Here is a 72,089-nt window from a genome sequence, read left to right as displayed (position 1 = left end):
ATTTAGCTTCACTTGCATCTGCGTACAGGATTTTCTTCACTTATCCATCATATTCCTTGCGAGTTCGGAGTAATCATGGGTAGTGTGCTCACCAAGTTTATGATTCAGGAATGCACTCTGTATATTTTTGAAGAGTAATGTCCCTCTTGACCTTGGCTTACACAATGACTTGACATTGTCCAAGAGTGAGTGTGGATTTGAACTTTGTTCCTTGATGACTTTTGTCTAGCATCAGTGCTGTTATTTTTATTATTGTTGTTATTGCAAGAATCGCTAAACCGTGGTATCATTCAGTGCTTAAAGAAAGGGAAGTGATTAGAATTGATTTCAGTCCTTAGAATCAGCATCATGGCACAGTGTGAAGGGTCTGTCGCCAGTAACAAAGTAACAATACTGTGGGAAGTACGACAATAGTGTTAGACGACAGTCTGAAAGGGATGCGGCAAATATGATATTGATGCAACCTCTCCTCTCTCCTACACGCTGGTACAGGAGACCGGAGAGAGCTACATCCCTCTCCTCCTTCCTGCTTGCTTGTACAGGAAGCAAGAAAAAGAAAGATGCAGCCTCTTCCGCCTCCATGCTGATATAGAAGACGGGAGAGACATGCATTCCTCTCCTCCCTCCTGCTACCTTGAACAGGAAGCGAGAAAGAGAGAGAGATGCAACCTCCGGTGCCTCCTTCACGCTGGTACAGGAGGCAGGACAGAGATGCATCCCCTCCTACCTAGTTGTTGCTTCTACAGAAAGCAGGAGAGGGATGCAGCCTTTTCTGCCTCCTGCACGCTTCTACAGGAAGCAAGAAAGGCTGGCAGGTTCTCGTATCTCCTGTACGCTAGTACAGGATGTGGGAGAGGGTTGCAGCCTCTCCTACCTCCTGCAAGCTAATACAGGAGGAAGAAGTGGGAGGTAGCCTTTTTTTTTTTACCTCCTGCAAACTAGTACAGCTCCACTCCTTAACAAAATATGAAGAGGTCTGCAGTGTGCTTTCCCTCGTACACCAGAGAACAGTGCCTCTCTATGCATAATTACTACATTCCTCGTATCTCTCCCCTTGACATAGCAACTCTGATTAAATAAACCACCCATATGTTACGTGCTTTAGCTTAGTTATAGTGAAGACACCCTGCCACCTCTTTCCTTTAGATCATGTATTTTTTATTGCAGCTATATTCATACCATTATTCACGTTATACCCAATATATGTTACCTGCTATACGAATTGCATTTCCCAGTGTATATCTAATAAATGTTACGATCAATTTTCATTTCAAGATATATAAATCACAATATTCAATATGTTTCGCACTATATTTTTAATATTATATCCGGTATATTCAGTATATCTAAGATGCTATATGCCTTACTGTCTGACTGATGGTCGTTGTTAAGTGTTATCTTTCTTTTACAGTATTAACTGTCATTTAACACTGTACAAAGCAACCGAGTTATGTCTTTGCAGTATTGTCTGTATTACCAGCATTATCTGTCTGTTAATTTTATGTCTATTAACAGTGTTTTCTGTCTGTTAAGTTTTATCTACCTACTAACAGAATTATTAGTCAGTTAAGTGATAACTATCTTTTAATAATGTTATCTCTCCGTTAAGTATTTTCTGTCTATTGAAATTGTTTGGTCAGTTTAGAGTGTTATTTGTCTGTTAAGTGTTATATATCTGTTAACAGTGTAATCTGTTAGTTAAATATTTTGTATTAACAGAGTTATTTAGAATCATTGTTATCTTGTAACAGTTTTTCTGTCTGTAAAGTGTTCTCTGTTAACAGTGACATTTGTTTACGTTATCAATGTTACCTGTCTGCTAACAGAGTTATATCTGTTAAGTTTTATCCGGCTGTTAACAGTATTATCTTCTAAAAGTGTTATACACACACACACACACACACACACACACACGTACTCATATACAACAGGCCTAGTGTCTAATCGACAAAATGGTAACTAACATATATATATATATATATATATATATATATATATATATATATATATATATATATATATATATATATATATATGCACCAAGATCACAGTAAACAGGTGATTTCAGAATATGCAAAACAACCACTCTGAAACAACAGAGAAATTCCAAGCGCTTTCGTGACTACTCACATTATCATAGTTCCTTGATAATGTGAGTAGTCACGAAAGCGCTTGGAATTGCTCTATTCTTTCAGAGTGGTTGTTTTGCATATATATATATATATATATATATATATATATATATATATATATATATATATATATATATATATATATATATATATATATATATATATATTGCTCAAGTTAATTGTGTATGAAAGCAACTGGAGCGCAACATACTAAGGACTGTCATGGGTCAACTTGCCTTGCGTCGACATTTGACATCAAAGTTTGCTTTAAAAAAAATGTAGGATCAGTAGAGTTATGGCTGTTAAATTCTTGTTGCAAAGAATGCATGTTTCATAAAATCAATATTCTGTTTCTACTAACAAAACTGCTTAGATTATTGACACCTAAACCTAGTTGTCAAATATTTTGTTGTTCATAATTAATTACATAACAGGACAGAATTACAAATAATACTGTGGAATAATTCTAGTTTATACAGTGGCTTGTATCACTAAAATACAAAAGCTTGGCGTTACACACATTTCTCTTTCGCTTAGCGGACGAAGGATTGACACTCGTCCACTTCACGTGAATACAGTAATAGCTGAAGTAAATGTAAAGTACTGAACTCATGTCCTAAAATTATAGCACATGGCTTTTTAGTATTTTCCCAAGTGGAATTCTGGTTTGTTTTGTATAAAAACTCTCACATCTTGTAAGCACTAAATAATCACATACCAGTAATATTTTGGAAGACGTGTATATGAAGTTGTTTTAATTTAATTTTTTTTGTAAGCAAATTTTACAGTAAAATACTTAAGAATTTGAGAGAGGTAAGACTGGTTTATGTCCGTCCTCGTACTTCTTTGTTAGATAAATAAAAACCTGCTGCCCAGGCGAAACGTCTCTCAATAAAGTCTATAACTTCCAAATCTAATGTGTTGCATTATTTATCTACAAGATCTTGTTTTACATCTACAGACAGGAACGCATCTGACTCACTCAGATCTGGTATATCAGTCACATAAACCAGAAATATAACCCCACTTAATAGAACATAAGAAAGAAGGAGCATTGAAGTCTCTTTTAGGGTATTGTATCTAATTTGAAGTCTAAGAAAAGGCAATCCACCAGTCACTCTCCGATCTCACTGTTAGGTTTTCATAGAATTCCAGCAAGTTGGTCAGACAAAATTTGTCATCTCTGAATCCTTGTTGGTTACTGTTGATGAAACTTTTTTCTGTTACTCTGCTACTTTCCTCAGATAATTTTCTTCTCTACCTTGCATGGTGTGCTTGTCAGTGATGCTGGTCTGTAGTTCCACATGTCCTGTCTGATTTCTCAAATTTAAGGACTACATTCGCTGTCTTCCTGATTTCTGGAAATTATCCTTTATATACTGTCTTTTTGTCGATCTTAATTAGTGGCTCGGACAGTGCTTCTGCTGCCTCTCGCAGAAACCATGGTGACACCTTGTCAGCATCCACGACCTTTGACGTATCCAGCTCTCTCATTTTTTACATTTTTTCCTTGATATGTGTGTGTGTGTGTGTGTGTGTGTGTGTGTGTGTGTGTGTGTGTGTGTGTAGTCACCTAGTTGTACTTACCTAGTTGTGATTGCAGGGGTTGAGTCACAGCTCCTGTCCCCGCCTCTTCACTGGCTACTACTCGGTCACTCTTCTTGCTCCATGAGCTTTATCATACCTCTTCTTAAAGCTATGTATGGATCCTGCCTCCACTACATCACTTCCTAGACTATTCCACTCCCTGACAACTCTGTGACTGAAGAAATGCTTCCTGACATCCCTGTGATTCATCTGAGTCTTCAACTTCTAACTGTGACTCCTTGCTGCTGTGTCCCATCTCTGGAACATCCTGTCTCTGTCCACCTTGTCGATTCCTCTCAGTATTTTATATGTCGTTTTCATATTCCCCCTATCTCTCCTGTCTTCCAGTGTCGTCAGGTCGATTTCCCTTAACCTCTCCTTGTAGGACATATCCCTTAGCTCCAGGACTAGTCTTGCTGCAAACCTTTGCACTTTCTCTAGTTTCCTTACATGCTTGGCTAGGTGTGGGGTCTAAACTGGCGCTGCATAATCCAATATGGGCCTAATGTAGACAGTGTACAAGGTCCTGAATGATTCCTTATTAAGATGTCGGAATGCTCTTCTTAGGTTTGCCAGGCGTGCATATGCTGCAGCAGTTATTTGGTTGATATGCGTCTCAAGAGATGTGCCCGGTGTTATACTCACCCCAAGATCATTTTCCTTGAGTGAGATTTGTAGTCTCTGGCTCCCCTAGACTGTACTCCGTCTGTGGTCTTCTTTGCCCTTCCCCAATCTTCATGACTTTGCACTTGGTGGGGTTGAACTCCAGGACCCAGTTACTGGACCAGGCCTGCAGCCTGTCCAGATCCCTTTGTAGTTCTGCCTGGTCCTCGTTCGATTGAATTCTTCTCATGAACTTCATCTGCAAACAAGGACACTTCAGGGTCTATTCCTTCCGACATGTTCACAAATACCAGAAACAGCACCGGTCCTAGGACTGATCCCTGTGGCACCCCGCTCGTTACAGGCGCCCGTTCTGACATCTCGCCACGTACCATGACTCACTGTTGTCTTTCTGACAGGTATTCCCTGATCCATTGTCATGCCTTCCCTGTTATACCTGCCTGGTCCTCTAGCTTTTGCACTAATCTCTTGTGTGGAACTGTGTCAAACACCTTCTTACACTCCAAGAAAATGCAATCTACCCATCCCTCTCTCTCTTGTCTTACTGCCATCACCCTGTCATAGAACCCCAGTAGGTTTGTGATGCAGGATTTCCAGTCCCTGAAACCGTACTGGCTGTCGTTGATAAGATCATTCCTTTCTAGGTGCTCCACCACTTCTCCTGATAATCTTCTCCATGACCTTGCATACTATACATGTTAGTGACACTGGTCTCTAGGTTAATGCTTCATGTTTGTCTCCTTTTTTAAAAATTGGGACTACATTGGCTGTCTTCCTTACTTCAGGTAGTCGCCCTGTTTTGATAGATGTGTTGAAAAGTGTTGCTAATGGTGCACATAGTGCCTCTGCTCCCTCTCTCAGAACCCATGGAGAGATGTTATCCAGGCCCATTGACTTTGAGGTATCTAGCTCACTTAGCAGCGTCTTCACTTCTCCCTTGGTTGTACGTATTGTGTCCAACACTTGATGGTGTACCGCACCTCTCCATCTTTCTATAGGCCCTTTTTGTCTCCTTTGTGAACACTTCTTTGAATCTCCCGTTGAGCTCCTCACATACTTTGCTGTCATTTCTTGTGACCTCCCCTCCTTCCTTCCTCAGCCTGATTACCTGGTCCTTGACTGTTGTTTTCCTCTTGATGTGGCTGTACAACAGCTTTGGGTCAGATTTGGTTTTCACTGCTATGTCATTCTCATATTGTCTTTGGGCCTCTATTCTTACCTATGCATATTCATTTCTGGCTCTATACTTCTATACTTCTTCCATTCTCTAGCACACTTTCTTTTGGCGTCCCTACACCTTTGGGTGAACAAAGGGCTCATCCTGGCTTTGTTGTTATTCCTGTTACCCTTGGGTACAAACCCCTCCTCAGCTTCCTTGCATATTGTTGTCACATATTCCATCATCTCGTTTACTGACTTCCCTGCCAGTTCTTTGTCCCACTGAACCCCGTGCAGAAAATTCTTCATGCTTGAGTAGTCCCCTTCCTTGTAGTTTGGCTTCATCCATCCTGCCCTTCCTGCTTCCCTCTCCACATGTAACTCTACTAAGTATTTGAAGCTCAGAACCACATGATCACTGGCCCCGAGGGGTCTGTCATATGTGATATCCTCAGTATCTGCACTACTCAAGGTGAATACAAGGTCCAGTCTCTCTGGTTCATCCTCTCCTCTCTCTCTGGTAGTGTCCCTTACATGTTGGTACATGAGGTTTTCCAGTACTTCCTCCATCATCTTAGCCCTCCATGTTTCTTGGCCCCCATGTGGCTCCATGTTCTCCCAGTTGATTTCCTTGTGGTTGAAGTCACCCATGTTCAGCAGCTTTGCCCTGCTCGCATGAACCCCTCTAGCCACTTCAGCCAGCGTGTCAACCATAGCTCTATTACTCTCGTCATACTCTTGCCCTGGCTTTCTGCTGTTCTGTGGTGGGTTATACATCACTGCAATTACCACCTTCTGACCTCCAGACTGAAACGTTCCTATAATGTAATCTCTTGCTTCTTCTCTGTCTCCTCTCTCCAGCTCATCGAAATCTACCCCCTCTTTTCCCTCTATTATTCCTCAGGAAAGATGGCATTTGTTATCATTCCTATGAGCTTGGTTTCTGTGGGAGCTATGATGTCTGGTGATGCCTCTTTCACTCGTTCTTGCCACTCCTCCCACTTATTCATTATTCCATCAGCGTTGGTGTACCATACCTTCAGTTTCCTCTCCAACATTGTGTTTTGGGGGTCTGTGAAGGTGGGGGACCTGGCAGTGTGCTGTGGGATTCTACAGTGTAGTGTGGGGTGGGGGCTGTGTGGATTGTGGTTTGTGTTGGGATAGCATGTTTGGTTGTGGGGTCCTGGGGGTGGTTCTGTGTGTGCTTGTTCTTGTTACTCTGCCCTGCTCTGGTTGTCCTCTGCTGATTCTGTCCTTGTCTCTCTTCCTAGCCCCTTTTGCTTTTGTGTCCTCTCCCTCAGCTGATGTCATTCTGTTTTTGTACTGTCTCTGTCTAGGAACACCCTCTTGTATGCTGATGATTCCTTCAGCCATTGTTTCTCTTACAGGATTCTGTTTTGCACTGTTTCTACCTTTAAAATCAGCCTGACTGGCCATTTTCTTCCCTTCAAGTACCCCCTATTCTCTGAAAATTTACTATCTCAGACATGTCCTCTTCTCATATTTCTTTGATGATGTTTTCAATCTCCTGTCTTTCTTCCTGCCGACATTGTGTGTCTTTCCCTTGCTCTTCTGAAGCCCATGAATAAACACTGACTTCTCCCTCTCTTCCTCCCATTGCCTTTCCTTCTGTGTCTCTGGTTCCCATTTGAACATGGCTATTTTCTCCCTTATTTTTTCCTGTAGCTCTTGGTGGCATGGTTGCACCTCTGCATGTGACCTGTCCCCCTCTCCACCTTAACCCTCCTCTCCCACTGCCATCTCTGCTCCCACCTGCTCTCCCCCTTCATTCCTCGTCCCTGATTGATGGACTGACAGGGCCTTAGCATAAGTCATGTTTCCTTCCTTTCCTTTGGGATCCTCATTCAGTAGGGGTGTACCAGCTTCAGGTGCTAAGTCTCCTTTTGTCAATAAACCTGTAACTCGCTTCAACATATTTACCTCATATTCTAGGACCCTTATCCTGGCTTCTGCAGCTTTGACTTGTGTAACACATTTCCTCTTGACCTCTTCCATCCTCTCTTCCAATTTCACAGAATGCTTTGCCTCCATCCTTTTCTCCATTCTCGTAGAAAGTTCACCAAGTTTGCTCTCCCATTCTTGTTCCATCCTTTTGCATTGTTCTTCCATCCATTCCCCCCTACCAGAACTATTCTCCTTTGATCCCTTGAACCTTCTTCCCTTCTGAACCATGTTCTTTTTTTTAATGGGTAAGGTATTGTAGTTGAGTGTGTGTGTGGGAGAAGAGGAAGATTTGTAAGGGGGAGAGAGATGGGGAGAGGGAGAGTGATGGGGGGTGGAGAAAGAGTGGGAAGGGGGCCAGAGGGAAAAGTTGAGGAAGGGAGGAAAGAAATGAGAGGGGAATGGGGGGGAGGTAGGGAGAGGAAGAGGAAAGAGAGAGGGGAAAGAGCTAGAAAGAAAGAAGGGAGAGGGGAAAGAGAGAGATGGAGAGAGAGAGATGGAGAGAGAGAGAGAGATGGAGATAGTGTGTGTAGGGAGGGTGTGCATGTGTGTGTGGCTGAGGGGAGTTGTAAATGGGAGAGGGACGGGAAGAAGGAGGGAGCCAGGGAGAGTGATAGAGGGGGAAAGAGAGAGGGAGAGAAAAGATGGAGAGAGAGTGGAAAGGGAAAAAGAAAGGCCAGGGGGGGAGAGAGAAGGAGGAGGAGTAGAAGGAAGAGGAAGTGGAGAAAGAGAGGGAGAAGGGGATGGAGGAAGAGGAGAAGAGAAAGTGGGAGAGGAGGAAGTGTAAGAGGAGGAGGGAGGGGTGGGCGAGGAGGAAGAGGTGGAAGGAGGAGGTGGAGGAGAAGGGAGGCCCAATCATTTTGTTCACACAATGCACTATGTACACATTCTTTTTGTGCTTAAAATTACTGTCAGTTCTATAGCCCTGCTTGGCCTGCCCTACTCTTGCACTCTCACGCACTAGTGTGTGTGACCCAGAACTGTCCTACCAAGGTTATCTTCCTTGCTCCTACCAAGTTTATCTTCCTTCTAAAAGCTAAATGTATGATAATCACTCGGGAGCAGGGTTTGTGACCCCCAGCTACCAGTGATGCAGGGCCAAACCTAACCACTCAACATGCCACATACCACAACATAGGTGATTTGTACATTGCACCTTGCGGAGGTGTCGTCTGGATCCCGGCTGTTGTGGCTATACGATGACTCCCGCTGCACCTACCCTGGTTCCACTTCTGTTCTTCTCTTCAATTGTTTTATTCTCATTACCCGTTATTTCCACACTTGTTTCAAAAACAGGAAAACCCCAGGTTTCGAGAAAACTGGATATATTCCTTTCGATTTTTTCTTTTCTTTCCCCTCACTTTCTTTATTCACTTACTATCATTATTCCCTCACTTTATGATTCTGTATTATTCACTACCGCTGGCTTGGATCACACTCGTTCTGTTGGAATTTGAGTTACTGGCTTGTAGCAACACCACCTACACCAGACACTAGGGCCACCTCACTCTCCTGGCACTCATTTCACTTTCAGAATGTTTTATACAAATTGTAGTCCTCACCTCTCTTTTCTGATTTAGGGCAGCTTGTTATTCACTACTTAGGTTGTTCACTGACACTGACAGCTGTCGTGATCCTTGTAATGACCTTGCTGGGCAAAAAAAAAAAAAACATTAAATTCACGAGCAGCGTACGATGCTGTTACTCCCTGCCATGTGTGTGTGTGTGTGTGTGTGTGTGTGTGTGTGTGTGTGTGTGTGTGTGTGTGTGTGTGTGTGTGTCTGTCTGTCTGTCTGTCTGTCTGTGTAATGTCCAGTACCAGTCAGTGTACCCTTTTCTCTAAGCTTTATAGTATTGCCCTTATTTCCAATTAGATCTTTTCAAATTATTTGTTTAACACTTAACGTTTTTCATGAGCTCTCTCTCCTGCTTCACTCGAATTACCTGATGTTTTAATGGCATCTTTTTCTGATGAAGCTGTGAAACATTTATGGTTTTGCCTTCTTTATTGCTGTCACATTCACATAGTCGCTCAGCCTCTCTCTTTTCACCCTTGCATATTCGTTTCTGGTTTATTTATTCGCTTCTCTATTCTCTCTTGTCCTTCGATGACTATAGTTTTCAACGTTGTAATGCTATTTTTTGTCTCTCTGTATCTCTGACTCAAGAGTTCTCTATAACTCTGCTACTTTCCCTTCTGGGTACGAAGTTCTTTTCTGCCTCCAGGCACTTTCCAGCTAAGCACTTTATCATCTTATCCGCTGACTTCCTCTCCAGTTCTTTTTCACACTGCACTGCATTTAGTGCAGCGTACTCGCCTATTTAAGGTTGCAGGGGTCGAGTCTTAGCTCCTGGCCCCGCCTCTTCACTGGTTGCTACTGCGTCCTCTCTCTCCCTATGTGTGTGTGTGTGTGTGTGTGTGTGTATGTGTGTGTGTGTGTGTGTACTCACCTAATTGTGGTTGCAGGGGTCGAGACTCAGCTCCTGGCCCCGCCTCTTCACTGATCGCTACTAGGTCCTCTCTCTGCTTCCTGAGCTTTGTCACACCTCGTCTTAAAGCTGTGTATGGTTCCTGCCTCCACTACATCACTTGCTAGGCTATTCCACTTCATGATTACTCTATTGCTGAAGAAATACTTCCTAACGTCCCTGTGACTCGTCTGAATCTTCAGCTTCCAATTGTGACCTCTTGTTTCTGTGTCTCCTCTCTGGAACATTCTGTCTTTGTCCACTTCATCTATTCCACGCAGTATTTTGTATGTCGTTCTCATGTACCCCTTGACCCTCCTGTCTTCCAGTGTCGTCAGTCCGATTTCTCTTAACCTTTCTTTGTAGAACATTACCCTGAGCTCCGGAACTAGCCTTGTTGCAAACCTTTGTACTTTCTCTAATTTCTTGACGTGTTTGACCAGGTGTGGGTTCCAAACTAATGCTGCATACTCCAGTATGGGCCTGACGTACACAGTGTACAGTGCCTTGAACGATTCCTTACTAAGGTATCAGAATGCTATTCTCAGGTTTGCCAGGCGGCCATATGCTGCAGCAGTTATCTGGTTGATGTGTGCCTCCGGAGACATGCTCGGTGTTATGGTCACCCCAAGATCTTTCTCCTTGAGCGAGGTTTGCAGTCTTTGACCACCTAGCCTATACTCTGTCTGCAGTCTCCTTTGCCCTTCTCCGATCTTCATGACTTTGCACTTGGCAGGGTTGAATTCAAGAAGCCAGTCGCTGGACCATGTGTCCAGCCTGTCCAGGTCTCTTTGAAGTCCTGCCTGATCCTCATCTGATGTAATTCTCCTCATTAACTTCACATCATCTGCAAACAGGGACACCTGTGAGTCTATCCCTCCATCATGTCATTCACATATACCAAAAATAGCACTGGTCCTAGGACCGACCCCTGTGGGACCCAGCTCTTCACAGGCGCCCAATGTGATACCTCATCATGTACCATTACTCGTTGTTGCCTCCCTGTAAGGTATTCTCTGACCCACTGCAGTGCCCTTCCTGTTATAGGAGCCTGATCCTCTAGTTTCTGTACTAACCTCTTGTGAGGAACTGTGTCGAAGGCCTTCTTGCAGTCCAAGAAAATGCAATCAACCCACCCCTCTCTCTCCTGTCTTACTTCTGTAACTTTGTCATAAAACTCCAGAAGGTTTGTGACAGGATTTGCCTTCCATGAATCAGTGTTGGTTGTCTTTTATAATCTTGTTCCGTTCCAGGTGCTCCACCACTCTCCTCCTGATAATCTTCTCCATGACTTTGCATACTATACACGTCAGTGACACTGGTCTGTAATTTAATGCCTCTTTTCTGTCTCCTTTTTTAAATATGGGGACTACATTTGCTGTCTTCCATACCTTGGGTAGTTGCCCTGTTTCAAGGGATGTGTTGAAGATTGTGGTTAATGGCACACACAGTATTTCTGCTCCCTCTCTGAGGACCCACCTGGAGATGTTGTGCGGTCCCATTGCCTTTGAGGTATCAAGGTCACTTAGCAGCCTCTTCACCTCCTCCTGAGTTGTGTGTATGTCATCCTGCACTTGATGGTGTATTCCCTGTTGGTGTCCCCTCTGTCCTGTCTTCCCAGAGTCCTTCCTGTCTCCACTGTGAATACTTAAATCTTGTGTTGAGCACCTCACATACCTCTTGTGAGTTCCCCACCTACTTTCCTCAGCCTTATCACCTGATCTTTGACTGTTGTCTTTCTCTTTATGTGGCTAAGCAGCAGTTTTGGGTCAGACTTGACTTTCGATGCTATGTCATTTTCGTACTGTCGCTGGGCCTCCCTCCTTATCTGTGCATATTCGTTTCTGGCTCTTCGACTGATCTCCTTGTTTTCCTTCTGTACCTCTTCCATTCTCTAACGCACCTTAGTTTTTACCTCCCAGCACCTTTGGGTAAACCAAGGACTCGCTTTCGTCTTTCCATTGTTTCTGTTGCCCTTGGGAACAAACCTTTCCTCTGCCTCCTTGCATTTTGTTGTTACATATTCCATCATTTCGTTTACTAACTTTCCTACCACTGAATCTCCCACACCAAGTTCCTCATACTTGTGTAGTCCCCCCTTTTATAGTTTGGCTTTTCCCATTCGACTCCTGTTACCCTCTCCACTTGTAACTCTACTATGTAATCAAAACTCAGGACTACATGATCACTGGGTCCAAGGCACCTCTCGTATGTGATGTCCTCATTGTCTGAACTACTCAAGGTGAACACAAGGTCCAGTCTTGCTGGTTCATCCTCCCCTCTCTCTCTGGTAGCGTCCCTGACGTGTTGATGCATGAGGTTTTCCAGAACCTCATCCATCATCTTGGCTCTCCATGTTTTGGGACCCCCATGAGGCTCCAGGTTTTCCCAATCGATCTCCCTGTGGTTGAAATCACCCATAACCAGTAACTTTGCTCTGCACGATTGAGCTCTTCGTGCCACCTCAGCCAGTGTGTCCACCATCGCTCTGTTGTTTTCTTCATGTTCCTCTCTGCAGTTCTGTGGTGGGTTATACATCACTGCAATGACTATCTTATGTTCCCCAGATTGAATTATACCTACTGTGTAGTCCCTTTCTCCAGTCCCATCCATGCCTTCCATTCCCTCGAAACCCCATCGTTTTTTTATGAGCAGTTCAACCCTTCCTCCCCTTCTGCTCCTTCTGTCTTTCCTCAGGATCTAATATCCTGGTGGCAAGACTGCATCTGTTATTGTCTCAGTGAGTTTCGTTTCTGTGACTGCTATGATGTCTGGTGGCTGCTCGTTGATTCTTTCATGCCACTCCTTGTATTTGTTTGCTATTCCATCTGCATTCGTGTACCACACCTTCAGCTTCTTATCTATCATGGTGGACCTGGGAGAATATTGAAGTTGGGGGAGCAGGAGCCCTGGAGGGGGCCTGGGGCCTATGGGGGTTTGTGGTGTGGTGGGGTTTGTGATGGGGGGAGTGTAGCTGACTGCTAGAATGTCTGCATATGTCATGTCTCCTTCATTGTCTTCAGGCTTCTCATTTGATCTTCCTGTGCTCTTCTTTTCCTGGATCCATACAGCCCCCTCGTCTGTGACTGGTATGAAAGTTCCTGATGTCATGTCTGTACTGTCATTCGTCTCTCTAGCCTGTTTCAGGTTTTTAAGCTCCTCTTCTCAGCACTTTATCTTATCCTCTGCTGCTAAGACTTGTAGTCCCCACTTCCTGCTCTCTTCATCTATCTTGTCCTCCATTTTCCTGCCGAACTCTGCTAGCTTCCTTCCCCACTCTTCCTCCCTTTTTTTGAGCTCTAACTCCCAATCTTCCCTCCCAGGTTCCTCCCTCCTGGGTTCGACATCCGGACCCCTGGGTCTCTGCCCTCTTGGGTTACCCATATTTTTTTTTTTACCACAGAAGGGAGCTTGTGTGTGTGAGAGATAGAGAGGGAGAGAGAATGATAGAGAGAAGGCTAGGGATGATGAGAGGGAAGAGAGGGGAAGCCAGGGGAAAGGGGGTAGGAGGAAAAGGAAGATGAATGGAAGGTGTATGTGAGGGAGAGAGAGCTAGAGAGAACGAGAGGGGGAGAAAGATAGAGAGAGAGAGAGTTAGAGGAGAGGGAGGGAGAGCGATGGATAGAGGGAGAGAGAAAGGTAGACAGGGAGAGAGAGAGAGAGAGAGAGAGAGAGAGAGAGAGAGAGAGAGAGAGAAGGGCAGAGAATGAACTGGGGGGTGGGGAGAGAGGGACCGAGTGGGTTAGGAGGGTGTGCGCGGTCAGTTTTCGCAGTGTGTGTGTGTGTACTCACCTATTTGTGGTTGCAGGGGTCGAGTCCTAGCTCCTGGCCCCGCCTCTTCACCGGTTGCTACTGGGCCCTCTCTCTCCCCGCTCCATGAGCTTTATCAAACCTCGTCTTAAAACTGTGTATGGTTCCTGCCTCCACTACGTCATTTTCTAGGCTATTCCACTGCCTTACAACTCTATGACTGAAGAAATACTTCCTACTATCTCTCTGACTCATTTGTGTCTTCAACTTCCAATTGTGGCCTCTTGTTTCTGTGTCCCCTCCCTGGAACATCCTGTCTTTGTCCACCTTGTCTATTCCACGCAGTATTTTATATGTCGTTATCATGTCTCCCCTGACCCTCCTGTCCTCCAGTGTCGTCAGGCCGATTTCCCTTAATCTTTCTTCATAGGACATTCCCCTTAGCTCTGGAACTAACCTTGTGTGTGTATCCGTGTGTGTGTATCCGTGTGTGTGTGTATCCGTGTGTGTGTATCCGTGTGTGTGTGTATCCGTGTGTGTGTATCCGTGTGTGTGTGTGTATCCGTGTGTGTGTGTATCCGTGTGTGTGTATCCGTGTGTGTGTGTATCCGTGTGTGTGTGTATCCGTGTGTGTATCCGTGTGTGTATGTTCGTGTTGGGGGAGGTGTGAGGGGATATAGATGGTTAGGGGGAGGGACAAAATGATGGAGAGTGGGACAGGATGTCTAGTGGGTGGGTAGGTTGGGGTGTGTGGTTGTAAAATGACCGTTCACACGCCTGTGTATGTGTGTGCCGTCAGTCGTAAGTGCTCGCGAGCCCTGGTGTGTGTGCTGTTGTCTATCGGAGTATGTGTGTGTGTTTTGTGTGTGTGTGTGTGTGTGTGTGTGTGTGTGTGTGTGTGTGTGTGTGTGTACTCACCTAGTTGAGGTGGCAGGGGTTGAGTCCAAGCTCCTGGCCCCGCCTCTTCACTGGTCGCTACTAGGTCACTCTCCCTGAACCGTGAGCTTTATCATACCTCTTCTTAAAGCTATGTATGTATCCTGCCTCCACTATATCGCTTCCCAAACTATTCCACTTCCTGACTACTCTGTGGCTGAAGAAATACTTCCCAACATCCCTGTGTGTGTGTGTGTGTGTGTGTGTGTGTGTGTGTGTGTGTGTGTGTGTGTGTGTGTGTGTGTGTGTGTGTGTGTGTGTGTGTGTGTGTGTGTGTGTGTGTATGCGTGCTTGTGTTAGCATTATTGGACTTTCCTGAGTGCAAGTTTTAATACTGGAGACTAAGTTGTAATATATGATCACTTACATGATTATATAAATACTTCCAAAATTGTAACAAAGGTTCACATGAGCATTTTGTTCATTTTCTTACCATTAATGTCCATATATTATGCTAATGTTTTTTGCGCAGCTTAGTGGTATAGAGTTTAGCCCATAACCGATAATAGTACAGTTCAGTTTCCAGCCAGGCAAAGGTACTTGAACCTGCTGCCTATGTTTACCTAGGAGTAAGCAGGTGTTAGGAGGGTGTTGTGGGTCGTCTCCTCATCCTAAATGTTAAGAGTAACATCAGGAATAACACTGAAGTGTCACAGGCAGGACAGACTATTTCATGGGTAATACTGAATATAATTGAAAACTAAGATTACAGTAGTAGTTGTTGTTCAAATTTGAGATAATTACCTTGGTTGACGGCTAATGGAACATTGCGGCGACAGGCTGCAAGGACTCCTGGCCTACTTCAGCAACTTGGAAAGACCAAGTTGCTCCAAACTGCTGTTGTTCCAATTATCGAACTCTGTCAGTTAAGCGAGCTCGCAACAAGGCATCAGAGCAACCTCGATTAAATACGCTTTATTGTTCTAGTACTGGTAGTTACCTGTAGCTCAGCTGCGATGTCACCTCTCACTACAGGAGAGAGCTTTATCAAAAAAATTCCCTTTCTTGCTGTGCTGAGATGTTACTTTTCAAAATCGGAGAGAATTTCTTCAAGCAACGCTTGGAAATCCCCTCCCTGGCCACTTGAAAATCCAATATAAATATATGCAATTTATATGCTGTTTTGTTTAGCTTGTACGACACTTCCATATTTACATTATAGAATAGGATCAAGGGTGCATCACTGTATAACTAAAGCTGGTTAATAATACTGAGGAATGGATCATGAAGGACAAATGTTCTACAAAGAATTGGTTGAAAAGGCAGCTTATACGATCAGCTTAAACTCACGGCTTACTGGCGACATGCAAGTGTTGGCTGAGTAAGACAGTCTGAGAGATCAAATTAATTTCACAGTTTACTGATGGACAAACAAGTGTTAGCTGAGCAAGCCATCCTAAAAAATCAGCCAGAAGACACAACTTTCTGACAGCAGCTAAATGTTGACTGAAGGATTGTAGTTTCAAGGAGAGTGAGAGATGCACAGGATCAAAACACATTGGAAGGCGGGGTCAGGTTATGAAGAATTTGGAAATAATTGGTAGATAAACCGAAATATACGAAGGATGATATAAGAGAACTGATTGGAGGGAGCTGCGTTTAGACACAAAGCTACGTTTTTATTTTTATGTTAAGTGCTGAACCCGTGTGGGTTATTTAGAACAAATAGTACTGAAGATTCGAGCCGCCGTCTGCTAATTGGGAATCGATTTCGGACCAGTGAGGCTAATGATTGCCTCTTACACAAATCGGTGTGACAGAGAGAGCAATGGAATACTGAAGTCTCAGGTACATACTCGGAGGACTGATTGTGTTTTCTAGCTGTGGTCACTACAGCTCTACTGTAAGCAAGTGTTCTTTGTGGATTTCCACAGAAACAGTAGTTGTAAATTGTGAACAACCAAGGGCCCATCGCTGACCCCTGTGAACAACCAAGATCCCATCACTGAGCCCTGTGAACAACCAAGGACCCATCACTGACCCTTGTGAACAACCAAGGGCCCATCACTGACTCCTGTGAGCAACCAAGGGCCCATCACTGACCCCTGTGAACAACCAAGGGCCCATCACTGACTCCTGTGAACAACCAAGGGCCCATCACTGACCCCTGTGAACAACCAAGGGCCCATCACTGACCCCTGTGAACAACCAAGATCTCATCACTGATCCCTGTGAACCAAGGACCCATCACTGACCCTTGTGAACAGCCAAGGGCCCATCACTGACTCCTGTGAACAACCAAGGGCCCATCACTGACCCCTGTGAACAACCAAGATCTCATCACTGATCCCTGTGAACAACCAAGGGCCCATCACTGACCCCTGTGAACAACCAAGATCTCATCACTGATCCCTGTGAACAACCAAGGACCCATCACTGACCCTTGTGAACAACTAAGGGCCCATCACTGACTCCTGTGAACAACCAAGGGCCCATCACTGACCCCTGTGAACAACCAAGATCTCATCACTGATCCCTGTGAACAACCAAGGACCCATCACTGACCCTTGTGAACAAACAAGGGCCCATCACTGACTCCTGTGAACAACCAAGGGCCCATCACTGACCCCTGTGAACAACCAAGATCTCATCACTGATCCCTGTGAACAACCAAGGGCCCATCACTGACCCCTGTGAACAACCAAGATCTCATCACTGATCCCTGTGAACAACCAAGGACCCATCACTGACCCTTGTGAACAACTAAGGGCCCATCACTGACTCCTGTGAACAACCAAGGGCCCATCACTGACCCCTGTGAACAACCAAGATCTCATCACTGATCCCTGTGAACAACCAAGGACCCATCACTGACCCTTGTGAACAAACAAGGGCCCATCACTGACTCCTGTGAACAACCAAGGGCCCATCACTGACCCCTGTGAACAACCAAGATCCCATCACTGATCCCTGTGAACAACCAAGGACCCATCACTGACCCCTGTGAACAACCAAGGGCCCATCACTGACCCCTGTGAACAACCAAGATCCCATCACTGATCCCTGTGAACAACCAAGGACCCATCACTGACCCCTGTGAACAACCAAGGACCCATCACTGACCCTTGTGAACAAACAAGGGCCCATCACTGACTCCTGTGAACAACCAAGGGCCCATCACTGACCCCTGTGAACAACCAAGATCCCATCACTGACCCCTGTGAACAACCAAGGACCCATCACTGACCCCTGTGAACAACCAAGGGCCCTTCACTGACCCCACTTCGATTTTATCCCATTTATGCAAACACTCTCTGGCCTATCTGCCAACCACACCTCTATCCAGGAAAAAATTTCTCATATTCCGTGAGCCTCTATCAAATAGAAGCAATATTTATTTGCAGTCGTGTAATTCCTGCATTTTCATAGCTCTAACATTATTTAGACAATCCGCTTCTACAAACTCTCATTTTCATGAACTCTCTTTTTTTCCGTCCCTTACCCCTTTCTCTTCCCTCTATCCCCCAAAAATTCTGTTTCAAAATAATAATTAGATTTCTAGATTTGTTGCCGTAAACTTGTTGCAACAATGTATTGGATTTCACAGTGTTTGTGGACACATGACTTGAAACATTATTATATTTTAAATTTTCGCCTCCCTCTGTAATATTAATTTATTAAGTGAACAACTTTATTCTTGCTGGTGTCTATCGAGTGAGCAATTTCATTTTTTCTGAGGTCAGTAAAGTGAGTGAACGACTTTATCTTCGACATTGGCTATGGACCGAGTAACTTGACATGTTGAGCATTGAACGAGCAACATTACTTTTGCTGGTCCACTAAGTGAGCATCTTTATCTGTGGTGTTGATTATCCAGTGAACATTACCTTCCTTTTGTCTCTGTGGTAAACAACCAGCTCTATTCTGTGGTCTACTGAGCTTATCTTTATTATTGTTACTGATTTAGCAGCTGTACCATTGCTGTTTGCTTTTTTTGTAGAATATTGAGCTGCTTGACTTTGCAAAAGCATTTGACAAATGCGATCATGGCGTAATAGCCCATAAAATACGTGCTAGAGGAATAACTGGGAAAGTGAGGAGATGGATCTTCAACTTCCTAACAAATCGAATACAAAGAGTAGTGGTCAACAGAGTTAAATCGGAGGCTGCCACAGTGAAGAGCTCTGTTCCACAAGGCACAGTACTCGCCCCCATCTTATTCCTTATCCTCATATCAGACATAGACAGAGATATACACCATAGCACCGTATCATCCTTTGCGGATGATACTAGGATCTGCATGAGGCTGTCATCTGCTGAGGACGCGGTTAACCTCCAAGAAGATATAAACAAAGTTTTCCAGTGGGCAACGGTAAACAATATGATGTTCAGTGAGGACAAATTCCAACTACTCCGTTATGGAAAACTGGAGGAGATAATAACTAGAACAGAGTATACTACTGACTCCGGCCATACAATAGAGCCGAAAAATAATGTAAGGGACCTGGGAGTAGTAATGTCTGAGGATCTCACTTTCAAGGATCACAACAGTGCCACGATCGCACGTGCAAAGAAAATGATAGGATGGATAATGAGAACGTTCAAAACGAGAGATGCCAGGCCGATGATGATCCTTTTCAAATCACTTGTTCTCTCTAGGCTGGAATACTGCTGTACATTAACATCTCCATTCAAAGCAGGTGAAATCGCAGATCTAGAGAAAGTACAGAGATCCTTTACTACACGTATAAGTTCTGTCAAGCACCTTAACTACTGGGAACGCTTGGAAGCACTTGACTTGTACTCGTTGGAACGCAGGAGGGAGAGATATATCATAATCTACACTTAGAAAGTCTTGGAAGGAATGGTCCCAAATCTGCACACAGAAATCACTCCCTACGAAAGTAAAAGACTGGGCAGGCGATGCAAACTGCCCCCAATAAAAAGTAGGGGCGCCATTGGTACACTAAGGGAAAACAACATAAGTGTCTGGGGCCCAAAACTGTTCAACAGCCTCCCATCAAGCATTAGGGGAATTACCAATAAACCCCTGGCTGCCTTCAAGAGAGAGCTGGACAGATACCTAAAGTCAATGCCGGATCAGCCGGGCTGTGGCTCGTACGTTGGACTGCGTGCGGCCAGCAGTAACAGCCTAGTTGATCAGGCCCTGATCCATCGGGAGGCCTGGTCATGGACCGGGCCGCGGGGGCGTTGATCCCCGGAATAACCTCCAGGTAAGCTGCAGGTAACCAGGTTGCCCGTTATGAAGGTAGGTCAGCTCTGTTAACAGACCATAACGTTGAAGATCACGCAACAAAACGCTCTAAAGTTTATATTTTTAAAAAATTTCGTTTTAAGTTGAGCTTAATCAAGTCATGATAAAACTCTTCACAGTGCTAAACTTTCTAACGTTAAAAACTTGTTCTGCAAAGTTTGTTTTTTCTTTAAACACAACTGTTGGCTGTACACTGTTTGGATTCAGAATTATGTATGTCTGCATTTAAGTATCCCTCAAGTATCCCTAAGTATTCGTATACAACTTGAAAACGCAATTAGTTGAGTACAAGCATGCATATATGTACATACCAATACATTATGTGTGCGCGCAAGCCCGCGTGCACACACACACATACGGGGCCAGGAGCTGAGTCTCGACCCCTGCAACCACAATTAGGTGAGTACACACATACACACACAAGCGCGCGCGCGCGCTTGTGTGCGACATATGAAATACTGAAAGGAAGCGACAAGGTGGACAGAGACAAAATGTTCCAGAGATGGGACACAGCAACAAGGGGTCACAGTTGGAAGTTGAAGACTCAGATGAATCATAGAGATATTAGGAAGTATTTCTTCAGTCACAGAGTTGTTAGGAAGTGGAATAGTCTGGGCAGTGATGTAGTGGAGGCAGGATCCATACATAGCTTTAAGAAGAGGTATGATAAAGCTCATGGAACAGGAAGAGTGACCCAGTAGCGGCCAGTGACGAGGCTTGGCGAGGAGCTGTGACTCGATCCCTGCAACCAAAACTAGGTGAGTACACACATACATACATACATACATCCACATACATATGCATTGCCATACTTATTTTTTATAAATAACTCGAGGAATCATAATGAATCAGTTGTAAAAATCCCCAAGTGAAGTGGGATTAGAATCATGTCAGTCTAGTCCTCTAAAAGTAGGCTTCTTCACTGTACATTGTACCATGCCGGCCCAATAACATTAGCCCAACTTTCTAAACACTATAGAAAGATTTGTACGAACCCCTCTGTGACACAATATAGCTGTGGTGTGCTTTAGCTCTAGGTCCATCAGAGCCTGCTGGTTTTAGGATTGGCCTGTCATGGGTTCAAACCTTCGTGCATTAAGATATATTTGTATTTTTGTGCCTTAAGATTTTCTGACCACCTTGCGTGCACTGAGACAGAACCCCACGCTTACCACATACTAGCATGCATTTCTTCCATCACTGATGTTGATGGGCTGGGAATATGAAATACATGGAAATCATTCCTGAATAATCTAAATAAATGATGCTGGATTTATGAGATATGGGGATACCATTTGTGATAAATTAAGTAGAGGGGGCTGACATTTTGTGATGTTGGGATGCCTTTTTTGGATAAATCATGTAAAAGGTGCTGAAATTTTGTGACATTGGGATACCTTTCTTGGACAAGTCAAGTAGAGGGGGCTGAGATTTTGTGATATTGGGATACCTTTTCTGGAATCGCAAAGTGACCGAAATACATATAGTTTAAGACGTGTTAAGAGTTCTAGTATACCAGGACACAATGCCCTGATGATCAACACTAACACAACAGCTTGACTGGTCAGAGACCCGGCCGCGATTAGCGAACGAGCGAGTGATCGCCGAGCATTCCTCGCGGTGGGTTACCCACACGGGTTTGGCGCTTCATGAAATATAAGACCGACAACGACCAAACCTCAGAATTCCAAGGCGACTGTATAGTGAATAAGATGACTTGGAGGTTTCTGATATTGATTTGTTTGGTAAGTGAATAGGGGGTGGAGGATGGGACGGATGGAGACATGAGAGTGAGAGGAAACAGAAGGTGGGATGACTGAATGAAGGAGAAGAGGAAGGAGATAAGGGGGAATGGAAGGTAGGATGAAAGAATGAACGAACGGAGAGAGAGAGAGGGATGAAGGAGAGGCTGTCTGTTGTGACACTATTTCTCTCTGAGAAAGGACTTCTGTGTCTTATCTAGAAGTTTGAGGAAATCATAGTAAAGTAGAAGGCTCTTTTCCCACCCTTCATTTCCACCGCTCACTGCCGCTTAAAATTAGTGCAGAAAATATTATATATCATATTGGAAAAATGCATGGAATTTACAAGAGATGAAAGTAGACTGAAGAGGTTGGAAGCTGCCACTACTTAATTAGCATTGTTTCTACCGTAACTTCTTGTGTTTGTAGCCACTTACAGAGCTATGTACCAGTGGTTCTTCTAGCCACTCACAGAGCTATGTACCAGTGGTTCTTCTAGCCACCACTAGTTCTACTTGCAGATACTGTGGTGCAGGTGAATGCACCACTACTACGGTTGTCAACTGATCATCTTGATGCCGATGCCAAAGAAACATCAGGAATCCGTTGATTTAATTAAGTTTGTCCCAGCTTAGCATTTAGCTGACTCCTATACTAGCAGTATTTTTGCAGCTACAGTACTTTTTAAATGACTGTATTGTCCTCGAGCTTGCAGCTTCTGTGGGCAGTTTGTTTCATTGTGCTGTAAATTTGAGAAAACACTTCTACATATATTTGTGCCGCATCTTCTGCCTCGAAGAACAAAAATGCACAATAACGTGACTTGAACAATACACAAATAACCCGCACACAGGAGAGAGGAGCTTACGACGACGTTTCGATCCGACTTGGACCATTTACATTTAACCTGATTTTTTTTTCTCCACCTCTTTCTGCCTCTTCTTTCCTATTTTTCCTTTTTCTTGTTTTGGGTTTCGTTTCTTCTGCCTTGGGTGTTTTGTCCTTTATTTTATCCCCCCTCCCCTGTGTTTTTGGTCTTACCTCTTGTGGGCACTTAGCTCTCCTGCAGTGCTCCTCTTTCTTGGTCTTTGACTCCACTACTACTACTTCCTTTCCTACTACCATTGACTCCTTCTTTCACTTTTGCCTTCTTTTTCTCTCCCCCTTTCTATTCTTGTCTCACCTACCGCTCTCCCTACTTTACACTACCACTACTACTACTTCCACTACCAGCCTTACTTATACCACTACTACTTCTACTATTACGTCCACTACATCCCTTACCTCTACTGCTACTCCTCCCACCTCTCTTGTCCCGTCCCTGCCAGCTGGTATACATGTATATATATACTGGCTTCTTCTATCCTTTCTGGTAGTGTGACTTTGTGAAAGGTTCAAGTCGGACCGACGCATCGTCGTAACTTCCTCTCTCCTATGTACGGGTTATTTGTATATTCTGCCTCCAAGTTTCATTTCATTGTTTTGAGCTAGTTTTTCTCTTCAAATAGTTCATCAAGTTTAAATGTATCAAACTCATTTAATATTTTAATGTTTTTAATGTTATCTAGTAGTCTTATTTCCCATGAGAAAGTTAAATGCTTTGCGTCATTCTTCATAAGATTTGTTTCTTAATGATGGTAAGAGGTTGGTTGCTCTTGACTTAAGAAATCGTAATGAGACTCTATGACCGCGGGTTCAATCCCGGCCGGGGGTATGGTTTTTTTGGTTGCTCTTCTCTGTACCTTTGTATCATAGCTTCGTTTATTGTGTAATTTGAAGACCGAAACTGAATGACTTTAGAGTCAATGTTTTATTCCTTACTCGAAGTTTCTACCCATGAAACCTGGCAATCTGTTAGCTTTGTTTCTTATAGATAGGCATTGTTAGCCAATCTTGGACTTTTTCTTCTCTTATTTATTGCCAATCATTTTGTATTCACATCTGAGAATGTTATATTCAAAATGCACTAATTTCCACATGTCAGTGTTGAAATTTTGCTGTTTTAGATGCTAGTCCTGTCTCGAGATCATTTATGTATCTTAGGAAGAGAATTGAACATATATCCCCGAGGAATTCTACTTCAGTTAAGCTTCAATAACTCTCTTCCAATCATCGACAGCTCTATAGCCAAACTTGTAGGTTTCCTATATAATTTCTAAATATAAATTTGCCCATCTTGAATGAAATGTCTCAATTTTTTAGGGGGGGAGGGGAATATCCTTAGTACCTTATTTATATCTTCCTTGACTCATGAAATAGTAATGATACGATTGCAAACAAACCATACCACGGGCGGGGTTAGAACCCGCGATCAGAGAGTCGCAAAACTCCAGACCGTTGCGATAGCCACTGGACCAGCTAGTGGCGGGTTCTAACCCCGCCCGTGGTATGGTTTATAACTTTCTTATTTGTGTCTGTCTTCTACTTGTGTACATCAGTCATATCTCCCATCATTCTATATCTTTCATGAATGAAGGTTGAAGGTTCTCATTCTGCCTTCGCATGAAGGATTCCATATACAGTGTATTAATTGCATCAACCTCCTCTGTATTTATATCCATTCTGTCGTAGATCAATATATTAGCTGCTTTATCTAAGAAACTGAAGAATGATCTTGGACTATTACTTATGCGTCCTTATATTAATCCAAATTCTCTGTTAGCGTTGCTACACTCACATTATCGTCTTGGCTACAGATTCCTGCTTACCATTTTTGTCGTATTACGATTAAGTTGATACAAAGTAAAAGGACACAAGTGCAACTAATGTGACATTTATTGTGGCAACGTTTCGCTCTCCAGGAGCTTTATCAAGCCACAATAAATGTCACATTAGTTGCACTTGTGTCCTTTTACTTTACATATTGTCGGTAATTCTACCAACTTTATTACAATAAGTTGATACAAATAGGTAGACAATGTCGACAAATGTGTATAAAGACACTTATGCAACGTGAGGCAACTTTACTGTAGAAACATTTTGACCAACCATGCACTATGAAATTAAATTGTCCAAATTTTCCTAGAGTTAAATGGTATTGTCCTCCGAATACAGTTTTTCTGCTAAATTTTTTTTTTCGTTGTCAGCATATATACCGAAGTCGCATTTTATTTAGTTCATTAACGCAAACTCTGCTTCCTATTGGTCAGCCATTCCTCTCTTCACGAGAGAAGTTTTTTTCTATTATGGATGATAAAGATTGTGTTCACTTATATATCTTTTGTTGCCTTCCCACATTTATCAAATGTTTCATTATTCATCTCTCCTGGAAGACATGTCCGTCTTCTGCAGCTGTTTTTATGGTAGAATTCTTTGTCTTGATGCCTTACAATTGAGTCACGCAATAAGACCACTTGCGGTATTTCCTAAGGATTCGACTGACAGACCTGAAATTTCCCCAGGGGATATGTGTGGTATTGTTAGGGTGCGGCTCAGCTAGCACATTGTGTCTTCTTTACTGAGTAATGTTTACTGGTGCAGGACCACTGGAGACAGTGTGTGCACCAGAGGAAAGTAGCAGAAAGAAAAATGAGAAGGAACTATGGATTCAGGTAAATGACGGCACTGCTAAAGTTCAGAGTAATTAATCAGGTTTTAACAACAAAGTTTCCTAAGTTAAATTTGTTGTTACATTTGTTTAAGATTAGTAAAAAACACACCTCATATGTGAAGTGTTCTGACGCTGGTGAAAAGCTCTTGATCCGAGAAGCAGGAGCTACCCTCCCTTTCCTTGGATCAAATCCGATTATCTCTCATTTCTCAATGCACTTTTTGGCCCTTACGGGTTGTGTGCTTCATAATGACTATAATAAGGCTAAACAGTCTATCTATTTTTTTTAGAACTCAACCGAACATATACTTCTACAACCTTCAGATATATTTCCCCACCAACCTAAATATTTCCCCACCAACCTAAATATTTCCCAACCATCCGACCCAAGTGTACCCCCCCCAGCCTACCTAAATATTGCCCCACCAACTTACCTAAATATTTACCCACCATCCTAACTAAATATTTCTCCATCACCGTCTTACCTAAATATTTCCCTACCAATTTACTAAATATTTCCCCATCAACTTACTTAAATATTTCCAAACCTTCTTACCTAAATATTTCCCCACCAACTTACCTAAATATTTCCCAACCGTCTTGCCTCAATATTTTCCCACCAACCTACCTAAATATTTCCCCACCTACCTACCTAAATATTTCCCCACCAACTTACCTAAATATTCCCCAACCTTCTTACCTAAATATTTCTCCACCAACCTACCTAAATATTTCCCCACCAACTTACTTAAATATTTCCCAACCATTTTACATAAATATTTCCCCACCAACCTACCTAAATATTTTCCCACCAACCTACCTAAATATTTCCCCACCAACCTACCTAAATATTTCCCCACCAACTTACCTAAATATTTCCCAACTGTCTTACCTAAATATTTCCCTACCAACCTACCTAAATATTTCCCCACCAACCTACCTAAATATTTCCCCACCAACCTACCTAAATATTTCCCCACCAACCTACCTAAATATTTCCCCACCAACTTACCTAAATATTTCCCAACCGTCTTACCTAAATATTTCCCCACCAACCTACCTAAATATTTCCCCACCAACCTACCTAAATATTTCCCCACCAACCTACCTAAATATTTCCCCACCAACCTACCTAAATATTTCCCCACCAACCTACCTAAATATTTCCCCACCAACCTACCTAAATATTTCCCCACCAACCTACCTAAATATTTCCCCACCAACTTACCTAAATATTTCCCAACCGTCTTACCTAAATATTTCCCCACCAACCTACCTAAATATTTCCCCACCAACCTACCTAAATATTTCCCCACCAACCTACCTAAATATTTCCCCACCAACCTACCTAAATATTTCCCCACCAACTTACCTAAATATTTCCCAACCTTCTTACCTAAATATTTCCCCACCAACCTACTTAAATATTTCCCCACCAACCTACCTAAATATTTCCCCACCAACCTACCTAAATATTTCCCCACCAACCTACCTAAATATTTCCCCACCAACCTACCTAAATATTTCCCCACCAACTTACCTAAATATTTCCCAACCGTCTTACCTAAATATTTCCCCACCAACCTACCTAAATATTTCCCCACCAACCTACCTAAATATTTCCCCACCAACCTACCTAAATATTTCCCCACCAACCTACCTAAATATTTCCCCACCAACCTACCTAAATATTTCCCCACCAACTTACCTAAATATTTCCCCACCAACCTACCTAAATATTTCCCCACCAACTTACCTAAATATTTCCCCACCAACCTACCTAAATATTTCCCCACCAACCTACCTAAATATTTCCCCACCAACCTACCTAAATATTTCCCCACCAACCTACCTAAATATTTCCCCACCAACTTACCTAAATATTTCCCAACCTTCTTACCTAAATATTTCCCCACCAACCTACCTAAATATTTCCCCACCAACCTACCTAAATATTTCCCCACCAACCTACCTAAATATTTCCCCACCAACTTACCTAAATATTTCGCAACCGTCTTACCTAAATATTTCCCCACCAACCTACCTAAATATTTCCCCACCAACCTACCTAAATATTTCCCCACCAACCTACCTAAATATTTCCCCACCAACCTACCTAAATATTTCCCCACCAACCTACCTAAATATTTCCCCACCAACCTACCTAAATATTTCCCCACCAACTTACCTAAATATTTCCCCACCAACCTACCTAAATATTTCCCCACCAACCTACCTAAATATTTCCCCACCAACCTACCTAAATATTTCCCCACCAACTTACCTAAATATTTCCCCACCAACCTACCTAAATATTTCCCCACCAACCTACCTAAATATTTCCCCACCAACTTACCTAAATATTTCCCAACCGTCTTACCTAAATATTTCCCCACCAACCTACCTAAATATTTCCCCACCAACCTACCTAAATATTTCCCCACCAACCTACCTAAATATTTCCCCACCAACCTACCTAAATATTTCCCCACCAACTTACCTAAATATTTCCCAACCTTCTTACCTAAATATTTCCCCACCAACCTACTTAAATATTTCCCCACCAACCTACCTAAATATTTCCCCACCAACCTACCTAAATATTTCCCCACCAACCTACCTAAATATTTCCCCACCAACCTACCTAAATATTTCCCCACCAACTTACCTAAATATTTCCCAACCGTCTTACCTAAATATTTCCCCACCAACCTACCTAAATATTTCCCCACCAACCTACCTAAATATTTCCCCACCAACCTACCTAAATATTTCCCCACCAACCTACCTAAATATTTCCCCACCAACCTACCTAAATATTTCCCCACCAACTTACCTAAATATTTCCCAACCTTCTTACCTAAATATTTCCCCACCAACCTACCTAAATATTTCCCCACCAACCTACCTAAATATTTCCCCACCAACCTACCTAAATATTTCCCCACCAACTTACCTAAATATTTCGCAACCGTCTTACCTAAATATTTCCCCACCAACCTACCTAAATATTTCCCCACCAACCTACCTAAATATTTCCCCACCAACCTACCTAAATATTTCCCCACCAACCTACCTAAATATTTCCCCACCAACCTACCTAAATATTTCCCCACCAACCTACCTAAATATTTCCCCACCAACCTACCTAAATATTTCCCCACCAACTTACCTAAATATTTCCCCACCAACCTACCTAAATATTTCCCCACCAACCTACCTAAATATTTCCCCACCAACCTACCTAAATATTTCCCCACCAACTTACCTAAATATTTCCCCACCAACCTACCTAAATATTTCCCCACCAACCTACCTAAATATTTCCCCACCAACTTACCTAAATATTTCCCAACCGTCTTACCTAAATATTTCCCCACCAACCTACCTAAATATTTCCCCACCAACCTAAATATTTCCCAACCGTCTTACCTAAATATTTCCCCACCAACCTACCTAAATATTTCCCCACCAACCTACCTAAATATTTCCCCACCAACCTACCTAAATATTTCCCCACCAACCTACCTAAATATTTCCCCACCAACTTACCTAAATATTTCCCAACCGTCTTACCTAAATATTTCCCCACCAACCTACCTAAATATTTCCCCACCAACCTACCTAAATATTTCCCCACCAACTTACCTAAATATTTCCCCACCAACCTACCTAAATATTTCCCCACCAACTTACCTAAATATTTCCCAACCGTCTTACCTAAATATTTCCCCACCAACCTACCTAAATATTTCCCCACCAACCTACCTAAATATTTCCCCACCAACCTACCTAAATATTTCCCCACCAACCTACCTAAATATTTCCCCACCAACCTACCTAAATATTTCCCCACCAACTTACCTAAATATTTCCCAACCGTCTTACCTAAATATTTCCCCACCAACCTACCTAAATATTTCCCCACCAACTTACCTAAATATTTCCCCACCAACCTACCTAAATATTTCCCCACCAACTTACCTAAATATTTCCCAACCGTCTTACCTAAATATTTCCCCACCAACCTACCTAAATATTTCCCCACCAACCTACCTAAATATTTCCCCACCAACCTACCTAAATATTTCCCCACCAACCTACCTAAATATTTCCCCACCAACCTACCTAAATATTTCCCCACCAACCTACCTAAATATTTCCCCACCAACCTACCTAAATATTTCCCCACCGGTAAAGGAAAATTTACTTTTAACAAACTCTGCTAAACACATCACTTGTAAAAGTTTGAAATCGCAAATTCAGTTTTTGGGAGAATTTTTTTTAAACTTTTACATCCAGAAGTAACGTAAGAAAACTGCTCTTCAAGGCGGGGTGAAGGATGCCTTGATGCTGCTGAAGGGCTCTTGATCTAAGGAATCTGAGTTAATTTCCGTGACTGGCTGAACTATTTAGTTCCTTATCTCAAATATGCGGGTAATCATATAAATATCTATAGTAATGTAACTACGAACAAGTGGTATTTAATCAATAACAATACTGCGACCAGACGAGGATTTGAACCCGTGTTGTTTTAGCCCGCCTCATGTTGAGGAAAAATTCACAGCGCTCTAACCCACGGGACCATACAGTACTACAAGAATCACACACCCAGCAGAGCTAAGTGTTGTACCGTGATCCAAGGACATACATGGTGATTATGCTTCAGAGCTAATTTCATTCTCCTCCCCGTTTGGTGTACCCACACAATTGTATGTTCTCTGATCACGGTACAACACCTAGCTTTGCTGAGTGCGTGATTCTTGTAGGATTGTATGGTCCCGTGGGTTACAGCGTCGCGAAATTTTGCTCACCATGAGGCGGGCTAAAACAACACGGGTTCGAATCCTCGGCTAGTCGCAGTACCACGATGAAGAACTTGTCAAAATGTGTTCAGTATTGGTCGATGCTATGCCAAATCGTGTAGCAGTCATCACGATTCACGAAATCGTAATGACACGATTGTAAACAAACCATACCAAACCATCGCGGCTTCTATTCACGCCCATGGTATGGTTCGTGTAACACTGCTGGTAAAAGCAAAGGGTACTCATATCGTTTATTAAATCACTTAAATATATATATATATATATATATATATATATATATATATATATATATATATATATATATATATATATATATATATATATATATTTTATTATTATTATTATCACACCGGCCGATTCCCACCAAGGCAGGGTGGCCCGAAAAAGAAAAACTTTCACCATCATTCACTCCATCACTGTCTTGCCAGAAGGGTGCTTTACACTACAGTTTTTAAACTGCAACATTAACACCCCTCCTTCAGAGTGCAGGCACTGTACTTCCCATCTCCAGGACTCAAGTCCGGCCTGCCGGTTTCCCTGAATCCCTTCATAAATGTTACTTTGCTCACACTCCAACAGCACGTCAAGTATTAAAAACCATTTGTCTCCATTCACTCCTATCAAACACGCTCACGCATGCCTGCTGGAAGTCCAAGCCCCTCGCACACAAAACCTCCTTTACCCCCTCCCTCCAACCCTTCCTAGGCCGACCCCTACCCCGCCTTCCTTCCACTACAGACTGATACACTCTTGAAGTCATTCTGTTTCGCTCCATTCTCTCTACATGTCCGAACCACCTCAACAACCCTTCCTCAGCCCTCTGGACAACAGTTTTGGTAATCCCGCACCTCCTCCTAACTTCCAAACTACGAATTCTCTGCATTATATTCACACCACACATTGCCCTCAGACATGACATCTCCACTGCCTCCAGCCTTCTCCTCGCTGCAACATTCATCACCCACGCTTCACACCCATATAAGAGCGTTGGTAAAACTATACTCTCATACATTCCCCTCTTTGCCTCCAAGGACAAAGTTCTTTGTCTCCACAGACTCCTAAGTGCACCACTCACTCTTTTTCCCTCATCAATTCTATGATTCACCTCATCTTTCATAGACCCATCCGCTGACACGTCCACTCCCAAATATCTGAATACGTTCACCTCCTCCATACTCTCTCCCTCCAATCTGATATTCAATCTTTCATCACCTAATCTTTTTGTTATCCTCATAACCTTACTCTTTCCTGTATTCACCTTTAATTTTCTTCTTTTGCACACCCTACCAAATTCATCCACCAATCTCTGCAACTTCTCTTCAGAATCTCCCAAGAGCACAGTGTCATCAGCAAAGAGCAGCTGTGACAACTCCCACTTTGTGTGTGATTCTTTATCTTTTAACTCCACGCCTCTTGCCAAGACCCTCGCATTTACTTCTCTTACAACCCCATCTATAAATATATTAAACAACCACGGTGACATCACACATCCTTGTCTAAGGCCTACTTTTACTGGGAAAAAATTTCCCTCTTTCCTACATACTCTAACTTGAGCCTCACTATCCTCGTAAAAACTCTTCACTGCTTTCAGTAACCTACCTCCTACACCATACACTTGCAACATCTGCCACATTGCCCCCCTATCCACCCTGTCATACGCCTTTTCCAAATCCATAAATGCCACAAAGACCTCTTTAGCCTTATCTAAATACTGTTCACTTATATGTTTCACTGTAAACACCTGGTCCACACACCCCCTACCTTTCCTAAAGCCTCCTTGTTCATCTGCTATCCTATTCTCCGTCTTACTCTTAATTCTTTCAATTATAACTCTACCATACACTTTACCAGGTACACTCAACAGACTTATCCCCCTATAATTTTTGCACTCTCTTTTATCCCCTTTGCCTTTATACAAAGGAACTATGCATGCTCTCTGCCAATCCCTAGGTACCTTACCCTCTTCCATACATTTATTAAATAATTGCACCAACCACTCCAAAACTATATCCCCACCTGCTTTTAACATTTCTATCTTTATCCCATCAATCCCGGCTGCCTTACCCCCTTTCATTTTACCTACTGCCTCACGAACTTCCCCCACACTCACAACTGGCTCTTCCTCACTCCTACAAGATGTTATTCCTCCTTGCCCTATACACGAAATCACAGCTTCCCTATCTTCATCAACATTTAACAATTCCTCAAAATATTCCTTCCATCTTCCCAATACCTCTAACTCTCCATTTAATAACTCTCCTCTCCTATTTTTAACTGACAAATCCATTTGTTCTCTAGGCTTTCTTAACTTGTTAATCTCACTCCAAAACTTTTTCTTATTTTCAACAAAATTTGTTGATAACATCTCACCCACTCTCTCATTTGCTCTCTTTTTACATTGCTTCACCACTCTCTTAACTTCTCTCTTTTTCTCCATATACTCTTCCCTCCTTGCATCACTTCTACTTTGTAAAAACTTCTCATATGCTAACTTTTTCTCCCTTACTACTCTCTTTACATCATCATTCCACCAATCGCTCCTCTTCCCTCCTGCACCCACTTTCCTGTAACCACAAACTTCTGCTGAACACTCTAACACTACATTTTTAAACCTACCCCATACCTCTTCGACCCCATTGCCTATGCTCTCATTAGCCCATCTATCCTCCAATAGCTGTTTATATCTTACCCTAACTGCCTCCTCTTTTAGTTTATAAACCTTCACCTCTCTCTTCCCTGATGCTTCTATTCTCCTTGTATCCCATCTACCTTTTACTCTCAGTGTAGCTACAACTAGAAAGTGATCTGATATATCTGTGGCCCCTCTATAAACATGTACATCCTGAAGTCTACTCAACAGTCTTTTATCTACCAATACATAATCCAACAAACTACTGTCATTTCGCCCTACATCATATCGTGTATACTTATTTATCCTCTTTTTCTTAAAATATGTATTACCTATAACTAAACTCCTTTCTATACAAAGTTCAATCAAAGGGCTCCCATTATCATTTACACCTGGCACCCCAAACTTACCTACCACACCCTCTCTAAAAGTTTCTCCTACTTTAGCATTCAAGTCCCCTACCACAATTACTCTCTCACTTGGTTCAAAGGCTCCTATACATTCACTTAACATCTCCCAAAATCTCTCTCTCTCCTCTGCATTCCTCTCTTCTCCAGGTGCATACACGCTTATTATGACCCACTTCTCGCATCCAACCTTTACTTTAATCCACATAATTCTTGAATTTACACATTCATATTCTCTTTTCTCCTTCCATAACTGATCATTTAACATTACTGCTACCCCTTCCTTTGCTCTAACTCTCTCAGATACTCCAGATTTAATCCCATTTATTTCCCCCCACTGAAACTCTCCTACCCCCTTCAGCTTTGTTTCGCTTAGGGCCAGGACATCCAACTTCTTTTCATTCATAACATCAGCAATCATCTGTTTCTTGTCATCCGCACTACATCCACGCACATTTAAGCAACCCAGTTTTATAAAGTTTTTCTTCTTCTCTTTTTTAGTAATTGTATACAGGAGAAGGGGTTACTAGCCCATTGCTCCCGGCATTTTAGTCGCCTCATACGACACGCATGGCTTACGGAGGAAAGATTCTTTTCCACTTCCCCATGGACAATAGAAGAAATAAAAAAGAACAAGAGCTATTTAGAAAAAGGAGAAAAACCTAGATGTATGTATATATATATATATGCATGTGCGTGTCTGTGAAGTGTGACCAAAGTGTAAGTAGGAGTAGCAAGATATCCCTGTTATCTTAGCGTGTTTATGAGACAGAAAAAGAAACCAGCAATCCTACCATCATGCAAAACAGTTACAGGTTTTTGTTTCACAGTCATCTGGCAGGACGGTAGTACTTCCCTGGGTGGGAAGTACTACCGTCCTGCATATATATATATATATATATGCTTAACAATTCGCAAACAGGCGAAATTATTTACATTGTCTCTACGTCCACAGCAGGACTCGAACCTGCAAACTGTGTATCAGAGTAACCAGTACTTTACCACGGAACTAGCTCCATGATTTAATAAGAGATATGACTACCCTTTGCTTTATATATATATATATATATATATATATATATATATATATATATATATATATATATATATATATATATATATATAACCACGGACGAGTGGTGTTTAATGAATAATAACACTGCGATTAGCCGAGGACTCGAACCAATGTCGTTTTGGCCGGTTCATAGTGAGCAAAAATCACATGATGCTTTAACCCACAGGACCACCAAATCCTACATGAATCAAGCAACCAGCAAAGCTAGGTGTTTTACCTTGATCCGAGGACATGCGGTGGTGTGGGTGCCTCTGAGCTAATTTTATTCTACTCTCGGTTTGGTGTACTAGCCTGTACGAGCAGTATATATATTATTGTAACCACGGACGAGTGGTATTTAATCAATAACAATACTGCGATGTTTCGTCAGCCAGTGTCTTGATCAATTTAGTACAGAGGTTACTTGTAGGTGTTGAAACTGGAGACGGTATAAGATGAGACAATCAGTCCCGCATGCTAGGAAGGAAGATGGTAGCGTATACAGACGTCAGATGAGGTGCAGCAGTAGAAGACATCGCTACCGTGGGCGGGTCGCACTAGTGGAAGTGAGTTATGCACATGAAGATATCAAACAGGTTGAAAAAGGTATCCTCTATACTAAGATTCTTTGGTGTTGCTGTGTCTGATGTATATGGTAGCAGTAATGATATACAGTACCGACATGATGAATAAGACACATGTGCAACAACAGGAATCTTTATTATGATGACGTTTCGCCAGCCAGTGGCTTTATCAGTTCAATACAGAAGTTATTCGAAGATATTAAAATTGCCCAACTCTTGGCCAGGATTTCCACTAGTGCGTCACGCCCACGTTGACGTTATCTTATACCTCGTCTGACTCCTTTATAAGTGACTATCTTTCTGCCTGTGCTTCAGATTATCAATACTACGGGGTTGAACACCTTCATCTAAGCTGAGGGACTGATAACCGATGTACTGAATTGATAAAACCTCTGGCTGGTGAAACGTTATTATAACATAGATACCTTTCCGAAAATTGTTTGCCCTCGAGCTGGGTGTGCATTGTCTTAAGCAAAAAAATACAGTTGACAGATGACCCTTGAAACTTGCCTTGATAACATTCTTGTGTAGTTCTAGTTACGCAAACGAGATCCTCCAACGAATCTTGTCTGTATATTCACCTAAGTGGATCAAGAGGACGACGGTGTGTGGCCGACCCACTCAGTCTTGTTACTGAGTGGGAGGCGGCGCCCACTCAGTCTTGTTACTGAGTGGGAGGCGGCGCCCACTCCGCTATGTGGTAATCTTTATGACAATCTTGGTTGAGTGATGGGAGCAGTGTTTTATGACGTTACTGATTACCCTGAACTTTGCTCCCCTCCCTCCACTCTCTTCTCTCCACTCTCTCTCTCTCTCTCTCTCTCTCTCTCTCTCTCTCTCTCTCTCTCTCTCTCTCTCTCTCTCTCTCTCTCTCTCTCTTTCTCCTTTCTTTGCCTGCCTTCTCCACAGTTCCCTCCCTCCCTTCCTCCCTCCTGCTGTTTCGCGTTCCAGTATCCTGGCAACAAATTAACCACGGATATTATTGGTTTCCACGGGTGGGCGGCGCTCTAGCTGCAATGACAGGAACACTTTACACCAACCTCGGTATCCGATGCCATAGGTTACATTTACACTTTTACATAATACTGTCCTTGAATATCCATCTCTCACACGCAGTCTTTTACTAAATATTTTCAACGCTCGAAATTTTATATATGATTTTTAAGAGTAAAATTGTCACTGTTAGTCTTTCACAATCGTAAATGTTTATCTTCTGAACTTTCACTGTCAAAACAGCTCAGTCTATTAAGAAATGTAATAGCAGTTGTATTGTCAGTTCTTGAGACAGCCGTAGACTGTATCTTTTGACTCGTCCATCTCATTTGCGCCTTTATTTGTAAAATATTCTTTCTCTACCAACTGGAATATTTTTCTTAAATGCATAAAAATAAGAAGACATTTTGAATTGGTAATCAGACTAGATTTAATTACTGTTTGAATATTCCCGACTACATTCTTCAGGACCCAGCATCTCCAGGACTCTCCAAGAAGGAACATCTCCAAGATAAATTTAATTAGTTAACTACTACACACGAAGTATTATAATGTAAATTTCAGAAATGTTGAGAAAACTTAACCATTTATTTTTGGGTCTGCTTCCTGCTGAACATTCACTAACACATATGCCACAAGTTTTTTCTCAGTGACGTAAAGTAAATATTTTAAGTTAAAACTAAGGGTCAAGTGAGTATAAAAGATTCATGAACTGGAAGGTAAAAAAAAAAATAAGAAAGGTTACATCATGACACATTAAATTCACTGACATATGACAGAAAAAGAGCTTTTTCTTCGGTCGTCAGTCAACTGCCTTGGATACAGGTTTGGAATATGTATATTTGACTGATATACCTGAAAGTGGTATTAATGTTTATAAAGACGTCTTTCAGTATTTTTGAGGATATTTTCATATGAAACGTTGGTAGTGAACATTACCTCGCCTTACTGAGCCCAACGTTACGAAGACAGTAGCAGACAAGCAATGTAAACTCTGGCTTCCTCTGCTTTTCTTTAGACAGTTGAGATTTCGAAAGTAAATGAGGAGGCTCTCTACCCACCCTCCAGTACTTTCAGCTTCATTCTCAGCTTGACGTTCTGAAAACATTGTCATGGATATTTTATTGGAATTGTGAGTGTTTTTTAGTTTCTGCTTTTGCTGTTTTTACTTCTGTTGCTGCTTATTCCTTCCCCTCTTCTTCTTCATTAAAGATTCCCGGGTGCTACACATGTGTCTTATTCACGAACTTGTCGACATTATATACTATTAATGTAGTGATACGTGTTTGACACAGCAACGCCATGGCATCCATTAAGGCTCCAATATAGGCAATGTACATCATCCTCATTATTCTTATTGTAGTCCCGATGTTGTCTCTGAGAAAAAATTATAGCCGTCTGCTTATGACTAATTACGTCTGGACAAATGGTTCTTGAACTACCCTTACCTAAATTCCCACCTTAATTAGAGAGTCAGTAACCCAGCGACACTCCATCCTCCATACGTCGTTCTCAAGTTCAAGCGCACCAAGTATAACAAAGTTAAGTAAACGTGATGTCTGTATAAGCACGAGAAAAACGAAAGAATTCAGAAGTATTCCAGGCAGGTAATACTCCCTCCGAGGGAAGTGCCCAGATGCCAGTGAGAGGGCCCTGATGCCAGTGAGAGGGCCCTGATGTCAGTGAGAGGGCCCTGATGTCAGTGAGAGGGCCCTGATGTCAGTGAGAGGGCCCTGATGTCAGTGAAAGGGTACTGATGCCGGTGAGAGGCCCTGATGCTAGCGATAGGGCCCTGTTGCCAATGAGAGGGCCCAGATGCCAGTGAGAGGGCCCTGATGCCGGTGAGAAGCCCTGATGCCAGTGAGAGGGCCCTGATGTCAGTGAGAGGGTCCTGATGCCGGTGAGAGGCCCTGATGCCAGTAAGAGGGCCCTGATGCCAGTGAGAGGGCACTGATGCCGGTGAGAGGCCGTGATACCAGTGAGAGGGCCCTAATGCCGGTGAGAGGCCCTGATGCCAGTGAGAGGGCCCTGATGCCGGTGAGAGGCCCTGATACCAGTCAGAGACCCTGATGCCAATGAGGGGGCCCTGATGCCGTTGAGAGGCCCTGATGCCGTTGAGAGGCCCTGATGCCGGTGAGAGGCTCTGATGCCGGTGAGAATCCCTGATGCCAGTGAGAGGCCCTGATGCCGGCGAGAGGCCCTAATGCCAGTGAGAGGTCCTGATGCCAGTGAGAGGCCCTGATGCCAGTGAGAGGCCCTGATGCCGGTGAGAGGCCCTGATGCCAGTGAGAGGCCCTGATGCCAGTGAGAGGCCCTGATGCCGGCGAGAGGCCCTGATGCCAGTGAGAGGCCCTGATGCCAGTGAGAGGCCCTGATGCCGGCGAGAGGCCCTGATGCCAGTGAGAGGCCCTGATGCCGGTGAGAGGCCCTGATGCCAGTGAGAGGCCCTGATGCCAGTGAGAGGCCCTGATGCCGGCGAGAGGCCCTGATGCCAGTGAGAGGCCCTGATGCCGGTGAGAGGCCCTGATGCCAGTGAGAGGCCCTGATGCCAGTGAGAGGCCCTGATGCCAGTGAGAGGCCCTGATGCCAGTGAGAGGCCCTGATGCCAGTGAGAGGCCCTGATGCCGGTGAGAGGCCCTGATGCCGGTGAGAGGCTCTGCTTCCAAGGAAATGCACTTATCCTCTCAATTTTTGAGTCGAACTTGAATGTCTCCCATTTCCTAGTCGCAATATGACTCGTATGGGTTTAGCGCTTTCCCTGATTAAAATAAGAAAAAAAAGTTGTTTCTGGCTCTTTTCATTTACATTTAACATTACCATAAAAATACGCAGAGTTCCACTTACAGTATTAATTCTTCACCCGCTAACGAACTCGTTCTGAAAACCAGTTTTGTGACACTGGTGGTTTACCTGAGTGATCGTCCAAGATCTCTCTCTCTCGCACTATGTCGCTTATAATGAGTTAAAGCTTTAAATAACATATTTACTTTCATTCTTGTGTACAAGTTGGTCCTTCGTTGAGACGAGGAATGAATGTTGTGTTCCTTAGTTTAATGCGACTCTTCCATAAATAGCGATGAATGTTGAATTTCTACATAATTATGAGCGAGAGTTGTGTCTCTATCTTGTATCTTAAGTATCAGGATATTTAAGAAATATGTGATAGGTAAGTCAATGAATTATATGTTAAACTCTTTCAAATTAAGTGTAGCAAGAAATACATTTTCTTCAGTTTGAAGATAAATTCTCACCTCTACTCTGAGAGCAAAAGTAAGAATTTTCTTGCAAATAACCTAACATGTTGAAAGGCAACATACGTTAATGCGAAAATATTGTCTTGTGGTTTGCCTCTAAATTACGGCGCAGCTGCACAAATAAGGCTTTATGGTTTATTTGGCTTACAAAGTCGATCATGATCAGATATTCCAGGAGCTGCAAGAGGCGTGTCTTTGCTCTCAAAGCCTTTCTGTGTATGATAAAATTTTGAAGTATCCGGAGTGTGATCCAAGCATTGCTATAGCTAAGTCGATGCAAACAGAAATCAACTTTCGTATGATATTTAATTTTTCGTAGAAGAAGATAGATGTAGTGAAAATATCAGCAGCTTTTGCAATACGCTCCAACGGGCAACAAAACTGAATCTCTTCCTAAACAGGTTTCTTTCCTATAAAACACGAGTTATATAGTAGCTGGCAGTACTGAGTTACATCTGTGTTTACGTCACACTGAATGGCAAAGACCAGAGACAACTTTACCTCTACTATTTCATCAATCTGAAGCTTAAGTGCATTTCTATGTTTTCCGCTCACCTTCACACCTTAACCCAAACCCCCAGTCCTTGAAAACTTCTCGCGTTTTCCTGGAGGGGGGGGGGGGGTTGACGGGAGATGTCCCATTGCTGTTTGAAACCACTGATCTAGACAGATGTGGTCAGGATAATATAGCAGAAGGCTTTCTGACTATTTACCACTCTATTTTTCTACACTCTACACGCTGCAATATATATTTGGACATTTAATTGGAAAGAAGGAAATAAGGTTTAGAAGCTGTTGTTGTTCTTGTTACTAGTACTACACATATTGTCACTACCATTATTACTATATTGTCCTCACCGTATTCCTTGTGCTGCTCCACATTACTGGGACTCTACTGGAAACATCTTCTCTCCTTACATCTCACTCTGAGACATATATGGAGACTCACTGTAGCTTGGCATACAATTCTTTTCCCCAAATATTCCCGACACTCGCCGAAGAACTTCGTGACGAGGACGATTTTACGCTTATGGGTATATCTTTGTATTGCGTTGAACTGAATCCGATATTTACATAATGAAACTATTTCTTGTGGGACACTATTACATTTACGTTTACACCATTAGAGAACAACCTTCACCCACATTCATATTACATTCCCAACATTTAATATTCACAATGTTGTGTCGTGTCGTCTAATCAACTTCAAATTACTTTTTTTATTCGTGAATATGTCAGCTTATTTAGTTTATTCAAATACTGAATTAACTCACATATTCTTACTGTTTCAGGTAAAAAAAAAAATAGTTCTTTGAATCTTTGTATTTTTATGACAATACGAACATCGTTGCCATTATTAGCACCAAATTCTTTGTTTCCTTGTATGTAATTTTGGGACTAATATTGAACAGTTTATTGAAGGTTAATCCTATCAAGTGCCTTGTGGCGTCAGTATTTTTATTCTGTTTTTTACTTAGAATATTTAGCTGATAAATCTAGCATTCTCAAAGTTTTGTCACTGACAGTATCAAATTATTTTGTCTAATGAAGATCAGTCTTAAAAAATAATTCACATTTCCAGACAAAATTTATTTTACATGTCAGCTTATGATATTATAATATTGAAGGACCAAGGAATAATTAAGACATAAAATATTCACAAAACTTGATAGTTCGGCAGCCAATCTCATTTTTTTGGCCAAACCTGGAATTTTGTTACGCAAAATTATTTTCAGCAGAATTTGAATCTTTTTAGGTGTCCAGGTTTTTAGGTGTCCAGAGAATGTAACTGTCACCCTTGAGGAATTATTTAAAATCCCTAAGTTGGTGCTAAGGTCACCTGTTACATGGAGTATATATATATATATATATATATATATAAATCTCACCCAGCTCTTCAGAGCTGGAGCGTGTGCCCAAAATACAGCAGGCATTACCCCTTTGAACAGCCGTACTGAGCCGCTGGAACAGAAAACTAGCTGCTCTGGGATCCTTAGTTACCCTGATGAGTCTTTTTCCCAGCTCCTTAAGGAATTTATATGCATTCTTTCCCCATAAGCCAAGGGTCTCTGAGCCTGTAGGAACAAACATATAAGGGTGGGCAAGTTCTCCATATTTTCTAGACTTTTGGGACTCCCTGAAGCTGGCAGCTGCCCCTCCTTCCTCCCTGGTGTATTGGAGATAGGTATCAGCCAAGGTAGATGCACATGTATAGTCCCACACCACCTGCTTCCCGTCTGTCCAGGCTCGAAGGGTGATACCATCTGGACGCTTCTGGCTGCCATCAGATCTGCATAGCTGGGGTGGCTCCCTTACTGCTGGGCATCCGGCTGTTGTGAGGCTCCTCTTGATGTTATTAACCTCCTCATGTCTTGCAATCTTTCCCTCGGATTTACGGCACACAAGACCATGGTACCCGAATCGGTCTGCTGCTTCACTGCCACAGATACACCTGTGTTCGGCGAGAATAGGGGCGGCAAGTCGAGGGGCAGCACCGATGCGGATGGTCTGTGGGTCGAGGCGTGTGCCAAGGCTGGAGTTGGGAACAGCCAACAGAAAGTCCCCTGCATGAGGGGCTCTCACTGCCAGGAGGCGGGCTCTATCCTTCCCTGACACTCTGAAGCATTGTTGAGGATATATTTTCCACTACTGGACCACCCCAGTGCGATTGTTTGTAGTTGTTGGGGGGAGCAGGTCTGGCTCCAGAGCCCGTTAGATTATCCTAGATCATGGCTCCGTCAATGAACTTTTGGTCCTGGACTCCAGTCTTGTCCCTAAGATGTTCAGGGAGAATCACTGCTACAAGCCCTCTGGATGCAATACATGAGGACAGAAAAGCAGGTAGCGCAATCTGTGATGACTTGTGAACACCAATGCCTCCTAGTCTGACTGGAAGTGTAGCTTGGTTCCACTGCCCGTCTTCTAGAGTAAGGTTAAGTACTTTCGTAAAAATCTGCCTCAGGATACTGTCATATTCGTGCAGTATAGGGTTATCATTATATATATATATATATATATATATATATATATATATATATATATATTATATATATTTTTTTTTTTTTTTTTTATTATCACACCGGCCGATTCCCACCAAGGCAGGGTGGCCCGAAAAAGAAAAACTTTCACCATCATTCACTCCATCACTGTCTTGCCAGAAGGGTGCTTTACACTACAGTTTTTAAACTGCAACATTAACACCCCTCCTATATATATATATATATATATATATATATATATATATATATATATATATATATATATATATATATATATATATATATATGCAATAAGATCACAGTAAACAGGTGATTTCAGAATATGCAAAACAACCACTCTGAAAGAATAGAGAAATTCCAAGCGCTTTCGTGACTACTCACATTATCAAGGAACTATGAAAGTAAAGCATCCAAGGAAGCTATATAAGGGGTCTGGCCGGCACCTCACTATCAGATCCCACAACGGTTTATATAAACCAAAGGAAATATTCATATTATGAATATGAATATTTCCTTTGGTTTATATAAATTAGATCCATTTATAATTAATAGAATTTGGGAAGAATTTAATAATACACTGGACAAATAATCTTTAAAATTTCTTATTTCTTGGGTAGAATAGTTTGTGGGGTGAGTTGTGCCAAGGACCTATCCAAGTTGGGTCGGCGCGCGTCAGGTGTTTAAACCGTTGTGGGATCTGATAGTGAGGTGCCGGCCAGACCCCTTATATAGCTTCCTTGGATGCTTTACTTTCATAGTTCCTTGATAATGTGAGTAGTCACGAAAGCGCTTGGAATTTCTCTATTCTTTCAGAGTGGTTGTTTTGCATATATATATATATATATATATATATATATATATATATATATATATATATATATATATATATATATATATATATATATATATATATATATGTATGTATGTATTTACCCCTGCCTCTTTCTATCCAATACATGTTTCAAAAAACAATAATGTGTCCGGTGAAAGCTTGACAAACCACATACATGTAGTCTCTTATACACGACAAGTATATATATAGAGCATAATTTCTTAAAGATGGAATATTATTTTCTGTGGTCAAATCACTTGTAGCAGCAACCACATGAAACCAGCAGTTCTCTTACTCTCCTTCCCGTGGGTGAAATGTTACCATGTTACCTCAAAGAATATAGATATCAAACATATAAGAGGCATGAATTGATCGGATTCAATATAACCCCTGTTTATATATATATATATATATATATATATATATATATATATATATATATATATATATATATATCTATATATATACAACTTTGGAAATTCGAGTTTATGCTCTTCGTAGTGCTCGATGGCAGAATGTGATTTAAACAATTCACTAAATCAATTTCCCGTTGACCTGCAGTTCCACAGTTTTTTTGGTTTTACCATTAATATGCAAAATGCTCGATATATTTTTTTTTCCACGGTGATTGGAGGCGTATTTTTTCTGACGTAAAAGATTTTCACAGGACTGTCCTGAATCACGAGTTTTTTTTATTTTTTTTGTTTGTTTTTTGTTATTTGTTTTTTGTTTTTGCCTGCAACTTTTCTTCATCTATTTAATTTGTGACATCGCAGGTTTGAAATCCTGTTTTAATGAGGTCATCTTTACTTAGGTTCTTGACTACAGTTCTTACGTTAGGGTTGTATTTGGAGCTGAGGTCATACAGGTAACACATTTCTTGTATTATGCTTGATGTGATTCTTCTATATCGTTTTCCACGTATGATGTCCATTGTGTCACACCTCCCGGGTTGTATTCCACGTCTGGTCTTCTCAGTCCCTCTCAATGTTAGGATTGAATACTTTCTCCCTGTCTCAAGAGTTATCTTCCTCGTTCATTTCTCATGCTTCGCAAACAATGGTACATAATATTCAGTTGTTTTTTTAGGCTGGTATGTATGTGAGAACTTCACTCGTCCCTTGCATCCTCATTGTTTCTTACCATTACCCTCTACCTTCCAGTCTTCATAATGTGTTGTTTTCTCCTGCTTTTTCCGCTTGTATAGTAGCCTCCTGTAAGGTACTGCATCAAATGCTCTCTTAAAGTTGTGAAAAATTAAGTCTTCACAGTTTTCTATCTTATTCTTAATTTCCTTTAAACTGATATGAAACTCTATTTGTCATTTCCTAATCTGTACTTGTTTTTTCTTAATATACTCACTAATGTATGTAATGTATTCTACTGTTCTCTTTCTTATTGTCTTTTGTATTAGTTTAGCGAGCACGCCAGTCAGTGCTTCCTTTTTGGTATATTACAGTCACATTTGTAATTTAAGAGCTACTTGCCAGTTGTCCCGTTTCTGTTAACCTTGCTACGGAGACACAGTTCATTTGTTATTTCTAACAATACTGAAGGTCATAAGAATATAAGAATGGATGAGCACTGCAGCAGTCCTACTAGCCCATATGAGGCAGGTCCTTATCAAAACCATTCGTGTATCTGTCCAGCTTTTTCTCAAAGCTTCACAAAAATTTGCTTCTGTACACCAATCAAATCCTGCCCCTCCCACTCATATATTTGTCCAATCTCTTTTTCAAGTTACCCAAAGTCTTAGCCTCTATTACCCTACTCGGAATATTATTCCATCTACAATAATCATTATTCTATGTGTTGACAAATCTGAAAAACCAATACTTACCTATGTCCTTTCTAAATTCTAAATTTATCTAACCTAAATCCGTTATTCCTGGTTCCTACTTGATTCGATATCCTCAGAATTTTGTTAATATCGCCTTTGTTTATGCCCATCATCCATTTATATGTTTCAGTGATATTTCCTCTCATTCTACGTCTCTCAAGAGAATGAAAATTTCAGGTAATATTGAAGGTAACAGATTTGTGATCACTTGCACTAATCTCTTCAGTGACTTCCAAATTATTTATGTGTTTTTTTTTATTTGACAATATTAAATTGAGAAAATTATTACCTGTGGGTAGGCTTTGTTGCACATTGTTTTAGAAAGCAGTCCTGAACTACTTCCAGGAAGTCACTGGACTCCAGATTACTACACAAAGAAGTCCAGTCAGTCAAAATCTTCTAGTATTACTACGTCCCAAAGAAGTCTCCCTCTATCACTTTCTAAGCCAGGAGGTCGGTATATTAAACCTAAAATTAGTTTTTCTTGACTTTCTAGAAATTCTAACCAACAGATTCTGTTACTAATCCATCTATTTTTATATCTGTTTTATGCAACTAATTCTATTTTCTCATACATATAATGCTACTCCACCCCCTTCCTGTTATATCTATCTACACGGACCAACTTAAACACTTGAATATGGCACTCAGCAATAATGTATTGGCTCTTTAAATTATACCATGTTTCAGGTGCTGCCATAATATCAAAGTTTCCTGCACATGCTACCAAACGTATTTCATCAATTTTATTCCTGGCGCTTCATCTATTTGTATAAAATACATTTATATGCTTTTTTCTTCTGCACTTTTTTCTATTCACCTTTGCTTTTTCATTTTCTGTTATGATTACCCAGTATGACTTGATGACTGTTATTCTTAAGATTTATGATATTAAACCTTAAATCAACATTTTCACTCATTATTTTCCTTTCCTAAATCAATATCTCAAAATAATCCTGTTCAAAGCCCTAACAATATCCTCAACTGAACTAACGAGAATACCCACACCTGCCCTGGATAAGTGAACCCTTGTCCCTGACATACATGTCACTCCTGCCGTAGAAGTGGTCCTAGTTGTCAATGAATGGTACTGCATTATCTTTACTGTGTTTGTCCAGGCAACAATTAATACCAATTGTTCTGGATAGCCATTCATTTCCAACACCCTTTCTTGGCAAAATGCCACATATAACAGGGTGCCCTCTCATCTTCCTAATTATGTCTATTGCTGTCCTGTACCTTTTAACTAAATCCTCACCTCTACACTTGCCTACATCATTGCCTCCAACACTGAGGCCGATAATGGGATTGATCACATTACCATTCATAATGTTGTCATGCTGGTTAACGATATCCTCCATCCCAGTCCCAGGAAAGCAAACCCTGTGTCTCCTACTTCTATCCTTCAAGCAGAAAGTCCTATCTTTGTACTTAATCTGACTGTCCGCAACAAGCACAATATTATTACCTTGGTGTTACTCGTTGTGTCTTTCCCAGTAGTCGACTCAAATTCGTCAGGTAGCACAGAGAATGGGTTTAAAGTTTCCATAGCAGTCTCCTGGTTCTTTATCGTTTCTACCTCTCCATCTGTCTTCTTGATCCTAGTCTTCGTTCCGTGCTGCCTGGCCACTGTCCAGCTTCCTTTCTTGAACTGAAGATACGCAACAGAAGGATTACTATGAATCCTCTTGTTGTACCCAGTCAATCGCCGTATCTCAAGCCTAGCCACCTTCAGCTCCTCCTTAAGCTGCTGGTAGAGTTGCTTGATAGAGAGCATCATTGGTTCAGTTTCACAGAGAGCTCAAAGAGTAGGTCTTCACGCTAGCAAGTCCACCACCACTCAGAGCAAGACCACATTACCACTAAGCAAGTCCACATCACCACTGACGTGTGTGTGTGTGTGTGCTTGCTTCCTTGCTTGCAAGCTGTGCTTGTGGGGCTGTGTCTCAGCTCTCAACTGTGCATCTTCAATTACTGTTATTGGGATTATTGGTTTTTGGTTTTGTTGGCCCTATCATACCTACACTCTAAACTGTAAATTGAATTTGCCTCTACAGCTTCCTCATCTAGCTCAGGCCACTATTTACAATCCTGACACTGAAAAATGCGCTTCTCCACATCCGCGTAGCTCATCTGCGTCTTTACCTTCCATTTGTGACCCCTCGCCCCCCATGCCTCGCTTTTTAAGCGTCGATCCTTATCTGCTCTGTCAAAGACTCTGAGTATCTTGTATATCGCAATCATGTCTTCCAAAATCCTCCTTTTAAAGTCGGCAGGTTCATTTGTTGTAGTCGCCTATTATTTCAGTCCCCTTAGTTCTAGGATTAATATTGTTGCAAACCTCTGGACATTTTCTAGTTTTCCTACGTTATTGATCAGGAGGGGACTGGTGCTGCATACTCCATTATAGGTCTGAAACATGCCATACAGAGCCCTGAAAAATATTTATCGAGGTGTGTACGTGCACGTGTGTGCGTGTGGCGCACCTATTTATACTTATCTGTTTGTGGTTTCAGAGTCGAATCTCAAGTTCCAGCCCTGCCTCTTACCCTAATCACTCTCTCCTCTCTTCATGAGTCCTATCATGCCTGTGTTTAAAGCTATGTTTGGATCCCGTCTCTCCCACTTCGTTGTCTTGGTTGTTCCACTTCCTTACCACTTTGAGGCTGAAAAAATATTTTTTAACTTTCTTGTAACTTATGCGTATTTTTAACTTCCTCCTGTGTCCTCGTGTGCCTGTTTTCTGCCTCTCGAGCAGCATATTTTTACCAGCCGATCATTTCCTCTCAGATTTTTCTACATTGTTATCACGTCTCGCCTATTCCTTATACCATGACATTTAGTTTCTTAGTCTCTCCTTACAGCTCATTCCTCTCAACTGTGAAAGTGATCTCTTGTATTTTTCGATTTACTTGACAAATGAACCGTAAGGTATCAGAATGGGTAAGTGTGACACGCCGGGGTTTCACAGCTATAGGTACAAGGTCTGTCTGTTACATTATTGGGACAATGATAAAAAGGAAACTTATTTGGAAAATTAATGTTTATTTGAAAAATACACAGCAGTGATTTGACATAATTGATTAAGAAAAGTTACGACTACACTTTGCTTCTATAAGCAGTGCGTCACGATTTGGCATAGAACTGACCAATGTTGAACACATTTTGGCAAGTTCGTCGTTGTGGTACCAGGTCCTAATAACAGCAGCAGTTAGCTTGTTCACAGTTGAACAGTTCTTTTTCACGATCCTGCGTTTGGTTATTGCCCATAGATTCTCATCTGGGTTGAGGTCAGGAGAGTTCCCTGGCCAATTTAGAATGCTTAGCCCTCTCTCTTTGAAATTTAGAATGCATCTGGAGCTGGAGAGAGAGTTCCTCTCTCTTTAGGTCAGTGTCCCAGGATGCGACCCACACCAGTCGACTAATACTCATTTTACTGTCAGTCCAATGTTTCTACTCTGGCTGGGAATCGAACCCAGGCCCTCACCGTGTGAAGCGAGAGCGTTAACCACCAGGCCACCAGAGCCCGATGGATCCTGCTGGAAATGCCTTCTCCATCAGGAAAGTCTCTATCCACAATGGGAAGGAAATGAGTGACCAGGATTGCCTTATATTTGTCACAGTTCATCGTTCCCTCAACAATAACAAACCGTCCAGGGCCTTTAGCAGTAAAACTTCCCCAAAACATCTTAGGTGGCGCTTGCTGAATGTGTTCATTCTGAAGAGGTTAGCCCTTTCTTCCTCTTACTACCACTGATCTGTATCTATGTACTTTAAAATGCGCCACATTTGAAAATATATTTCTCCATTCATCTGTAGTCCATCCATAATGATCGAGTGCCCACCGTAGCCGTTTTTTCATCATAGCGGTCAATAAGTGTTTCTTAACTGGCTTTCTGGCAGTTCCGCAAACTTCAAGGTAGTCAATTGAAGAATGAGCATTTATGCCAGCTGAAGCTATATCTCTGTAGATGTTTGCTGGTCTTCTTGTGATCCTTCACTCTTTCCCTTGTCATTGTAAGATGTTGTCTGGCGTTTTCTTCCACTATTCCTCGACACGGTGCTCCACATTCACCAGTGTCGTCAGCTTTCTTCAGAATCCGACCAACACTTGACTTTGCTGGGATCAAATTTTAGGCGATCTGCCTGATACTCAAATCAACATGTTTTCTAAGAGCTACAATACTTGCACGCTTCCTAAGTGTAACATCTATCGTGAATTTCAGAAGTAATCATGAGTTGGAAGGGAGAAACCATTTACACTAATGGATCACACTTGCAGGAATATCCTTACAGAACAGCAGCTGTAGTAACATTGACAAAAGTCGTAGGGTAACACCATAGCTGAATGGTTGCCAGAAGTCGGTAGCAAACTCATTTGAAAAGAAAAGAACCCAAACTACACTAATCAAGGCTTTGGGGAATATTACCAAGCTAAGTTTATGTAAAGACATAAATGAAAGATACTTAGCTTCAGTTTTGATTCAGACGTTATGCAGCTTCACCCAGAACGGTTCCTCCGATGGGAATCATGTTTTCCCCAAACCTGAGCTGTTGAGGAATAAGTGATCATTAAGAAGTTACCCCAAAGGAGCGTATATTTCAGCGTTTCACACTGGAAACGATAAGCTTAATGAAGTGATACTTGTTTGGGCTCAATGGCCCACCAATATAGCCTAGAAAAGGACAGCTTTAATCACCGTATATCTGCCTGACTACTGCAGTATATCATAGGCTCTACGAGTGAGAATTAAGACTTACCTTGTTCATGTAACTTGACCTATGTTGTTAACAGCAATAATGAGGCTCGTATCGGTGTCTTGATGGAAGCTGGAGTGTCTCTTGAACTGTTGCACTGTCCTCCACTCAGTCGGGAAATCTGCAACACTCGCACTGTTACACTACACTGTCTTTAGTTTCATGGTATTTTCACAACAAGAAGACCGGCTTCACTTCACTGTTTAATGTTCTACCACGAATTTCTGAGATTATCAAATGAACAAGAGTCAAACGCACTAATCACTATTGTTCCTTTGTTCAGAGGCGATGCCCGAGTGATGCGCGTTTCCCCATCCGTTTCGTGAAGTAATCAGAGCTCCTGCGCACTTCGCCCTAGGGCGGCCCCTAAATGCTGACTTCAACGTGATTTCCCTCCTTGCTTAACATCGTCACAGTATTCAATACAAATGATAGATTTCTTATTATATAGGTATGGACGACAGTTCATTATGTCCCACAATGTAGGTAAAGTGGTGCAGGGTTTTCTGAAACTTTCCTACTAAGTGAAAGAGTCATAATCTCGTTTCACTGTCACTTGTATTGCACCGAACACTGTGGTACAAGAAGAGGTGGTGTGACTGTGGCGCTGTTTGACGCATGTGCTTCTCATTAAACTGTTGATCAGGAAGCAGGAGTCTATTAGCCCCTCTTCCGGGAGGGCTGAGTCCCTCAAGTCCCTCACGGAACTGAAAGGGGCACAGAGGGCTGATATCCCCCTTTCTGGAGAATTTTCTCCACAAAGCCAGGACATATGAGATAATCACAAAATTTATTCTTGTCCTAATTAATTTGCACACTAGTGTACATGAACGTGCCAGAAGAGATAGTGTTGGATGTATCCTAGTTCGCTGTTGATGTGAAACTATTGAGGAGAAAATTAACTTTTGGGATGACCAAAGTCAAATACGACTCAACATGACTCACGAAATTTTAATGACACGATTGCAAACAAACCATACCACAGGCGGGGTTAGAACCCGCGATCAGAGTCTTAAAATTCTCCCAAAACAAGGTATGTACTAAGTTAGGTTAGGAGGGCCCTCTGGCTTTCCCAGGGACCAGAAAAAAAGGCCAACAAACCACGAAAACATGGTTACAAAATTACACCCCAAACTCTTGTAAAGTTACTTCAGGACAACAAAGACAAGTGACCACCACAGGACTACTGTCGTCACCAATCTCAGGAAGTAAAGGTAGTGACCACCACACGACTGCTGGCATCATCAGTGTAAGAAAATGAAGGTAATGGCCACCACAAGACTGTTATCATCAATAGTGTAAGGAATTGAAAACAGTGACCACACAACTATTGCCGTCGCCAATCTAACACTACTACTTGCGTCAAAGCAAAGAAATAAGTGTAAAAATCATATGTATTAATATAACAGATATTTTTGTGACGACCGCATCATTCTTCAGCTCTGACCAGCTGCAGGAACTAATTGTAGGCAACCTCACTAGAATTAAACAGTACCACTATTTATCTCATTCCCCTAGAGTTGTATGATCCACCTTGATTTAATGTTTTCTCAATAATAATAATAATAATAATAATAATAATAATAGTTGAAGACACTAATCTCTCCTTAGTCTCAATTTATAATCATTCTTTATATGTGTCTATGAGTTTTATAATACTTATATGCAGGTATAAGGTATTTGGAATATATAAAATAGCTTAATGTTTTCGTACTAATGATATAATTACATAACGAAACCGGGTACATAGTTAAACTTTTGTCCATTTTATTGTTACAGATAAATGCGTCGTATTAATTAGGAATCTCTCTCTCTCTCTCCTACATCCACATGTCAACAAAAAATACTTCCTCATTACCAGAAGTGATGTATTACGCTGATTCACATAAGTTTTATTTCTACAATTAGGTTTTCCCGTTTTCCTCCATTCCCTCGACTATTTTCTTTCAAGGACCCTCCTCAGTAAATTAGGGTTCTTCGAGCTCTCATGTTGTACTCCATCAAGAACTCACCTGAATACACCATATCATTATCGCTATACGTTTCCACTCGCATCCTCTTGAATTCCTATTTCTTTCATATATAATAGAGAATTTTTGTTTATTTGACTTCAAATATCCATGCCTGTAAGTTACTCATTATTGAGAATTGATATAAATATATATTTCGTTATTTTGCACTTTCTTTGTTATGTTTCAAAATCTGAACAAATATTGGCACTCGGTCACAATTAACCTTCGTTTTTAGTCATAATCCCATAACCTTTTTTTAACTTGTACTTTCAGGAAGTAGGCAATAGAAAAATCCGACAAGAGGAGAATTCTTTTAAAACAACGTTTCAACAATGGCTGGGTTTTATCTAATAAGGCAAACGAGCACCCTGAGGTCAGCCTCGGGAAAAAACAGGTCACATGTATGAGGTCATAAAAATGCGAGATCAAGTAAAGATGAAGTCACCTATTGATGAAATTAAGGAGTGGCGTTAAGGTGGTAGGTTGGTTGTGTTTATTATATTAATCACAATTAATGTGTGCAATAGGTCCAGCCAACATGTACATTTCTCTCTTTCTGAAATTCTTCTCCAGTCAGTTCATTATGTGAGAATGAGAGTTGCTATGGACGACGCATGTTCATATTTATGTTCATGAAGGCGTGTCTGTAGGTCTTGGTGGGTGTCTGCGATATAGAAAGTTATCGCATTCACTACAGGGTATGCTTTCTATTCCCAATGTGCAAGTAATACTGGGTTTTGGGATTCTGATGATCTCTCTGACAGTTTTGGTAATGAAGTCTGCTACATCCATCTTGACTTTTTGAAGAACTGGTTCCCCCCAGCGGAGGAAAAGTATTGTCTAGGTCGTCCTTTTTGGAGAGTTGTTTATGTAGTTTGCATTCACGTGTCTCCATCCTTGATGAGTAGGACATTCAGAAAGGGTAAGATGTCTCTTCTAGTGTAAACTGTATGGAGGACTCAGCTATGTTGATTGAGTCTGAGCCGAGTATGGTTGAAACACCTAAGAACAATGGGAGGATATCTTTAAAATGGTTTCTCGGTGTTCAAAATAGATATTTCCTAAAACTGTAATAATCGGTAACCCCACAGCTATTCCAAAAATTTATTTGTAAATATTATTTGTGGAGTGAATGATGGTGAAAGTTTTTTCGGGCCACCCTACCTTGGTGGGAAACGGCCGATGTGTTAATAATAAAAACTATTGCGGAAGGTGAAACCTTTCGCAATAACATTTACAATAGATGGGACCCAGCAGTGGTTTTCATGAGGAAAATGAAATCCTGAACAAGTAGATGCAAGCTGAGATCTGCAGTGGCAGAACCGCAAAGAAGGCAATTATTTGGTCGATGGGCTCGCGAGGGAAGAGAGAGGTTACATCCATGTTTTTAATGACCACATTGTCGAGCCTATAAAAAAAATCTTAAGGATGTCACAAGTGAGAGCTGCTGATTGTGCCCAGAATTTTGAAGCTTGACAATAACATCTGGGAAAATCTATTTAGAAGATAACATTTTGAAGACTATTTAGATCTTAAGAAGGATGATTTTAAAATATTTTATGACACATGGTTTAACAGAATTCTTCCCAATAAAACTAAGTGGTACAAATATGTTGATGTTTTATGCTTAATGCCCAAGAATATAGATATAAACCATTTCCTTTTTGAAGTAAATTGTCTAGGTCTTTCCATAAAATTTACTGATGAGTGAACAGAATAACTCATTGCCTTTTTTGGATGTCTAAATTATTAAGGGGAACCATGAATTTAAATTTAAAATATAGAGAAAACCAACAAATAACTTCTCTTACGTGCGCTATTATTCTTCACATCATAATAGAGTTAAACTTTCTGTATTCTCGTCCATGTTTTTGAGAGCTCTGCATATTTGCAGTCCAGAGTTCGTAGATGAAAAAAATTTTGAAGATTTATGAAATAGCGAATGATCTAAAATATCCCAAAAATATAAATGACAAACCTTTTAAAGTTGCCAGAAATCCGTTTTCCAATTCGAAAAAGGAAAAATAAACGTATTCAACCTTGGGAACCTTGGTATATCTACTTTTCTTAACCATTTTAAAATTAAAGATGTTTTAAAAATCTTGATACACTAACAAAAAGCATTTGATTAAGAATTCTCCCAAAAACTGCTGATGTCTGTATCTATAGGATTCCCTGAGTCAGGTGTAACGTCGTATGTGAGGTAACATCTGAGTCTTACAAGCCTTCTGCTCTCCTATTATTTTTGCAGGTCCTTGATAATGAGGGAAATCACAAAAGCGCTTGGAAATTCACAATGAATACATTAAAGAGTGGACTTGGGGCTCGAACCGAAGTCCCTAAATTGATAATCCGACGCTCTGTTAGTATTAGTTCCATATTAGAAGCCCGGGTACCCGAGACTGTCAATTTACAGACCGCTGTTCGAGCCCCTCGTTCACCTTTCTGTTTATTCATATATACGTATATGTCGTGCCGAATAGGTAAAACTTGCGATTTTGGCTTAAATAGCAACGCTCTTCTTGCTGAATAAGGCAAGCGAAAATTTGTGCATGCAATAGTTTCGCAAAAATCATTCTCATCCTAGCGATAAAAATATATTTCATTGTGTTTGTTTATTATTAATATATTGTAAACTTATATAAGATATATTTAGTTGGATTAGGCTAAATTAAATTGCGCTTGTTATGATAAGGTTAGGTAAGTTTTCTAAGGTTCTTTTGGTACAAAATTATTAATTTTTATATTAACATAAATGAAAAAAAAATATATCTTCAAATGTATGAGAGAAAATTTTAGAAAGGACATATTTTAAATGAGTTCTTGCTAATCGACCAGTTTTACCTATTCGGCACGACATATATATATATATATATATATATATATATATATATATATATATATTGTAGGTAGTAGGTTGGTAGACAGCAACCACCCAGGGAAGTACTACCGTCCTGCCAGATGACTGTGAAACAAAAACCTGTAACTGTTTTGCATGATGGTAGGATTGCTGGTTTCTTTTTCTGTCTCATAAACACGCTAAGATAACAGGGATATCTTGCTACTCCTACTTACACTTTGGTCACACTTCACAGACACGCACATGCATATATATATATACATACATCTAGGTTTTTCTCCTTTTTCTAAATAGCTCTTGTTCTTTTTTATTTCTTCTATTGTCCATGGGGAAGTGGAAAAGAATCTTTCCTCCGTAAGCCATGCGTGTCGTATGAGGCGACTAAAATGCCGGGAGCAATGGGCTAGTAACCCCTTCTCCTGTATACAATTACTAAAAAAGAGAAGAAGAAAAACTTTATAAAACTGGGTTGCTTAAATGTGCGTGGATGTAGTGCGGATGACAAGAAACAGATGATTGCTGATGTTATGAATGAAAAGAAGTTGGATGTCCTGGCCCTAAGCGAAACAAAGCTGAAGGGGGTAGGAGAGTTTCAGTGGGGGGAAATAAATGGGATTAAATCTGGAGTATCGGAGAGAGTTAGAGCAAAGGAAGGGGTAGCAGTAATGTTAAATGATCAGTTATGGAAGGAGAAAAGAGAATATGAATGTGTAAATTCAAGAATTATGTGGATTAAAGTAAAGGTTGGATGCGAGAAGTGGGTCATAATAAGCGTGTATGCACCTGGAGAAGAGAGGAATGCAGAGGAGAGAGAGAGATTTTGGGAGATGTTAAGTGAATGTATAGGAGCCTTTGAACCAAGTGAGAGAGTAATTGTGGTAGGGGACTTGAATGCTAAAGTAGGAGAAACTTTTAGAGAGGGTGTGGTAGGTAAGTTTGGGGTGCCAGGTGTAAATGATAATGGGAGCCCTTTGATTGAACTTTGTATAGAAAGGGGTTTAGTTATAGGTAATACATATTTTAAGAAAAAGAGGATAAATAAGTATACACGATATGATGTAGGGCGAAATGACAGTAGTTTGTTGGATTATGTATTGGTAGATAAAAGACTGTTGAGTAGACTTCAGGATGTACATGTTTATAGAGGGGCCACAGATATATCAGATCACTTTCTAGTTGTAGCTACACTGAGAGTAAAAGGTAGATGGGATACAAGGAGAATAGAAGCATCAGGGAAGAGAGAGGTGAAGGTTTATAAACTAAAAGAGGAGGCAGTTAGGGTAAGATATAAACAGCTATTGGAGGATAGATGGGCTAATGAGAGCATAGGCAATGGGGTCGAAGAGGTATGGGGTAGGTTTAAAAATGTAGTGTTAGAGTGTTCAGCAGAAGTTTGTGGTTACAGGAAAGTGGGTGCAGGAGGGAAGAGGAGCGATTGGTGGAATGATGATGTAAAGAGAGTAGTAAGGGAGAAAAAGTTAGCATATGAGAAGTTTTTACAAAGTAGAAGTGATGCAAGGAGGGAAGAGTATATGGAGAAAAAGAGAGAAGTTAAGAGAATGGTGAAGCAATGTAAAAAGAGAGCAAATGAGAGAGTGGGTGAGATGTTATCAACAAATTTTGTTGAAAATAAGAAAAAGTTTTGGAGTGAGATTAACAAGTTAAGAAAGCCTAGAGAACAAATGGATTTGTCAGTTAAAAATAGGAGAGGAGAGTTATTAAATGGAGAGTTAGAGGTATTGGGAAGATGGAAGGAATATTTTGAGGAATTGTTAAATGTTGATGAAGATAGGGAAGCTGTGATTTCGTGTATAGGGCAAGGAGGAATAACATCTTGTAGGAGTGAGGAAGAGCCAGTTGTGAGTGTGGGGGAAGTTCGTGAGGCAGTAGGTAAAATGAAAGGGGGTAAGGCAGCCGGGATTGATGGGATAAAGATAGAAATGTTAAAAGCAGGTGGGGATATAGTTTTGGAGTGGTTGGTGCAATTATTTAATAAATGTATGGAAGAGGGTAAGGTACCTAGGGATTGGCAGAGAGCATGCATAGTTCCTTTGTATAAAGGCAAAGGGGATAAAAGAGAGTGCAAAAATTATAGGGGGATAAGTCTGTTGAGTGTACCTGGTAAAGTGTATGGTAGAGTTATAATTGAAAGAATTAAGAGTAAGACGGAGAATAGGATAGCAGATGAACAAGGAGGCTTTAGGAAAGGTAGGGGGTGTGTGGACCAGGTGTTTACAGTGAAACATATAAGTGAACAGTATTTAGAAAAGGCTAAAGAAGTCTTTGTGGCATTTATGGATTTGGAAAAGGCGTATGACAGGGTGGATAGGGGGGCAATGTGGCAGATGTTGCAAGTGTATGGTGTAGGAGGTAGGTTACTGAAAGCAGTGAAGAGTTTTTACGAGGATAGTGAGGCTGAAGTTAGAGTATGTAGGAAAGAGGGAAATTTTTTCCCAGTAAAAGTAGGCCTTAGACAAGGATGTGTGATGTCACCGTGGTTGTTTAATATATTTATAGATGGGGTTGTAAGAGAAGTAAATGCGAGGGTCTTGGCAAGAGGCGTGGAGTTAAAAGATAAAGAATCACACACAAAGTGGGAGTTGTCACAGCTGCTCTTTGCTGATGACACTGTGCTCTTGGGAGATTCTGAAGAGAAGTTGCAGAGATTGGTGGATGAATTTGGTAGGGTGTGAAAAAGAAGAAAATTAAAGGTGAATACAGGAAAGAGTAAGGTTATGAGGATAACAAAAAGATTAGGTGATGAAAGATTGAATATCAGATTGGAGGGAGAGAGTATGGAGGAGGTGAACGTATTCAGATATTTGGGAGTGGACGTGTCAGCGGATGGGTCTATGAAAGATGAGGTGAATCATAGAATTGATGAGGGAAAAAGAGTGAGTGGTGCACTTAGGAGTCTGTGGAGACAAAGAACTTTGTCCTTGGAGGCAAAGAGGGGAATGTATGAGAGTATAGTTTTACCAACACTCTTATATGGGTGTGAAGCGTGGGTGATGAATGTTGCAGCGAGGAGAAGGCTGGAGGCAGTGGAGATGTCATGTCTGAGGGCAATGTGTGGTGTGAATATAATGCAGAGAATTCGTAGTTTGGAAGTTAGGAGGAGGTGCGGGATTACCAAAACTGTTGTCCAGAGGGCTGAGGAAGGGTTGTTGAGGTGGTTCGGACATGTAGAGAGAATGGAGCGAAACAGAATGACTTCAAGAGTGTATCAGTCTGTAGTGGAAGGAAGGCGGGGTAGGGGTCGGCCTAGGAAGGGTTGGAGGGAGGGGGTAAAGGAGGTTTTGTGTGCGAGGGGCTTGGACTTCCAGCAGGCATGCGTGAGCGTGTTTGATAGGAGTGAATGGAGACAAATGGTTTTTAATACTTGACGTGCTGTTGGAGTGTGAGCAAAGTAACATTTATGAAGGGATTCAGGGAAACCGGCAGGCCGGACTTGAGTCCTGGAGATGGGAAGTACAGTGCCTGCACTCTGAAGGAGGGGTGTTAATGTTGCAGTTTAAAAACTGTAGTGTAAAGCACCCTTCTGGCAAGACAGTGATGGAGTGAATGATGGTGAAAGTTTTTCTTTTTCGGGCCACCCTGCCTTGGTGGGAATCGGCCGGTGTGATAATAAAAAAAAAAAAAAAAAAAAAAAATATATATATATATATATATATATATATATATATATATATATATATATATATATATATTTTACACACACACACACACACACACACACACACACACACACACACACACACACACACGCACACGCACACGCACACACACGGAAGTCTCCCACCGAGGCTGGGTGACCCGAAAAAGAAACACTTTCGCCATCATTCACACTATCACAGTCTTGTCAGAGGCGCACAGATTCAACAGTTTAGATGCCCCTTCTAGGACTCAAGTCCGACTAACAGGTTTCCCTGACTTCCTTCACAAAATATTAATTACCCATACATAATTAATAAATAGAAACATATATATATATATATATATATATATATATATATATATATATATATATATATATATATATATATATATATATATATATATATATATGTCCTGCCGAATATGTAAAACTGGTCAATTAGCAATAACTCATTTAAAATTAAGTCCTTTCTAAAATTTTTTCTTATACGTTTATAATTTTGCATCAAAAGAATCTTAGAAAACTTACCTAACCTTATCATAACAAGAACAATTTATTTTAGTCTAACCCAACTAAATATATTTTAGATTTGTTTACAATAATTTAATACTAAACAAACACAGTGAAATATATTTTTTTCATTAGGTTCAGAATGATTTTGGCGAAATTATTGCATACACAAATTTTCACTTGTCCTATATGGCAAGATGAGCGTTGCATATATATATATATATATATATATATATATATATATATATATATATATATATATATATATATATATATCTGGTCCTGCCATTTTTCGAAGGAACGTGAGGCACCCAGTTTTCAGTAGTATCTGAATTTCCTAGCTAAATACGAACCATTTCTTTTGGGGAAAGCAATGAACTCTCAGTGTAGGAATAGTTTTAGTGATACCAGTTATAGGCAGAATGAGGTAGAATTATTGGTAATTATTAGGTGATAAGGACAGTAATAGAGATAGTGGAGGAAGAGAAATGAGCTGACGATGGCTTATACTGAAAGGCTTCAAGTTCATTTAACAATCCCATCCTTTGTGCCCCATACCTTCCTTGGATTACTTTCATATCATAATGGATTCATAACCCATGCTTGATACTAGTACAACAGTGTTGGTACCACTATACAATGGTACACTCCCTTTTTTAACCTTCATGGATAAAGTTCTTTGTCCACAGATGCCTCGATGCACTACCCACCTTTCCTTTGTCAGTTCTGTGGTTCACTTCATCTTCCGTAGAACCATCCGCCAAATTCACTCCCAGATATATGATCACATTTACTCCCTCTGTACTCCCTCTCTCCAATCAGATATCCAGTTTCTTATTGCCTGTATTTTTGGATACTTTCATCACCTTGCTCTGTCTTATGTATACTTTTAATTCCTTTCTTTACATGCCTTCTCAGATTCGTTAAACAACCTTTGCAACGTCTAGTCATAATCTCCCAAAACAACTGTATCATCATCAAAAAGTAACTGTAAGAACGCTAACTTTGTGCCACACTTCTCTCTATCACCCTAATATTCACTTCTTTTACAATCCCGTAAAAGCTCTTTATTACTTTAAGTAACTTATTACCTATTCCATATATTTGTAACATTTGCTGCATTACTTTCCAAGCCACCCAATCTTGTGTTTTTTTCTAAATCCAAAAATGCAATGGAAAGTTCCTTACTTTTATTTAAGTATTGTTCACATATATGCTTTTACACTTTGTCTACAGGTTCCCAACCCTTCTTAAAAATCTCCTTATTTCTCTGTAATCATAATCTCTGTCTTATTCATATTCTTTCAGTAATCACTCTGCCATACACTTTTTCACGTATATTCAACAGGTTTATTCCCTATAATACGTTTCTTTTCATCCCTTTTTTCCCCCCTTGTACAAAGGAACTTTGCGTGCTCTCCTTCAGTCTTCCTCCTCACACACACACACACGACATATAAAATGCTGAGAGGAATTGACAAGGTGGACAGAGATAGGATGTTACAGACAAGGGACATAGCAACAATGGGTCACAATCGGAAGTTAAAGACTCAGATGAGTCAAAGGGATGTTAGGAAGTATTTCTTCAGTCACAGAGTTGTCAGGAAGTTTAATAGTCTGGAAAGTGATGTAGTGGGGGCAGGATTCATACATATGTTTAAGAAGAGGTATGATAAAGCTCATGGAGCAGAAAGATTGACTTAGTAACGACCAGTGAAGAGGCGGGGCCAGGATCTATGACTGAACCCCTGCGACCATAATTAGGTGAGTACACCATACTCATTTATTGTATTTATTTATTTATTTTCCCATCCACCGGTTTCACTGAAAAGTTTTGATTCATTTTTCTTTATGTTCCTTGAATAAAGTTGCGAAATTGCGTATAGACATTGGAAATGATTGTGCGAGTTTTCAAGATGTTTGAAGCTGAAAGATTTTTGTTCTGTGAAGATAAGACACTTTACCGCCATGTTGCCAAGTTGACAACACTTGCAAGAAAGTTCACTTAACAACAGCTGATCATGATCGAAATATTTTAATGTAGCAGACTAGCAAATTATTTTTCTAGGTTGCAGGAAGTTCAATTTAGTCTTATATTTTGTATCACATTTACCTGCTTGTGTGTGTGTGTGTGTGTGTGTGTGTATTTGTGTACTCACCTATTTGTACTCGCCTATTTGTGGTTGCAGTGGTCGAGTCTTAGCTCCTGGCCCCGCCTCTTCACTGGTTGCTACTGGGTCCTCTCTCTCCCCGCTCCATGAGCTTTATCATACCTCGTCTTAAAACTATGTATGGTTCCCGCCTCCACTACGTCACTTTCTAGGCTATTCCATTGCCTGACAACTCTATGACTGAAGACATACATCCTAACATCTCTTTGACTCATCTGTGTCTTCAACTTCCAATTGTGGCCTCCTGTTTCTGTGTCCCCTCCCGGGAACATCCTGTCTCTGTCCACCTTGTCTATTCCGCGCAGTATTTTATATGTCGTTATCATGTCTCCCCTGACCCTCCTGTCCTCCAGTGTCGTCAGGCCGATTTCCCTTAATCTTTCTTCGTAGGACATTCCCCTTAGCTCTGGAACTAACCTTGTCGCAAACCTTTGCACTTTCTCCAATTTCTTGACGTACTTGATCAAGTGCGGGTTCCAAACAGGTGCTCCATACTCCAGTATGGGCCTGACGTACACGGCGTACAGTGTCTTGAACGATTCCTTACTAAGGTATCGGAACGCTGTTCTCAAGTTTGCCAGGCGCCCATATGCTGCAGCAGTTATCTGGTTGATGTGTGCTTTCGGAGACATGCTCGGTGTTATACTCACCCCAAGATCTTTCTCCTTGAGCGAGGTTTGCAGTCTTTGGCCACCTAGCCTATACTCCATCTGCGGTCTTCTGCGCCCTTCCCCGATCTTCATGACTTTGCATTTGGCGGGGTTAAATTCGAGAAGCCAGTTGCTGGAACAGGTGTCCAGTCTGTCCAGGTCTCTTTGAAGTCCTGCCTGATCCTCATCTGATTTAATTCTGATCATTAACTTCACATCATCTGCGAACAGGGACACTTCAGAGTCTAACCCTTCCATCATGTCATTCAAATATACCAAAAAATAGCAATGGTCCTAGGACCGACCCCTGTGGGACCCCGCTCGTCTCAGGTGCCCACTGTGATACCTCATCACATACCGTGGCTCGTTGTTGCCTCCCTGTCAGGTATTCTCTGATCCATTGAGGTGCCCTTCCTGTTATATGCGCCTGATCCTCTAGCTTCTGCAGTAATCTCTTGTGAGAAATGTGTCAAAGGCCTTCTTGCAGTTCAAGAAGATGCAATCAACCTACCCCTCTCTTTCGTGTCTTATTTCTGTTACTTTATCATAAAACTCCAGAAGGTTTGTGACACAGGATATGGCTTCCATGAATCTGTGCTAGTTGGCGTTTATACTCTTATTCCGTTCCAGGTGCTCCACCACTCTCCTCCTGATAATCTTCTCCATAACTTTGCATACTATACACGTCAGTGACACAGGTCTGTAGTTTAGTGCCTCTTTTCTGTCTCTTTTTTTAAAAATGGGAACTACATTTGCCGTCTTCCATACCTCAGGTAGTTGCCCAGTTTCCAGGGATGTGTTGAAGATTGTGGTAAGTGGCACACACAGCATATCCGCTCCCTCTCTAAGGACCCATGGGGAGATGTTGTCCGGTCCCATTGCCTTTGAGGTATCGATGTCACTTAGGAGCTTGTTCACCTCCTCCTCATTTGTATATATGTCATCCAACACTTGTTGGTATATTCCTTGCTGGTGTCCCCCTCTGTTCTGTCCCCCCAGAAGCCTTCCTGTCTCCACTGTAAATACTTCCTTAAATCTCATGTTGAGCTCCTCACATACCTCTTGATTGTTTCTTGTGAGTTTCCCACCTTCTTTCCTCAGCCTGATCACCTGGTCTTCGACTATTGTCTTCCTCCTAATGTGGCTATATAGCAGTTTCGGGTCAGACTTGACTTTCGATGCTATGTCTTTTTCGTACTGTCGCTGGGCCTCCCTCCTTATCTGTTCATACTCGTTTCTGGCTCTTCTTCTAATCTCCTTATTTTCCTGGGTCCTTTGCCTCCTGTACCTTTTCCATTCTCTGGTGCACTTAGTTTTTGCCTGCCTACACCTTCGGGTAAACCAAGGACTCGCTTTGGTCTTACTATTATTTCTATTGCCCTTAAAAACAAACCTTTCCTCTGCCTCCTTGCACTTTGTTGTTACATATTCCATCATCTCGCTTACTGATTTTCCTACCAGTTCCCTGTCCCACAGCCTCCTGCAGGAAGTTCCTCATACCTGTGTAGTCCCCCCTTTTATAGTTTGGCTTTTCCCATTCAATTCCTGTTACCATCTCCACTTGTAACTCTACTATATAGACAAAACTCAGAACCACGTGATCGCTAGCTCCAAAGGGCCTCTCGTAAGTGATGTCCTCAATGTCTGAACTGCCCAGGGTGAACACAAGATCCAGTCTTGCTGGCTCATCCTCCCCTCTCTCTCTGGTAGCGTCCCTGACACTACCAGATGCATGAGGTTTTCAAGTACCACATCCATCATCTTGGCTCTCCATGTTTCGGGACCCCCATGAGGCTCCAGGTTTTCCCAGTCCATCACCCTGTGGTTGAAATCGCCCATTACCAGTAACTTTGCTCTGCTTGAGTGAGCTCTTCTTGCCACCTCAGCCAGTGTGTCCACTATCACTCTGTTGTTTTCTTCGTACTCCTCTCTTGGCCTACTGCAGTTCTGTGGTGGGTTATACATCACTCCAATGACTACTTTATGTTCCCCAGACTGAATTGTACCTACTATGTAGTCTCTTTCTCCAATCATGTCCATGCCTTCCATTTCATCAAATCCCCATCGTTTTTTTTTTTTTGAGCAGTGCAACCACTCCTCCCCCTCTGTGTGTGTGTGTGTGTGTGTGTGTGTGTGTGTGTGTGTGTGTGTGTGTGTGTGTGTGTGTGTGTGTGTGTGTGTGTGTGTGTGTGTGTGTGTGTGTGTGTGTGTGTGTGTGTGTACTCACCTAATTGTGGTTGCAGGGGTCGAGACTCAGCTCCTGGCCCCGCCTCTTCACCGACCGCTACTAGGTCCTCTCTCCCCCTGCTCCATGAGCTTTATCATACCTCGTCTTAAAACTATGTATAGTTCCTGCCTCCACTACATCGCTTGCCAGACTATTCCACTTCCTAACTACTCTATGACTGAAGAAATACTTCGTAACATCCCTTTGACTCATCTGAGTCTTCAGCTTCCAATTGTGACCTCTTGTTTCTGTGTCCCATCTCTGGAACATCCTGTCTCTGTCCACCTTGTCTATTCCACGCAGTATCTTGTATGTCGTTATCATGTCTCCCCTGACCCTCCTGTCCTCCAGTGTTGTCAGACCGATTTCCCTTTAACTTTTCTTCATAGGACATTCCCCTTAGCTCTGGAACTAGCCTTGTTGCAAACCTTTGCACTTTCCCTAATTTCTTGACGTGTTTGACCAGATGTGGGTTCCAAACTGGTGCTGCGTACTCCAGTATGGGCCAGACGTACACAGTGTATAAAGTCTTTAACGATTCCTTACTGAGGTACCGGAACTCTATTCCCAGGTTTGCCAAGCGCCCATATGCCGCAGCAGTTATCTGGTTAATGTGTGCTTCTGGCGATGTACTCGGCGATGTGTGTGTTAGTTAGTTACCATTTTGTCCTAGGCACATGTGAATTAGACACTTGGCCTGTTGTATATAAGAGTGTGTGTGTGTGTGTGTGTGTGTGTGTGTGTGTGTGTGTGTGTGTGTGTGTGTGTGTGTGTGTGTGTGTGTGTGTGTGTGTGTGTGTGTGTGTTAGTTACCATTTTGTCCTAGGCACATGTCGATTAGACACTTGGCCTGTTGTATATAAGAGTGAGTGAGTGTGTGTGTGTGTGTTAGTTACCATTTTGTGTGTGTGTGCGTGTGTGCGTGTGTATGTGTGTGTGTGTGTGTGTGTGTGTGTGTGTGTGTGTGTGTGTGCGTGTGCGTGTGTGCATGTGTGTGTGTGTGAGAGAGAGAGAGAGAGAGAGAGACAGAGATTGTTTATTCTTAAGATACCCCGAGTCTGGAACATGTTCGTACATCACAATATCAACGAAATAAAGTCAGCTGATTAAATAAAATTGCTGACCTACAGATGACTTCAAGTTCATCCTCTCCCATATCTATTTGTTTCATACCAATAAAAAGGCTTTGAAATGAGCTGATGTAGGTAACAGCTGTTAGCTTGTAAATAAAGTCAGCAGACAGACAGACAGACAACAGACAGACAGCAAAAGAGTGGAGCGTGCAGGGTGGGGATGATACATGTAAGATACACAGCTCTATAAAAGAGAAGGAGGAACACGAGACATAATACCAGGACAAAAGTAACTTCTTGTGTACATGTCTTGTTTTCCACTTATTGACATTTTTATTTTTCAGCAAAGTTAGAGCATAAAAATCTCCCTTAAAAAAGTTTGGTGTATGTAGTTTACTTCTATGCTGCTAGTGTTCATTTTCTCTCTGTTATATAGATTTTCTTTGGTATGGAATTTATGATGTAGTTATAGGAGAATTTTTCTTATAATATTAAATTATTTATGTTTTTGTTATAATGAATGTGATAATGATATTGTTACTACTACCTCTTGTACTTATACTGCTTTACTACTTCTATTATTATTTCTACTTTTACCACTACTGTTGCTGCTACTACTACTGTTACTACTACTACTAGTAGTAGTAGTACTACTACTACTACTATTAATAGTACTACTACTGCTATTTCACTTATTGTCATTATTGCGACTTCTATTAAAATATAAATTATCATCATTACATATTGATTTTTCATATTAAACTAATCGACAAACCGTTTAATTTTAGGAAACAAATTTTTAAGCCACAGCAACACTAACAACAGTACATACTATGGTAGGAGTTCTTTCATAGTACATTCTTCATAAGTACCAGAACACACAGGTTCCAGCTATAATGTGCTTCATATGTGCCAGAGCACAAAGGTTCCGGGTATATATTTCCTATGTATGCGCTGAAGCACACAGGTCCTTGATGCCTCCTGCTGCCGCCGCTATATTGTATCCAACTCCTCCTCCTCCTCCTCCTCCTGGCTGCTGATATTGACGTATCTGGAGTGAAATTATTTATGCATCTGCAACGTCAGATAGACTGGATAACCTGTGAGGATGATGGTCTTTATAGTCTTGGTCCTGTTCATTGATAGAGTAACTGGAATATTCAGAAATAAAGGTGCGAAATACATTAGACAAAAAATAGTGTATGTGTGTTTGTGTGTGTGTGTGTGTGTGTGTATGTACTCACCTATTTGTGGTTGCAGGGGTCGATTCATAGCTCCTGGCCCCGCCTCTTCACTGATTGCTACTAGGTCCTTTCTCTCCCTGCTCCATGAGCTTTATCATACCTCGCCTTAAAACTATGTATGGTTCCCGCCTCCACTACGTCACTTTCTAGGCTATTCCACGGCCTGACTACTCTGTGACTGAAGAAATACTTCCTAACATCCCTTTGATTCATCTGAGTCTTCAGCTTCCAATTGTGACCTCTTGTTTCTGTGTCCCACCTCTGGAATATCCCGTCTTTGTCCACCTTGTTTATTCCGCGCAGTATTTTATATGTCGTTATCATGTCTCCGCTGACCCTCCTGTCCTGTGTGTATGTGTATGTGTGTGTGTGTGTTTTCAATATAAAGGTGCACCCTCGTGTTCCGGTTTCCTGATTTTCGAAACTGTTCCTGTCCACCTTATCAGTTCCTCTCAGTATTTTGTATGTCTTTATCATTTCACCCTTAGTCTTTTTTTTTTCTCTAATGTCATCAGGTTTTGCTCCTTTAGTGTCCCTTCATAACTCATACCCTTTAGTTTCTTGACATACTTGATCAGTGTGGGTTCCATACTAATGCTGCATACTCCAAAACGGTCCAGACAGATGCCCTATATAATGTCGTGAATGTCTCCTCGCTTAGGTTCTTTAAAGTTAATCTTAGATATGCCTGATGCACATTTGTTGCTGTAGTTATTTGGTTTAAGCGCAGCTCAGGCGATGTTGCACGTTTCCGATCTTAATAACTTTGCATTTGCTAGGGTTAAATACTAGTAGCCACTTATCAGACCAAACCTGCAGTCTGTCCTGGTTTCATATCATCTGAGAACAAGGATACATCTGAGATTGTCCTTTCCAACATATCGTTCACATTCACAAGTAAAAGCATTGATCTCAGTATCGACCCTTGTACAACCCCACTCGTCACATGTGCCCATTCCTACACCTCAGACTTTCCTTCATGTTCAGTATTCTTTGATTCATTGTAGTGCCTTCCATATTATTTCTACCAGCTCCTTTAGCTTTTTTTGCAGTATTCTGTCGAAAACCTTCTCTCTGAACATTCTAGAGTTATGCAGTCCACTCAATCTTATCTGTCCTAACGCACGTGTTTCATTGTCACAAAACTCTAGTAGGTTGTGTGATAAGATTAACCATCTCTTACATCCTGCTCGCTGTTGTTTATGAACTTGCTTCTTTCAAAATGTGCAGCCACTCAACTGACAATCTTCTCCATAACTGTACATAATATTCATGTCCGTGATTCTGGCTACTTAAATATTGAGACTACACTTGCTGTCTTCAACACCTCTGGCAGTTGCACTTTGTCGATCAGTTTGTTTGAGGATTGTGGCTAGAGGCTTACACAGAGCTTCTGGATCCATTGCATTTGAGGTCCCTAGCTTGAACACTTATTCAGTCGTCCATGGTTCCAACCACTGACGACTGAATAAATGCACTAGCCTCCACAGCATATGACCTGTGACATTCATAAAAGAAGGTATAAGCCATGTCAGATAGTTGGTTTCCAATAAGGCATTCCCTGTGGAGGAGGTGCTACTCAAACTAGTAGCCATCACAGAATATGTTCCAGTGCCTAGGTTTGTCTGAGTGTCCTCTGACACCTAAGGCTTCTTCGCGTTTTTCTGCTAGAAAGAAGTTGTAAATTGGGTCTCCAGAAAGGCAGTAAGGCATCTCCTGTCCCCGCCCCCCTTTCATGTATATACTGGCTCCCTTCCCTTCGCGCTTCTGTGTAACTAGTTAATGATCCAAGTCGGGCCGAAGTATCGTTATAAGTTTCATTCTTCTGTGTGCGGTTATTTGTGTATTGTTTCTGTCACTGTGCTATGCTTTTTTATTCTTTATAGACATAAGTGTCCGCAAGCAAAGGAATAGGTCTAGCTGGTGACTGCAACAGTACTGAGGACGAGGAGACTTAGTGCCATGATAATCAATGTTTAGCACATGATCAGAATGTACATGGGTACAAAAGCCTACTCGTGAGCCGTAGAAATGGTTAATAGCTAACCTACCAACTGTGATTACCTGGAGTTTACCTGGAGAGGGTTTTGGGGGTCAACGCCCCCGCGGCCCGGTCTCAGACCAGGCTCTGACCCCTACTGACGTATGAATTCGTGTGTATGTGTGTGTGTGTGTGTGTGTGTGTGTGTGTGTGTGTGTGTGTGTGTGTGTGTGTGTGTGTGCACGTGTGTGTATGTACTCAACTATTTGTGGTTGCACGGGTCGAGTCACAGCTCCTGGTGTGTGTGTGTGTGTGTATTCACTTATATGTACTCCATTAAATGTGGTTACAGAGGTCGAATCTCAGTTCCTGGCCCCGCCTCTTCCTGACCGGCACACGATTTACTCTTTCATAGCTTCGAGTGCCTTATCACTCCTCTTCTTAAAGCTATGTATAGATGCTGCCTCACCCACTCCACTGTCCAGGTGGTTCCACATTCCTGTGACTCATCTGTGTTTTCGACTTCTGTACTTCTTTGCACCTATTTTCCGTCTCTAGAACATTCTGTCCCTATCCACCCAATTAGTTCCCAGTATTTTGTACATTGTTATCATATCGCCTGATAATCTTTCTTTTCTTTAATATCATCAGGTTTAGCTCTCTTAATTTCTCCTCTTAATGAATGACTCCTTACCGAGGTTCCTGAAACCTAATCTCAGATTTACCAAACGCGCGTTTGCTGCCGCAATGTATGCTTCAGGAAATATGTTCGGTGCAGTACTCACCCCGAACATATGCCTCCTGCGTCTTTACTCCGTTTGCGTTTTTTTTTTTTTACACATCCCCAATTTTCAAAACTTTACACTTGCTGTGGTTAAATTCTATTAGCCATTTGTAAGACCTGACCTTCAGCCTCACCAGGTCCATTTGTAGAATTTTCTGGTCCTCACTTGTTTTTATTCTCATTAGTTGCAGGTGATGCAAGCATGGATACCTCTGACTCTGCCCAAGAACTAATAGTGATCACTGAGAAAACCCGCACGTCACATGCGCCCATCCTGATACCTCTTCCGAACAATCAATCGCTTCATTCCTATTAAATATATCTTCATCCATCATATTGCTCCTCACACATGTCTGTCCGTTTTTTTTTTTTTAAACCAAAAATATGTAATCTATCCATCCCGTTCTTTCCCTCTCTCTGTCTCTGTCTGTCTGTCTGTCTGTCTGTCTGTCTCTCTCTCTCTCTCTCTCTCTCTCTCTCTCTCTCTCTCTCCATATCGAATAATTCTAGTATGTTTATGAGGTACGATTTACCTTCTTTGAAGTCGTGCTAGTTGTTGTATAAGAAGTATAAGAACCCGTTTCTTTCTAGGTGTTCCACCAGTCTCCTGTAGTTTAACGCTCTCTGTCTCCCTTCTTAACTAGTGGGACTACAATTCCTGTCTTTAACACTTCTGACAATTGCTCTCTGTCAAGTGACATTTCGAAGATTGTGTCTAGTGACTCGCACTTTGCTGCTGCTCCTTTTCACAACTTTCGGAAAGATATTATCTAGTCCCATTGCATGCGAGGTGTCCAGCTCACACAGAAATTCATCACTTCTTCTGCTGCCTAATGAATTATGTCCAGCACTCTCTAGTACTCTGTACTTCTTTGACTCTCTGGTATCATCCAATTTTTCTTCGATAAAACCACCTTAAATTTCTTGCTGAGCTCCTCACAGACTTCCTGGTCATTCTGTGTGAACTCCTTCTTTCTTCAGCCTTAGTATATGGTCCTTCACTGTTATCTTCCTCTGGTGTGGCTGTATGCAACTTTGGGTCGGATTTGGCTTTTGATTCTATTTTTTTTTTATCAGGTGGTTCTTCTGTTCACTTGTTTGTTGCTCTGTGTTCTTTGCCTTCAGTATTTTTGCTGTGATCTAGCACTCTTAGCTCTTGCCTTTTTGCACCTTTGGCTAAACCACTGCTCACCGTGTTCTTGCCATTGCTTCTTTAGCTGATGCGTATGAATTAATTCATCATAAAGTTACAAATAAAGACATTGGCTCAGGTCAGCAAACAAAGGAAGACAGCAGAGGGCAGCTAATTTAGCTCCCTTAAGGTTTACTACACTAATAGCAGGAAGGTAAGAATTAAGATAGTTGAGGTAAGATTAATTGCAAGAGCAGGAAGCATTGATATTATTGATATAACTGAGACCTGCCTCAATTTGAAACATAGAGAAATGCCTTGTGAATGCCACTTACAAGGCTATAAATTATTCGACACAGAGTCAACAGGAAGGGTAGTGGAGTAGCAATGTATGTCAGAGATAATTTAAATTGTTGTGTTAGACAAGATGTAAAATTAGAAACGTCAGCCACTGAATCTGTTTGGTTACAGCTTCTCGAGGGTCGTGAAAAACTAATCATGGGTATGATTTACAGGCTCCCAAGCCTTGGTAGGGAGTGCAGTAAACTTCTATGGGACGGAATTCGTAAGGCATCTACATACGAAAATGTTGTGCTAAAAGGAGATTTTAACTTTAGACAAATTGTCGGAGCAATTTGACAGGAAATTTAGAGTCAAGTGACTTTCTTGATATGGTTCAGGATTGTTTTTTAAAACAGTTTGTTTCAGAAAAAACTAGAGGAAATAACCTGCTTGATATGGTTCTTGCCAGCAGGGAATCACTAATTAATAATCTTGAGGTTAATGATGAGCTTGGGGAAAGTGATCACAAATCACTCCGTTTTAATATATCATGGAATTACCCTAATAATGGCAATCAAGTCCCTGTCCTAGACTTCTGCTTGGCTGATTTCATTGGACTGAGAAATTACCTGGGTGGGTTGAACCGCAATGACCTGACTATGGGTCAGGTAGGTAGTGATGGTTGCTGATATGACGTTTTCCAGAGCATAGTTCTAGCTGCTCAGGCAACTTATGTTCCAAATAGGGAAATCAAATCAAACAAAAATGACCCTAAATGGATAAACAATAGATTAAAACATCTCATTAGTCAAAAGTGAGGCATATATAGGCGAATCAAAAAAAAAGGAGAGGGGCAATTAAGAAATAAATATATTCAGTTAAAGAGAAAAAAGGGAATAAGAAAAGCAAATAGAGATTATGAGGTTAAAGTTGAAAGGGAATTGAAGACTAAACTAAATTCTTTCAGGTATATAGAAATAAGATAAAAGACAAGACAGGCCCACTCAAAAGTTACTCAGGTCAGCTCTCCGACAGTGATAAGGAAATGTGTAGAATTTTTAACACTTCCTCTCAGTTTTTACACAGGAAGATACTAGCGATATTCCAGAAATAATAAGGAATGTGAAGAGGAGCTTAGCAAACCTTTGGCTAATCTTTTCAACATATCACTCCAAACTGGCATAGTGACAGATGAGTGGAAAGTGGCAGATGTGATACCTATTTTCTAAGCAGGTGACAGGTCCTTAGCTTCGAACAATAGACCAATAAGCCTAACCTCCATTGCCGAGGCAATTCGTAGCCATCTTGTAAAACATAAATTGATCAACGAATCTCAGAACGGATTTACAAAGGGGCGTTCCTGCCTTACGAATTTATTAACTTTTTTCACTAAGGTATTTGAGGAGGTAGATCATGGTAAGGAATATGATATTGTATATATGAACTTCAGTAAGGCTTTCGATAGAGTTTCACATCGGAGACTATTGAGAAAAATTATGGCACACAGAATAGGAAAAACGTTTTCCTGGATAGAGGTGTGGTTGACAGATAGGCAGCAGAGAGTTTGCATAAATGGGAAGAAATCGGAGTGGGGAAGCGTCACGATAGGTGTTCCACAGGGGTCGAGTTGGGCCCCTTGTTCACAATCTACATAAACGACATAGATGAGGGAAAAAATGGCGACACAAAGAAGTTTGCCGATGACACCAAAATGGGCCGTCGAATTCATTACAATAAAGCACTCCAGGAAGATTTGAATAGACTGAAACAGTGGTCGGAAAGCTGGCAGATGCAGTTTAATAGAGACAGGAAAATAACCATGCCACATATAAACTAAATAATGTAGATCTTAATGTTACTGATTGCGAAAAGGATTTAGGAGTTGTGGTTAGCAGTAATCTGAAACCAAGACAAACGTGCATAAATGTTCGCAATAAAGAGAACAGAATCCTTCGCTTCATATCAAGAGGTATAAACAATAGGAGTTCTCAGATTGTTCTTCAACTCTGTATATCCTTGGTTAGGCCTCATTTAGATTATGCTGCACAGTTCTGGTCACCGTATGACAGAATGGATATAAATGCACTGGAAAACGTACAAAGGAGGATGACAAAGTTGATCCCATGTATCAGAAATCTTTCCCATGAGGATACACTGAGGGCCCAGAATCTGTACTCTCTAGAAATGCGTAGAATTAAAGG

Source organism: Cherax quadricarinatus, chromosome 5 (genome assembly GCF_038502225.1).
Source record: "Cherax quadricarinatus isolate ZL_2023a chromosome 5, ASM3850222v1, whole genome shotgun sequence".
NCBI lineage: Eukaryota > Metazoa > Arthropoda > Malacostraca > Decapoda > Parastacidae > Cherax > Cherax quadricarinatus.
This window is presented reverse-complemented; position numbering follows the sequence as displayed.